Consider the following 72,089-nt stretch of genomic DNA (forward strand, 5'->3'; position numbering starts at 1 on the left):
TCTGAGCAGCAGGAAGCATTTTTTTCTGTGAGGGTGACTGAGCACTGTCACAGGTTACCCAAGGAGGATGTGGAAATACTTAAAAGCCATTTGGACATGGCCCGGGGCAGCTGGCTCCAGATGGCCCTACATGAGCAGGGGGTGGCTGAACCAGATGACCTGCAGAGGTCCCTTCCAACCTCAACCATTCTGTGATTCTGTGATCCCCACAACAGTCCAGACTTTGAAGCATAGCAGACACATGTCCAGAGCAGAATGTTTGAAAAAGTATCATCAATGCATGACATTTCCTTATAGTCACCACAGGTTATGAATCTTTACCCACTGTAGATGTCCATACCAACATCTATCTACTGTTCAGTAAATAAATACTACTGAGTTTCAATCTACTTATAAGAGCTTGTGCTCAATTTTTGGAGTTACAAAAGTATTGAGATATCTCACTGTTTTAGAGTAAGCAAGTAAACTAAATTAAGGAAATAAAAAAACCTTAAAATGTGGTGTAAGAAAGATAAACTTTACTTTTCTCTTAAAAAAATGGCCGTTGGAATTTGTGGTTCAAGGATAAAACCCTAAATTTAAAGACCTATGTTTGGTATTGAAATAAGTAACGTCAAACCAAGAGAGAGGGAGGAAAAAAAGCAGACTAACTTGCTTGCATTGACATTAATCTTCAAGTAGGATGTCTGTGGGATCTGTACTCAAATTGTGATTTTGAACTTTCCTGTCACAGCTAATGCAGGGGTAGAGTGATCACAATTAAAAATACAAATTTTAGAAGTCAGCAGCATCACAGTAATCTGAAGTTTTACACTTTATGCCCACGTTTCAGACAGGAGAGATCTACAGCAGTTGCTAACTTTATCGTGGCTTCTAACACAAATACAATGAACACAGATGAAGCTGTACATGAATTTGTCACTGCTTTTCTCAGTTCAGCTATAGTCCTTTCTATACCAATTGACGGTTACGATGAAAAATATCACAGTTTTCATACAAGTAGACGTGTTCTACCAAGCTGTCAAACTCCTGTATTGTCTAAGTATGCATTTCCATATGATTATTAACATGTACTGCGTGATCCATAAATTTTTGCTTAGACATTTAAGTTTACAAATTTCTGAACCTGTATCACATGAAATAAATTATTCAAGATGAAGGTTTTTGGAAGTGAATGTTGGAATATCTCGCACACTTGTTGTCACAGTCAAGATATTCTCGTGCTGTGTCAATTCATCCATGTTGCAAAATGAATTATGGATAAATTTACATTTCACAGAGATTCCTCATGCATATCTAAGCATAGGTCAAGCAAATATTGTGACACTGTAGGACACTTGAGCACATTTCCAGAGGGTCCATCTATGCATAATTTGCATAACTCACAGCAAAAACTAATGCAAATTAATGATTTATTATTAATGTAATATTTCTTTGGAAAACTTACACTTTTTTACAGCGAAGTCAAAATTTGAGGGGAGTTTGGCAGGGCTCAGGAAGAGTCAGCAGAGAGAATAAGGTGAGCTTAGGCAGCAACAGAAGGCAGCATTGTTGTTTAACAGGCAGGGCAAGAAAATCTGATCCAGCAGCAAAACTGCCTGCTTGGAGCCAGCAGCAGAGTCATGTAGTCTTCTGGTAGTTGGCAGCAGTGAAAGGACAGCTGAACCACCAGTTCGCTTCTTAAAGAGCAGAAAGAGGAAAATAATCAGCTCAAAACCTCAAGACCTTATTGACCTAAAGCGAGCAGTTCTATAAGGTAGTTTGGTAAGATTATGCAATAACTTAACTAAAGGAGAAGGACAACGTGACATAAGCGCCCTGAAGAAGATACCACTAAACCACAGGGGAACAGATACTACTGCTTGTCTCTCCGGTTGTGAGTTGTGCAATCTGCATTTCTTAAAACTGGGCACGGACTGAGTAGTGTCCCGGTCTGGGGTAAAGCAGGGGTAACTTTCTGTTGGGTCAGAAAGGCTGGTGCTCACACTTGCTGCCGTGGCAACCAGGGTCAGCTGACTTGGTTGTTTACCCCATGGAGGGGTTGCACCTGTGGGGAGGCGTGGACAGGTCAGGTGACCCAAACTGACCAATCAGGTATTCCATCCCATCTGCCCCACTCTCATTATAAAAGCTGAGGGATCAAAGGGTCAGCCTCTTTCTCCAATGACTGATGTCCAAGGAGGACCCTGTCTGTCTACCTTTGATCCCGATCTGTGGGTTCCTGAATCAAGACCTGGAATCCAGTTCCCATCCATCAGTGAGTCCAGTCTGGGACTTCCCCAGTGCCTGCTGGGGACATCTTCCTGGGAACCTGGTAGGGTTTTGTATGTATATATTGTATCTATTTCATTATTTCTATTTTATTATTAATATTTCATTAAAGTAGTTTAGTTCTTTCTAAACTCATAAATCTCTTCATCTCTCTCCTTCCTCTCCTTGGAGTGGGAGGTAGGGGAGAGCATCTGTCATCTTGCCGTTGGCCAACCTGGCCCAAACTGTGACAACTAGATAGTCACGTTAATTATGTATCTGACTTGCCTCCTGATGATCTGGTTCAGTTATTAAACATAACAGTATATGTTCCTTCTGTCAAACACTACTACAGCTCCATTAACCTTTTTAGCAACGTTCAACAAATCTTTCCTGAATTCCAGATGAAATCCTATGAAATGTTCCTGTTCCTTTGCCATCTTTGCTACTGTTTCTTTGGGGTCTCTGTGGAACAATTACGTTGGGGGGGGAGCTGTCTCTGCAAATTCTACCTGTCTATCTGCCTGTTGCTAAGAACTGGTGGTCATCTACCTTTTGTTTTCCTCAAAACCTCAGCTTTGGGATTCTGTACCTCACAGAAATGAGGAATAACCTTTCTGATAGTTGTAGTCTTTTAAAGTTCGTGAAATACCTTTGTAGAAATGAACTGTAGCTCCACTTTATAACGGATTTCATACTTTTGAGTCCCTGTTATACCATGCATTTTTTGTGTCTTTATCAGTTCTTCTTGCCGCACATTACAATTTGTTCTACTGTCTGCTGCAGTTCTGCTAAATTGAGGATCTGCTTTCCCCTGCTAAACACAATTTCAATGGTGATGTACTGTGGTGTAAAGGTGATGGCCTTAGGTTTAGAGAGCTAAACCCTTCCAACCTCTGTAACCTTTTGAATTATCTTTTAACAACCTTAATTTCTTTGTTCATCAAACTGTTCAGTCACAGATACGTGTTATGTTAAATGCTGAAATACAGACTCTGGTGAAAAAGAAGTTTAAACAGTTTACAGGAGACCCTGGTTTTTTTGTTCATTAAACTCTGAACAGTGATGAGACAAAAACTTCTGGAGTTTCATGTCCTGTAAGTACAGATTTAATCTACACTTATGACATATTACATTATGCGCCTTAGTGATATTGCAGATGTGCACTAAGATTTTCATGCTTGGTCCTCCAAGATTCCGCTCTCAAAGAAATGTGAATAATAATATAACATCAAACTGTTTTAGCCAGTGTCTGTAAATATAGACCAAACTTCTTACTGTGTATCACAGCTTCAGGATCTCTCTTTGACTTTTGAATTTAACCTGCTGGTAAATGCTTAGAATGTTTATGGGCTTAGCAATTACAACAAAGGTAACCAGCTTTGATTTTCAGTTCAAGACTGTGTTATTCTTCAGGAATTTTACCCCCAAAAGCATTTTTGATGGGATTTTAGTGGTCTTGTTTTCTCGCTCAAAACGCCACAGCTATGTTTCCCATCCAATATTCACTTCGGTATTAATATCCAATCTATAGTTCAGAAGTGTTCCCTCAGTGTGTAAGGCAAGATGTCAGCCCTCATGAAGATTTAGGCTCTCTCTAGAAGTTCTTTTCAGATTTTTTGCACACATTTTTTCTAAATATGGAGCACTGATATTCTTGTTAAATTGCAAAATATTGTAAAACTTTTAAGTTTATGCTGTCTAAATACAGATGCTGGATGTTTGGGTCTGTGCATGTTTCTACAGCTAATGCAGTTTCTGTCTATCACAGCTTCTTGCTATTCTGTGATGTTTCTCACTTTATTTTGTCTTTCCATTTTCCAATTTCCCCTTGTGATAATCTGTTTATCCAGTGTAACTGCATCTCAGTTTTATTCTAGCATCTTTTTGACGTGTCCTTACTCTTTTTCTGATTTAGGTTTCTATCTTGTAGCTGTCATTCCAGTAGCTTTATATCTTTGATTCCAATCACTATTTGATCTTTCCTAATGGAATCAGTCAGTATGCCATAATTACACGGCTGACTTGTTAAGTGACTGTCAGTCAAACATTCCTCAAATTTAGAGAAATGAAAGAAATTCTGTTCTTTGAGAGGTGCATATGATAACAATGATGTCCTTCAAAACTTTCACTTTTCTTAGGAGTACGGTATTTTTCCTACACACTCTCAGAGTCAGTTCTTCCATTCTCTTTTAGTATCATACTAACAAGAAAATGGAGAATTTCAGCTATTGCTATATTAAAGAAATAGTTACCTTTTGTGACTGTTTGTGTCCAGCTGGTCATTCATAGATTCAAAAGCCTGCTTAAATTTTCTCCATGACCCTGCAGCATTGCCAGAGAACTTTAATTACTTCTCGCTCTCAATAGTATTCTTCTGTCTGCCTCCGTTTCTTTGAAAACTTAGTTTTTCAAGGGCTCACTTGGTATAATGCAACAACTGGAGAATGTCTGGTTCTAGAGTAACAGTATGAGGTTAGAAGCCCTGCTTCTGTATGATGTAAATTTCTTTGCTTATATGAAAAATGACCAACACATAAAACCTTTTTAAAAAACTACTTGGGAGAGTAATAAAACTGACTTCTTGCCAATGAAAGTATTAGGTGTTGAACTGTCTCTCTAACGAAACTTCCCTTGAGATGGGATTTATTTTTGAAATTTCTTTTGCTAGTCCACCTTGCCCCTTTGTCTCTTGTTCTCTATGCTCCACAACTGTAGTCTTCCTGTGAAGCTGGTGTATGTCTATATATACCAAAATGACAGCGTTGCTCAGTGCACGGTCTGATGGTGATGTTCAGCTAAACCCAAAACTATGGTCAGAGACCACCTTGAAACCAGAGCCACGATTGCCTGCAAGATCATATGCTTCAAGGTCACACTGGGGTAAGCAGCTCAGGTTGCAGGGGAAAGTGTTCATACAGGGAGGTAGCATGGCTGTCATTTGAGATGGTGGGATTTACTATGACACCTCTGTCCCCATATATTTTAGTGTGGATTTTTAGTGAACTCCATATAGCCAAAGTGAAGTTTTTGAGAAAAACATATAAAAGAATCCAGGGATAATTGTGGAATTACTTTTATATAACAGTGAGTGATTCAGTTCAGTTTGCTATTTTGGTCCTGCTATGAGGAATTGGATCAGATTGCAATACGGGTGCCCACAGGACATGCTGACTAGGGTCTCTTTGCTGACCTGAGGTGAAAAGGATCATCATCACATCATAAAGTTTGAGAGCTGCTAACAAAGTATCAAAAAGGTCAGTAGTTTGCCTGTCAGTGTCTTCTTTCACCTTTCCCCTGAATCCCTCAGCGATCCTTGGGTCTAGTCCTTCATCTGCCAGGCCGGGAATTTCAAAGTCTTTGCTGCAGTACTGAATTTAGGAGAGCATGGAGAGACAAAAGGCTGCTTTTGTTTTCTGAGGTAATGAATCTCAGTAAGAAGCTACACCCCAATGATACCTATAGACAACAACCAAAATCGTGATGAATATATTCTGAAACAAGCCTGGAAGCTGTAAGATGATCTAGAGGAGATAAAAAAAATACAGTATGCAGATGTATGCAGTGTTGAAAAGGATGGAGTGAGCTGGCCACAGCAAGCCTGTAATGTCATGTTTTACTGAAAATACTGCTCAGTCATGTTCGAGAGGGAATACGTTTAAGGGAGAAGACATCATCTGCAGTGCTGGTAATGTTAAGCAGGATTTTGTTACCTCCTTCTTGTTGTCTGCAGTCTTGTTGGCTTATGTGTCCTCAGCATCCCGCAGCGGACAAGCAGCAGTCTGGTACAGGGGCTTTCTGGGAGGTTCCATGAAAGCAAAGCCTATTGTGATGCCTACGGCACCTGCTGCCCATAGGTGCTATGGTGAGGAGCCTGAACAGGCTGTATTGGGCTTGTCCTTTTCCTATAACTTTCTGTAGGCACTGCTGGGCAGCATATAGGGCTTGATGAACCTTTTGGTATGGCACAGTGCAGTTCTTATTTTGTTTTGTATAAGTGCCAAGGAGAAGAGAAGATGTTGGTATCAAGCTGTCCCCTTCTTAAAGTTTAAAGTTACTTTCATATTAGTTTCCTGCCTTTGTAAGGAATGAACTCAGTGCATAACTCGTGAATGACATCTTTAGTATACTGTGCGATGTGGGTGTGCCTTCCCTCTGATGCACCAAATTGCACAGCTTTGTCATTGCTACTGCCTGGTCATGTCATAATTCAAAGATCTGATCTTAATGATCATCTAACCCCAGGCTTAAGTGATTTAAGAAGAAAGAGGGGTTGGAACTAACGATCTTCAAGGTCCTTTCTAACTCTAGCCTTTCTGTGATTCTATGAATGACATTGACTCGCCCACATTGGATATGGGCACTAAGAAAAATCCTTAGGCACCTAGTCCTGTTGTGGACCTATTACTGTGTCACATACCATGATTGTGTGATGTGTCTCCTCATCTCAGCTACTTATTATGTTGCTAGATGCTGATGGAGAAGGCAGGTCAGACAGGTCTGTATTTCTGTGTCTGTGAGATCGTATTTGGCTTAAAGCAATACAGTATTTGGATAACTATGAAGTTCTGAAACTATCAAGCAAAAATTAGGCAGAAACAGGGAAGGTATGCAGGGAATATCTGGGAAAGTAATAAAATGGTTCTTAGTTACTTTTGCAACTTATGTTCTTGAGAAGCTATGATATGAAAACACAATAAAGAAACTAAGTGTAGGAAATTTAGTGAAGAACAGAGTTTATCTTAAAACACCACCAGTGAAATACTCCATCATCCATCTGCCGATTCCCTCGTTTATTCATCTGGTGATTACTGTAGCACTTCCTCTGACACAAAGCGTGGGTCACAGGCTGGGCTTCCTGCTGAGGAAGTCGCATTAAAATGGCAGCCCACACTGAGAGACATCAGAACGATTCACAGCTGGGCAACTGCTGAAACAGTGCTAGGTATAACACAGCATTTCTAAAAAGCTTCATCACGATTCATTTGTGGTTTCAGCCTTTATAACGACAACATTCATCCTGGAGTATTCAAAAGATTTCTCTTCAGTTATTTAGTTAGGCATCCAAACACGTCTAACCATGCATTGTTCTTTGTGAAAACACTTGACTGGAGAGCTCTGGGTGTTAAAGAATGATCTTAGACATACCGGTAATATGGCCTTCCTCTCCATAGGTAGATCTATTGCATTCTTATCTAGATGCAAATCACCCTTGTCTGTATTTTCAAAGCAATCCAATTTTGCAACTAACTTGTTTACGAAAAGCTGTATTAAGCCTCTTTTTCCTCCTGTCTCTATTTAGGAAAGAGAATATAGTTTTATGAATGACCCCCAAACTGAGATTAGCTGTCGCATGGGAGGATCATGGCATCCATCTATTAGGATATAACAGATGAAACCCTCACAAATAAACAGCCTTGGGAGAGTTTGTCTCACCTGCCTTCATTCTGGATGCCACCCTTTTGCTCATGGTCTTCACCTGAAACCTTAACTATGTTGGCAGTGGGTTTCTGCCTCGCATCTCTCCTTTGCAGTTCCAGGAATGCCAAGTAGGTGCTCTTTGGTACATCTTTTGAATGGAGGAAGTGATATTGATCATGGATGTATAGTCTTATCTGATGACAAGTCTAGTAACATAGCCAAGTTTTCTCATATTTACTGCAAGCTTGGAGTAAATGCCTGTGTGTATTTAGTGGATTAAAAGACGCTTGGTAACCTGTTCAGTCACAGGAATGTGATTATGCGCTTGATGTATGCCTCAGCTCAGCCAAGAATATAATGCACCATGGTATGTACATCAGCAAAATCTGAGAGGCCTAACTGTGCCTTGCAGCAAACATGTAGGCAGGATGCTCAGGTTCTTAAGCAGCAATTCTTCTGTGAATCATCCTATGCGAGGAAAGTTCTTTGTATCTACATAAAATCAAACTTAAGTTTCTAAGGATTATACTTTGCCTGTCTACTACTGATACCCAAAAGCAGATGAGCATTTGCTTCAGTAGGATCATTCTAAGTCCTGATACAGTAAATGGTAGATGGAAAGTAAATAAGATATCTAAGCTCAGGACTGTAGACTTTTGATTGCAGATGTGCTATAAAAGAAGTGGCAGCTTGTAGGCTGAGTATTTGTTACTGGGTATAGAGCACTGACTGCATTATATGACTGACTGCAAAGCTGGTAATGTAGTTTTGCAGAAGCTGACTAGTTAAATCATCTGCTAGGATATACAACTAAGGCACTTGTGCATCCCATCCGGTATTCAGGGCTTGAAAGAGGGGGAAACATATCGATTGCAATGAACGCGATATGAAATGCAACCATTGGTGCCTCTAGGAAATCCTAGGTGAGGCATTTACTGGCACTAGTAAAGGCTGGAATCAAGCTTAGGAAGGTGAAGGATAGATGTCAAGGTTATAATATAGGATACATTATGAATTACTAATTGGAAATTGACTCTGCTATGCACATTCAACTGCTTACTTTCCCCCAGTGGAAAAAATAAAATTAAAAAAATGAGAACATTTGAGAGAGCAAGACCTGTAATGAAGAAGCATTAAGTTTCTGACAGTTCTAACAGACCAAGGTCTGTTTCTATGTGGCTTAACAGGAGTACCAAAATCTTTAAAGGAAAGTGTCAGCTGGGCTGTTTGTTCAGAAAGACACAATGACATGTTGTCGTCTTAGTGAAAGCAGTGTAAAGACTATTTGCTTTCAGAAATATGCTGCTTATCTTGTTAGCATGTAAAGAAACACATTTCATCTCAGCGAAAGCATTTATTAAACTATTAGTACATAGAAGTAAAGAAATAACAAGACCTATGAAATAGAGCTTTATAAAGAAAGGATTTAAAATAGTGTCAAGATGATATAATGTAAAGGAAAAAAAAAAAGCAAAGGTATGGTAAGTTGTGGGAAAGTCTGTGTTTTCAAGTCTGAAAGTATATTTGCATGTGTATGAACACCTCTGGAAATTCAGAAGACGTTTTCTTCTACTTGTGAGTGATAAGGCAAAAATTTCTGTTTCCTTCTATGTGCTAATCTGGTATTGTTATGTACAAAACAGATAAATGTGATAGGATAGGGTAGAGCTCGTGGTTTCATCTAAGTTAAACTGAGAAATATGCAGGTGGCCTAACTTTAATACAAATTTAGTTGCAACGTTAGACCAAGAAAGCTATTCAGGCCACCTACTTTCCTTTATCACTTACCTGGGAAACACCTAATACTTAGGACTGTTTCTATTTTAGATTGCATATTTCTCTATGCGACTGTGAATAAGTATCTCTGCATAGTTTAGAGTTTGACTGGCTGTACGCTCAGATGACAGCTAAACTCCATTACAGTTCAGACATGTGGCTCCTGAACTGTTAGTCTTCAGAGAGATTTGACCCTCAGGGACCGTCAGAGCAGGCATTTCACCAAGAAAACATAGTCAAGATGTGGGAATCGGAATTTAGTTCAGAATGTGCACAAAGCCAGCATTCAAATTGTTACCTTTTTTTGAAACAACTTAAAAGTTAGATCACATCCCTGGAAAGTGAAATTTTAGGTCTCCTCTGCTCAGGTATGCTGCTTCTGCTCCTGAGAATGCTGTAAGCACTAAGCTGATATGAGATGATTTAATTTCACTGTTGAGCTTGCAGCACTAGGCAACAAAAACTAGATTCGTAGTAAGGCACAAGATAGAGAAGGGAAAGAGTCTGGGGAAGAAAAGATATCCCCTGGGAAGTAAAGTTTTCTGTTTCCTATTTTATGTTAACACATTCTGATGATTTATTTGGTTTGCTAGTGAGCAGGAAAAGTATTGTGTGTGAGGGAGCGAGGCAGGGAAGGACATTTAGCTAAAATACCCAGGATTGTCAGGGAATTTCAAAGTCTATTCTAATAAATTTTCTAATAAATTTTTCCCATACTGATCTTTAGTAAGATTCCCCCCCCCCCCCCCCCCCCCGCCATTGAGATTAAGCCACTTTTATATAGCTGTATACACTGCAGGATGCGAGGAGATGGGCTGCGTTGGTTGCCCCAGTGGGAGCCTGAGGGTTCTCAAAGAAGCTACATCTAAGAGACAACAGCCTTTCTGTCTGCCTGGTTGCAGGGCTGCGTAGGACGGTGTGCCGGCTGCATCGCTGTGCAAGACCCTCCCCGCTGCCCCCAGAAGCGTAGTGCAGAAGACCTGTGACCTCTCCTGTGCAGCCAGTGCTTCCCTCCATCCCCCAACGTGCAGCACACACTGTTGTCTCAGAGGTGATACAAATTTGTCCGATGAATATTCATTTAGCATGAAATGTTCAAAGGTTTAACAAGAAATTGTAATGCAATTCAATTAATTAAATACACAGTAATCTGAATCTCATTTTAAAGTGCTAATCTCATCTAATTTGCTATTTTGGAAGGATGAGAGCCACACTATCAATATCAAAACTACTGAACTGTTAACACAGCACTTAACACTAGCTGTGCCTTAAATGATCATCTGCAGTATATGCCAGGGCAACCAGATTAACTCTCATTTTAAAAGGTCAAATAATTCTAATGGATTTAAAGTAGCGAAAGACAGTTATAATTCTAAATGTATGCTTAAATATATCAGTATCAACACCAAGCATTCACATTTAAACCCTGATCTTATGAACACTTGCCCTTAATTATGGTCTTTGTATTTAAATGCATTTAAAAATGTGCGTTAAGTTTTGTGTTTTTTCTGTTAGGGAAGGCAATTTGGGCCATATTTGTGACTTTATTAGTCTACCAGAGCGTGACAGTAGCTGCCAACAAACGTATCTTTATTACATGTGCAATTTGAAACTTTTAAAAAGCTAATAAATACGATGGCTACCCCTCATCGTGGTAAAATGGTAGAAGTAATGAAGATGGACAGTAACAGAAGAAGTGCCTGCTGAGATTACAGGTCTGTATTCTGAATTTCTACTCAAAGTGACTAATTTGTGTTTTTTGATCCCTTAATAATAAGAATCTGGCTTGATGGAGTAATTATTAGCTGGGAACTTAAGTCAAGGGAGAAGTCAGATACCTCCAAAGAGTAACTCATTAGGCTTAAAAGGAGACCTCATCTCTCCAGTTATGGCATATGGTGTTTGAGTGGCCTGTGTTTCTTGGTTAAGCTCCCACGCATGCTTTGAAGGAAGCAGGGGAGCCACAGCATTTGGGAGCAGCACAGACATCCTGCACCTGTTTGAAGAACTGCCAGACCCCTTTGTCCTTACAGATTTCAACTCAACACAGAGTTTCAATGCATCCCTACCCATCCCCTGGTTGCACAGGAGATTAAACATGACCTACATGTCATCCAGAATGTTTTGATCGTGTGCTGTGACACGGAGGTAAGTAGGCAACCTCATGATCCAGTACAGAGGCAATGAGTATACTCAGGTGACTGACAGGTCTGATAGCATTGTGCAGTAAGTGGTCTAAATTATTGCGTTGAACTTGAGGACAAAGACCTATAAGCCAAGTGCAAAACTTTTCCTTTTATGCTGAGGAGTTTCTTGGACTTGATTCTGAATGTAAATACTGGGATATCTGTTGGTGGATTTGAGAGGAAAAGAAAACTTTCCCGCCAAGGAGAATACCATCAAGAAAAACAAAGAAGCAGGACTGAAGTCCTGGGGAGCCTTATAAAAGCTCTTGGCTTTGGAAGTTATTTTTTAAAACTGGGAACAATAAAATCAGTGTTTGCACATAATGCTCATAAACAACTTGTAATAAATGAAGTGTGACCAAAGTCACATATTACATGGGAAAGGTGAGGGAAAACATACCAAAGATCACTGGCTTTGTCAGATGGAGTTGTGACTGGAACATTTGTACATACTGAGATTTTTTTTCTTCGACGTAGGACCAAGGCCAGGAGCAAAGGATCTCTCAAGCAGGACAAATAAATGATTACATAATCCAAAAGTAAGTCTTGAGTTGTGGCTACGTGAAAAGGGATTTCCAGTAGGTGTCCTCTTTACTTTAGGCCCACCAGCCTTTACATCGTCATCTTTTGTTATCTTCAGACTGCTCCTCTCCCTCTCACACATAGGTTGCTGTTACGTTGATATGTTGATATAATGGCTTATGTAGCATCCATCATAACAAGAAGGTCTTGTCCAAATCTCTTTAAAGTTTGTTATCTGCATCAGACATGACCTTTATACACTACTATGATTAGCTTCTATGCATCGCTAGCAATTTGGTTTGGCAAAAATGCATGGATTTTCTTTGTACAACTCAAAATTAAAAAAGATAAAACTGTCATAACATCCCTGTCCAGAAAATTCTCCTAAGCAAAATTATTTTCATGGTTTCTTGTAATATCAAGAAGATATGAAATATGTCAGCATCAGAACAGACTAGATTTATCAGCTGGAAAAGTTATCTCAGTTCTACTCTATTTCAGCAACCTGCAAGAAAGCAAGAACAGGAATGTCCACGGCTTGTGCTTAGATGATGGATTGCAAAGATTATTTCATGTTGCCAGTTATTTTCCATTAACGGATTGGTATCTGATTTGTGTGATTAATTAACAAGTGTAAATTGTTTCCCATTTTTCAGGTCTGAAATGCAAGGAGAAAGGTTGCAAGGGACAAAAGTAATGATGGGTTGGACCTAAAGCTAAGCTAGGTGTCTAATAGTTAGGTGGCACTACATGGTAGGAAAATGTCTCTGTCACGGTGGCAGGGATCCCTCCACAGCAGTGCTGATTTGATACCTTTGACAGCATGATAGATAGCTTTATAGTATGGTACCTCGCCAGGAGATGACGGGTGCTTCTTTCAGCCGTTTGTGCCCTGTTTCATGCCAGACGTTGGCTGGATTGGTTCATTAGCTAGGCAGCCCTCCTGGTGTATTTCACTGTGTTACAGATACAGCCAGTCTCTTATGAGATGCAACAGATAGGAGGAAATAGCTCCTCTGCTGATTTGTTTCAGATTTGTACACTGGTGTAGCAGCAGGCAGAAGCTCGAACTATAAAGCTGGGAAAAGATCCATAACTGGCAGTTAGCAGCAATTGTGGTAGCTATAACACATTCATATCACACTGGTTTCGAAAGGAAGTTATTTGGCACTTGAGTGCATTTCAGGATGGAGCAAATTATTTCTCTGTCCTTGTCCCTTTTCAGTACTGTAACAGTATTTGGAGGATGTGAACAAACTGCACCAGTGGGAGAACATTTCCCCTGGGATCTGTCCCCCAGCTCCCTCCGTAGGTCTCAAGCTAGTGGAAAATGCCCAAAAAAGTCCAAAACAAACAAACAAAAAACCAAAAACAACAACAAAAAAACCCCTCAAACCTGTGGGCACAGTTTTTAGGGATTCTGGGTTGCTGTGGATTCTTGCACGAGAAGTTGGAAGTCAGAGATACTTTTTTTTTTTTTTCCTTTGGCCCTGAGCTTCATGTTCTGTGTTATGCCTAGTTTAGAGGACCCTTAAGATGTATTTTAGCACTTTGTGTGTGTTATTGAGCAACATCATGTAAAACTTACCAGATAAGCTATAAGAGTGCTCATAGGAACCAGGCTTTTGGATAGGAACTTGGTAATGAACTTGGTACAAATAACAGAACTTCTTAAGTTGATAAGCTCTTCTAAGTATTTGCAGCTAGTGAAAGCCTCATGTTACCAGTGCATTGAGTAAGCACGTTACTGAGTCCTGTTGCCTTTTAATTTAATTTTCTATCAACGGCATCTAATGTTCTGCATAAATCATAAATATCTAATGAAAGTTAAAATCTTCAGTGTATGTGATTAGTCATTTACATGTAATATATTAATGTTTAGCACGCAGGAACCTTCTTTGACTAACTTTGAAAACACATTTGGTTTACTGCAATTTTACAAAGGAACAAATTCTGTTAAATACTTCCACTAATGGCACAGACAATGCCATTGTATTGACCATGATTACTTGTGAAGATAAAACTAAATTACAATATTTACTTTATATATTTAGAGAAATCTTATTATGTTTGCATAATTTATAACCCTAAAATTACAAATAAATAGTATTTGTATCTGAATTATTGAATTATTAAATCCATATTTGATTCTCTGAAGAATTGCTCTATTTAATCCCTCTAGTCACTTTCCTTCTACTGTTTGAACTTGATTTTTTTTTTTCCCCCCATTTACCAGTTTTTCTTCATAGATTATCAGAAAAGAAGCTTTTAAACATAGATAGGTATTTAATATTTGTTGAAAAGCAGCAGGGAAAAGTTTCAATGATTATTTGGAGGCATTTTTAATACTTTGATTTGATCTTGTTTTGTTGTTTTCCATAATTATTCATCCTCTTCCTAAAGGAAAAAAAATAGTTGTACTTCTATCTTGTTCTGCCCCTCTTAGGAGGCTGGTCTCTAAAAATATTTTTTTCAGCAATAAATGTTTCTTACTGTAATGTATCAATTGAATATAAAGATTTGCTGCTCAGTAAGATGTTTCAAGCCAAATCTACTTGGACCACAAGGAGGTCCAAGGATTACAGTTACAGAATCTTTGCTGATGCAGTGTCACTGTCTTACATATGCAAGTTTAATCCTCAATTTAGAACTGGTAAAGGCACAGAACAATAATAATTTATTTTCTAATGATATAATTACACAGCTTAATATGAAAACAAAAGAAATAAAATGCAGGCCTTCTTTACAAATATGAAATTAATTTCAAGAGCTTTTCCTTGTTGACGAGATATAAAGTATTAAAACTAATAGTGTGAGTGCATAAAGTCCCTCATAGAAACTCAATTCCAAAAAACCAACCTAAATTATATTGTAAAGAAAACTTCAACACAGAGCAGAAAGGTATTTTTGACTCATCTGTGATGTGACGTGATATGATATGAGCCAGCCGAGAATCCTTCTGTTGCTAATTTTCTCTTGTCTTGTATCACTACAGTCTCTCAGATCTGCACATCTTATTTTCTTGTTGAAAATAATTTAAAAGTCACTTTTAGGGCAAGTATCACTTCCTTTTTTTTGGTTCATAATGGAAAGGCTTCCCATTAAATTCTTCAGATGATAATTTTGGGGAATCAGCACTCCAAGAAATATTTAGCAAGTTAAATCTACAGTAACTGAGAAATGATTGATTCAAGGTACATTTAACTTTGGCAGCTTGTTAACCAAAATGGTGCTTTATACTCTCTCAGGCTGAAACGGAAATGCTTTCACTATGGCAAGAAAGCAAACTTGTGACTTAGCCATTGAGGAAAGAATACACTTTAACTAGTAAGTCCTACATCAAGAATAGATATGGAACAATTTATTATTATAAAAGAGATCAGCCCTGGAGTTTAAGAATAAATCTGAAGAAGTGTTATAGATCTGACACAAAAATGAAGGAATGAAATATGGTACCTGCAAATATGCTGCTCCTGTAAGGACATGGGGGGAAAAAAACCCAATGAAAAAGTGTCAATCTATTTAAAAATTGTTTTGCTTGCATTTGAGAAGGTTTTGCGCTTGCCTTGATAAAATACTCTACTGTACAGTATAAATTTTTGGCTAATGCTTCATTGGAAGAATGCTTTACCCCTTGACATCTTAAAACTGGGCTTGGGTTGGGGTAAGTCTGCAGCTGATATCTTACTGCATGCTGGAGTGTCCTCCTGATTATGTTTCATCATTGAAAGACTTTTCTGTGTCTCCTGCATCACCAGCTCACTGCTAGTTCGGAGGCCTCGGTTCTTTGGTTTATACACTCATTAAAATCTGGTCTTGCTGTTACCAATTTCTCTTAAAATCACATTCCCTTCAATCCAGATTAAGGTAAAATTTTGATAGAAGTATTTGCGGAGAATATCCAAAATAGACAAACGGTTCAGAATATTTATAAAAGACACAGAGATATGAAAAAAAGTTCTAATTACTTAAAATAAGAGCAAATTAGAAGATTTATCTCCCTCTTTTTTTCCTTTTCTTTCTCCCTCCTTCAGATGACTTTTCTTTTCTTCTTCTAACAAAACATTTATCAGGGTTTCTTCTTTGAGTGTATATTATATTTCAGGTTGCATCTATTAGAAAGCATTAACCTTTCTAGCCTTCACCACAGAACACTCCCAGAGGATAACTCCTTCTGGTGCCTCTGTTGCCTTTGTAGACCACTGCTCTTTTGAAATTTTCCACAGACTTCAGACAGATTAAGTCTTTCATCCGGGTGACAGTCTTACTGTTCTTCCTCAAAATAAGCTGCATTTCTCTATTTAGAACAGCGGCTTGGTGGAGGTGCCTGGAGACTAACATCTAAAATTGTTTTAGATGCTTTTTGGGTGCCTGACCCAGCCTCTAGCGGGTGGCCCAGAAGGGCATAGGTTTCCTTTAGCTCCGGAGTGATGGCAAGCCCCGTGTGGCTGTCTTAGATACCTCAGGGCACCGGATTCAGCTCAAATTAAGACATCTAACTTTTTTGAGTTTTAGTTTTATTTTGACTGAAACCAGATATGACTGTAAATGTGCACTTCAAGCAGCAGCAGGTTTTGAGTGACTGATCCTCGAGTTATTTGTCCAAAGCATATTATAAGAAAGCTGCATATAAATGCAACATAACTGAATAAAGTCAAAGGGTTTAGATAAACAGACTTTCATACTTCAGAAACGAGGATCTCTGCTAAACAGAAATCATGGCAGTAGCATCTGGTTAAAATATGGGGGGAAAAAAAAAAGTCTGCAAAGATTTGTTTGAATTTAAAAAAAAAAAATAGCTATGTAGCTTCTTACACATGTCCATCGATGTACTGTCAGAGGCTTTTAATTAACTTGTAGCAGCATACTCAATTTCCTTTTGTATTTATTCTCTGTGAACATCTGAATAACTGAGTTTTATGGAAAAAGAGTTTCAAAGACATGTTAGAAATATTAATGGTAACTGAATATTTAATGTCCCTTTTTATAATTTTTTTTCTGTAAATGGCTGCCTGGTCTCCTAAAATACAGAACATCATCTGTCTTTGCTGACTAGCTATTGCTGCAGTGTATGTTTCTCTCATGTTTGGAAATATTATTCCAACTGTTCTGTCTATTTCCTACCACAAAATCCCCCTACAACTTGTCTACTAATCTGAGAGCAGAAAATTCAAGAAAACTTGATTTACATGCAGGTATTTCGTGGACAAAAGCAGAAGGTAGCTTAATCAGAAATTCCACTAAGGAAACACATTTTTAGCATGGTGTCACGGGCTGAAAGTGAGTTGCAAAGCCATCAGTTTTTCTTCAAAGTCCGCATTCATCCAGACAGTATGTGTGTTAGAGAAGTAGCCTGCTTCTCTCTATGGCTTTCCCACTGCAGGAAAGTTGATACTACAAAAGAAACACATAGCTTGTATGTTTTGCAGGTCTCATGAGATGTCCTAACTAGCTTTAAACAGCTAGCTGAGATAATAATAACAGATTAATCACGGAATTAATGTCACCAAATTTTAGATAAATACTGTCGATCTTCTGAAATAATCAGCATAAGCTATTTTTACAGTCAATAAAGAGAGCTAGGCATTTGCAGTGTGTAATTTATCTGACATTTTGGAATTCCTCATTAGGGTGAATTGTACTCTAGTGAGCCTCCACTAGTTACGAAGGGAAACCAGATGACTAGCAAGACATAGGCATCTATATTGTACAAGTCAATATTTGATCACATGGTTAAGTATTTACCCTGGGTCACCCACAAGTTTTGAATACTATATTTTAAATTTTAGGTTGATTCATCTATATTTCTATTAGTTATCTCACCTGACTCTTTGAAGGCCAGCTCTGATTGGGCTATGTGCCTGTAAAGCAATAACCAATAAGCAGAGTATGCATAACTGCTCTTCCTTTCCCATCTCCCTCACATCCCTAAATCAGAACCAGTCAAAATAAAACCACATGCATCATTTTAATGCTTCAAGCAATGTTTCATCATGTCACAAAACCACATTCGGAATATTTGTACTTCTTATCCTATGGTGTCTTTTCAGATGTCGAATCCTCTTCTTTTTTGTTTCCTCTGTTGAATTGTAATTGCGTATGTCCGACTTGTCTTTCATGAAATTATAGGTGGCTATATTGTAAGGCAAGATTGCAGAAAAAAAGATGTAAAATAGGAATTGGGGAAAAAAAAAAGGTTATTACTTTCTATCTGATTTAACCTAGAAAATTTATCATCAGCGCAAATACTTAAAACAAAAGTGTGTAAAGGCAAAAGGGCCATATTTCTGCCTGATGCAGATCAAGGTATATACATCAAAGTCAGTGAAGGTACATCAGTCTGATCTAGCTAGAGGTATGGGCACTGTGTGGGAGTATTCAGAATCTTTTTGTGAAGAGTTGCAGTATGGGACTAGGAAATCAAAGTAAGATTTCTTAAAGTTAGGTTTTATAAAGCTTGAGTTTCCTTCGATTTCTCTTGCAGCCACATAAACTCCCTAGGTAAAGGCTAAGCATATGAAAGATTTTTCTTAAGCTTATTGTCTCAGATTTTCATTTGATCTTAAAGAAAGCCTTAGGTAAAAGTGTGCTATGTTATGGTTAGAAAAGTCAAGATTGAGAACGTGGTGTTCATCTTACTCTGGTTTTGCTCTGATGTAGCTCTGTAGATTGCTGTTTTGTTCTGATTGTCATATTGACTTCTGATCAGCCAGCTGTTGCCTAAGGTTTTTCTTTGACAGGCAGGGACAGCAGGGACTGAAAATGTTTTTTCACATAAGAGAGAGTTAAAATGGAAAAATCTCAGAGTCAGGGGAAAGAAAAGTGCTTTAGTTTATTTCCCTTTGACACTGTATTCCAGTAGACAGACAGATGGACTGAGAGATTTCTGGCAGTGATAATACTGTTCTCCAATGCTTAGGCTCCTTTGGGAGCTTATCCCTCTACTTTTTAGACAGTGTTTCCTGATGTTTCCTTTATGATTCCACAATCTTCCTGACGCCCAGTATTTCTTTTCAGGTCTTCAGGGACTAGGAGGAAAATAAGTGAGCATGCTTTGCAGTAGATTTTTATATATTTGAAAATTATGATAGGTGGGATTTCTTGGGTTTATTTGTTGGTTTTTTTTTTCTCCCCAGATTTAATAAAACCTTTTTTCGGCGTTTTCTAATAGTTTATATTTTGGTACTATGTAGTAGTTTATATTTTGTCAGGAGGATGGGGCCAGGCTCTTTTCAGTTGTGCGCAGTGACAGGACAAGAGGTAACGAGCACAAACTTGAACATGAGGAACTTCTTTACCCTGAGGGTGGCAGAGCACTGGTACAGGCTGCCCAGAGAGGTGGTGGAGTCTCCATCTCTGGAGACATTCAAGACCTGCCTGGACGCGTTCCTGGGCAACCTGCTCTAGGTGACCCTGCTCTGGCAGGGGGGGTGGACGAGATGATCTCCAGAGGTCCCTTCCAACCCTACCATTCTGTGATTACTAATTGTTCTTTTTTCTCTCATCTTGTCATGGCCTACCTAAGCCAAGTTTTTTCCTCAATTAGAGTGCCCAGCACCTGATGGTATGTTTGTGTCTAAGTCAGACTGGTATTGAATGGAGAGCAAGATTACCTAGCTGACATTTTGTTCTTATGTCGTAGTATAATTATACCAATTTGGGCAACGGTCAGACACTCTTGATATAATATCCTATTGATTTTGGTATTCTTGAAGGACCCTCGCTGCTGGTGCACAAATGATGATGGAACCTAATAGTTTTAGAGGCTTGTTGGAATTTGGAGTGCATATTTGTGGCAGGCTAACTATTATAACTGCACATATATTTTTTTCCTTTATGTAAGGATAGATCGTGAAGGGATTTAAAATGAGGTAGGTCATATGGCTTTCTTTGATGGGATGAAAACGAGGAAGAAATGCTTCCCCATCCGCACCACGGCAACTCTCCTTCACCTTTCTTAAGGCAAAGTGACATGTTGAAATGGGAAAAGAAACAACTCCACTGCCGATTGCTGAACTAGGCACGTGGGTGAGAATGCGTAAAAGAAGGTTGCTCCACTGTACTTTGCCTGTGCTGATTCATGTACTATCCTTGTCCCTCTTCCGTGCTGAAGAAGGAAAATACAACTAGATTGCCTCAGAAGCATCGGGGAATTTACTTCACAAACTAAAGAACAGATTTACATGGCATTTTGTAGATTTCAGTCTCAAATTGGAAAAAAACATTCCACACAAGATACTAGGAATAGTATGAATTTTAACTTTGGAAAACAAATAAAAAAGCAGAACAGCAACCTAAAAAAATCCTAAGGGATATAAGATATTCAGCTCCCATAAAAATTCAAGATTCCTTTGGAAGAAGTTCTAGCTGTCTAAAGAAAGTTTGTTCCTGGACTATAGCTCGGCAAGTATAATTCAGCTGGCTCTTTATAGAGAGGCAAGGCCTCAGTTCCAATGAGATTAAATCCTGGTGTTGTGATTGTACTTGCATCTGTGCATCCAAATGTGAAGAGTTTTCTTTAACAAGAACAAATAATGTGGTTTATGCTGTTCGGGCTAGTGCTGACCTGATTAAAAATAAGTGGTTGTACCTGTGCTGCTGAAGCAGGTAACACTTCCCTTCTATTTATTCATAGTTTAACTGTTGGGGGTAAAATTTGTGATTTCAGAAAATGACTGTTGTGAGAATTTGATATGGAATATTAAAAATTAATTTAAGGGAAAGTATTAAATAAAACCAACAAGAAATGTTGTTCCACTCCCATATTCAACAGTCCCTAATGTGTCAAAGTATTCCGTGTTTCTCTGTATAAACATATCTACCAACCCCAAAAGGAGTGGAGAGACAGCTGTGACAGGATCACTACTCCCTTGCACAAAAGGTGAAGGGATAAGCAGAGAGCAGGAGGATCTTTTACACTGTACCTCCCCTCAAGTGCACTGGTTGTCATTTTTTATGTCCAGGATTTCCATGTGCATACACATGGTGTGATACAGGTACTGCGAACCTAATGTGTCTAAATTGTTCTTGCACACGGAACACATCTGGATAGCACGTGCACTATAATTCAAAAGGATCTTGACGGCATCAAATTATTTTACTGTAGGTGTGACATCCAATCTAACATCACTTCTTATCCATTATCTCCGGGAACCAAATCAAACGGCAAGATGACCATGGACTCCAGAAAATGCAGGAAGCTTTCAAATTCTGTTCAGAAAAACATTTCTGCATGACAGGAAGAAAACACAATGAAAGGCCATGTAATAGCCTTACTTATCAGCAAAACATAAAAAATAGAACATAATGTATTATTGCCACAAAGCGTAGTATTCTGTTTTTTCCTGGAAACTCTTGTCAGACATCTTGCCGGGGTGTTCTTAAAAGTTCATTTTCTTGAATACTTACATACCGATCTTTTTCACACAACTTTGTCGTGGTAAAGAAATCCAGTCACATAGATTTTGTCATGAGTGAGGAGATAAAGTCAATAATGACCTTTGAGAAAGTATAAATGAACAGGTAATATTCTTACCTATATTGTAGCACATGTTATACAATGTATGTAACACACTATTTGGTTGTAATATTCATTATCCATTTGTCTTACCTGTGTATTTCACAGCAGCTTGTAAACCTCTGAATTTTTAAAAGCTTGCCTTGCACAAAGAAATGCCTTTAAAAGTTATGGTCTCACATTAGTCAGAAAATAGGGGCAAAGAATCATGTGAAAATAAAAATTTAATCTCTCTTGGATTTTGTTACTTTTGAGTTATATAAGGGAATTTTTAAATAGTTCACTTTCAATATTTTACTTTCTTTTACCTATCAGTGAGAACAAATGGGTTAGATAAAAAGACTAAACAGAAAAAGGACTGGTATTTGTATTGAACATAAAAATAAACCTCCATTATTCATTGAAACATTACACAAATTTCAGTTAATTCTCCTGCAGCATTTTGTATGCCTGAGGCAACTGCTGAAGAGCTCTTTGAATTCTGGGGCTTTTCGGACCTGCAGCTGAGGAGCACAGTGTAGTGTTTTGTGCTGTTGCATGTTCCATAGGCTGTCACTGTTGTTTTTCTTTGATCCTGCTGTATTTGGAAATTGTTTTGTCCTTTTCTACAGTGTTAATGTTTACTTCTTTCACTTTTTTATTTAGCAGGCCTCGCGTAAACAGCCAGGGGTGCTGCCCAAGTACCTGGCATCACTTGGTGACCTCCCTGAAGCTGACCATGAAGGAAATTGCTGGATTTCAAAGGGAAAGATCTATCCTCTGCTTGCAGAATGAGCCTTGCTAAATGAAGAGACGCCAAAGGAGAAAAGGAGGGTTTATGCACAGATTACTCTACAATGCCTTCATTTCTCTGGAGACCATTTTTAATTATGAGCAAATTATAATAGCAGCTTCCATAAGACAAAGACATGGTTTTGGTCTGTCAGCAGCTCACTACAATTACATTTTTAAAATGCTTAGTAGTAGAATGGCTATCTGTTTCAAAGCTGCGTAATTTGACAGAAGAGATGGATGAAACCAGTTTCCATTGCTGCCCTCTCATGCATCCTCACGGAACGTCGACAGTGAAACACTGATGCTCGACATATCCTACACTTGCAAAAAGTTTGCTGAGGGATCCAGAGCTGACTACAGTATGCGGGGAATTTAGAAAAAAGTATTAAAAAAATTAAAGTGACTGAACCTAAGTGTTTAAAATTGAATAGCCTGAGGCAGAAAGTCAAACTTGTTTTCCCACTTTGAAGGACAAAGGGGAAAAAAAAGCAGCGTTCAATGTTTCAACAAGAAGTAGCTACCAGATACTAAATTGGCAATGACTGGTTATAGTGTCAGATGTAGGTTGTCCTGGTTGTGATCTAGAGGTCTGTACTAGGAAGGACAGAAATATTCTGGAAGACAAATATCTTAATAATTGCAGTCTGTTCACCGTGGTGTAGATTTTAAATCAGTTTTGAAAATGGTACCTTAATTTTTCAGTAGGGAACCAGGTGAATACCCTGATGGAACCTTGATCTTAAGCTAACAAACTAAGTATTCACTAACATGTTGTTACCTTGAAATAACCAAGTTATCTGAAGTTAACCAAGCTAACTGTGGTGGGTTTTGGATAAGGGCCCATTGCTATAAAGGTGAGTGACAGCTGTTTGATTTCTATAAGCACGATTCTGCCATGATCTCCATTGTGTTTACCAGGGTCATGACAGTTTGTGCCTCAGAAAATCAATCATAAACAGACACTCAAAAATCAAGGCAATGAAAAGGCATGTCTGACTTGAAGAATTTTGGCATTAATTTCCCGGGATATATTTTGGAAAAACATTTTTTGGGAGGAAGCTGTTATCTGACATTTAAAAATTCCAACATAAAAAAGATATAATACCTGTGGGGGGAAATGTAAACAGAGAGAAGATTAAAAGTGACTAAGTCCAGAAGTCCATTAGCTATGGAAAAGGAAGATAAAGCAAACAGCTAACTCAATTTGATGTTACAGTTGAAAGTCTACATTTACAGAGAAGTTCCTTCTGTTACTTTTACATAGACTCTTTATTCCCATCAGGTGATGAACAGCGGATGAACAGCTTAGGGACCTTAGGTGATAGGCATAATAAATGTTCATAACGCTTCCAAAATACATGCAAATGACAAAGGTAAGACTACATACCTAAGAATAATTTATAATCCATTTATAATCCCCACATCAGTCAGAACACTGTAACAGCAGCAGAAGTTCATTATGCATGGGAAGAGACCAGAATTTGACAGCTTTCCACTACAGTTTGCAGGAAAAGAAATGTTATCTTGGTATTTCATAGTAAGTGTTCTCAATGATACACCTCCTGGCAAGCTGTCAGTTAGTACACATCAGTACCCTGCATTCCCTCTTTCCAAAAAAAGAAGAAAACTGCTGAAAATACACTGACAGAGTAGTGTTAGTTTTCAAACAACAATCCTCTGCTCCTTTTAACGATCACGCTTCTAACGTACCTAGAAGGGTACAGTTTCTTGCTGAGTATCCGGTTGGTGTTAAAGGAAGAGCCTGGCAACACTGAAACATCAAAACAGTTTAGGGACAGGAACTAATTTATTATTTTGATTTCCTACCTGGTGAGCACTGATGATTTTTTTTAAAATATTTGCTTCTTCATAGGATCTATAGAAAGCCATATATAATGGCTGGAAAAGCAGTATCATGAAATTTCTGTATAGGCGGAAGTTCTTACGGTTCTTTGAGATGACCTTTGAATTTCAATACAACACTGTGGTTTAGGTGGAAGAAATATCTTAGAGAAAACGAGTACCGATTGTGGTTTAGGTCTGCTTATTCTGCATTGTATGAAGCGTATAAACTCAGGTACAGTTATGGAAGCTTTAAGAAAGGCATGAAGATAATTTGTCCCAGAGGCTCCTAAGCTCATGCTAGCTTACTACAAAGTGAAACCAAATAAAACAAAGATGCCTAATTTATCCTGACTGTAAATACTAAAAATAATGTAGTTACTCTGCTGATAACCACAAAAATATATAGCTAAAGGAAAAATGAAAAACGTCATAAGATGTCCAGAAATGTTTCATTTGCAAAGGCAAACACTTGAAGAATCATATTTTTATTTTCTTATGCAGCTTTAGTCCTGAGAAAACAGCGTGTGGTAAATATATGTGATCCTGAAGTTGAAGATCATGTCATGTTGCATAAGGACAATCACAAAGGAATTACAATTGTCCAAGGAAGTATAAATCTACCATGTCCTAACATTTGAGCTTTTCAACCTAAATAACCCCCCTTTAAACTACTTATACATAAAGATTGTGCACTTTATTAAGATTTACATTTAATGAAAAACAGTTGAAAAGCTATGAATGTGTTTTTCCCAATGTAATGTGTAACTAAATTAAATTTACAAGATCTTAGCATCTGGGGGAAACAGAATTTCTGTGCTATGTTTATCGATGTGTTACTGTCTTTGTGTTGCTGTTAACTTGTCAAGTTAAAGCATTCAGTATTAGTCTTTGCTTTTTCAGGAATGGACAGTTGTTGGATTTTATATACAGCACAGAAGGACAATTGTTGGATTTTATAATGCACAGGAGACTAAACACCTCTTCCACTGGGGAAGTGAGGGGAGGGGGATGCTTTCATTGCCTGAAGGTTTCCCCCTATCAAAGTTCACACGCTTTCTGCAAATAGGAAGTAAATGGATATATTAGATCTTGAAAACCTCCTATCGGCTTCTCATTTACTAAACAAAGATAAGCTTTTTAGGTTCCAGAGCAGAAAATACAGAAAACCTTGTCAAACAAATATAAAGAGTAGACGATACAGCCCTGATATTCTGATCTGTTTAATCTCTGCTTTGCATTTACATTTGTGTTGTTCCCAACTGTTTTGGCCCTCTCTCTGCGTTTCCTGTTACTTTAGTTTCAGAAGTAGTTATTTTGATTCAGAAGGCATTGATGACGGTACAGACTGCTGGATAACAGCAACCATTCTACCATTTCTTCCCACATGGAGATGATGCTTTGTGAAGGCCTCAATGGCTGGGGAGGGCAGAAGGCAGGCTCTGCCACCTCAGCAGTCTTAGCCTGGTGGGGAAATGTTATGCTCTTCACTGTTAAAACACTGGAAGCGGTGCTAAAGCTCTGCAACAACATGGATGGAGATGTTTAAGAGTCATTCTTCAGTTTTAAACTGTGCTTCCAACGATGATTCACATCAAAAAACCAATTAACGGCAGTTTAATCACCCAGCCTGTACTTTGCCGCTGTTGCAAAATCAAAAATTTCTTCTCTCATACCTTGGGGCTCTATATTAGTGCTAGGAAAAACCTCAACAGTTCTTGTCAATCAGTAGCAGAATAATGTATTTTTAAAAGGATTTATGTAGAGATTGGAAAATAGTCTGTATTATTGATGGCGTAAATCTACCAGAAAAATTCAGATACGTGCAAGTTCATAAAAATCATCCATGTGTGTTGACATTTTATATTCTAATGTGACAAGAAAAGAATGTTTCTTCATTTGATGATATTCATCCGTAACTGATGATATATGCAATTTATGCTACTGAGGGCCTGAATTTAACCTTATATTTTGGCTTTAAAGCACAAAGATTATAATGGATTTTTTTCTGATTTAGATCTAGTTATTTGATCATTAGATCTTGCTTCTTTAAGATAGCTAGAACTTTTTTTTTTAACTAAAATAACAACTGTGTAGTCCTCTAAAGATTTTTAACTTTAGGTTTCTGCGCACTATAGAATCCATTTTTATTCCAATTTATCGGCATAATTTATTAATTAAGACTTCCATTTAATTTCTCGCCACTTGGTTTATCTAGGACCCAAGCCTGGCTGAAATGTTTTTTGCTCCTGAATTTACCTCAGAAGGAGGAAAACATGCTCAATCAAAGATCTTTTTTACACTTCTGAAATAAAAAGAATTTTGAAAATGAGAATGACAAGCTATCTATCTTGCTGATCTTGCATTGCCAACCCTACAGAGAGTTCGAAATGTTGTATTTAAGGATGTACTCGGTTCCCTTCAGCTGTTTAGCCTTACAACCTAAGGTTATAGTGTAAATGTCAGTTCCCTTAATTCTTCCTGCTAGCTCTTTTAATTATTCCATGACCAATGATTTCTATGTAGTGTCTCCAGTTACAACTTTAAAATTCCTTCCTAACTTGTCCAACAGGGGAATTTTATATAAATACGAATAATGTAAAGGATTCGGTATTGATTTTCCTACTCAGTATACTGTGTTCTTCAACTCCCCAAACTCACATCCCAACTACTCCTACTCAGGAACAGAATTTTTGCTTGTCCAGCTAACTTCAGCTGTGAAGCCAGCATGTCATAACAACTCACAGTGTCATGTTATCACGGCAATAATGGGGTCACTGGATTTTGGCAAAACAGACACTATAGACATAATCATGATAGGAAACACGTTTCTTACATCTTCTTATGTGGTAAGAAAAACATCTCACTTAATATGCAAAACAAAACTGTACTCCAGTGTTCTTTTGGTCAGAAGTCTGAATTTTTAGTTTCAGCCACCACAGAGAAATCTTTGCTCTACTTTGCAGGACAGAGCAAGTTTGTGCCCAGTTCACTTCGTACTCACTTAAAGAAACTCCAGTCAGTCTGCCTCACTATATCTTGAACTATTTTCTTCTCTGTGGGGCTATATAGGTTGGAAGAAGGATCAGAATCATAGCAGCTGTTTTCTCTCATGCTAAATATATTTTGATAGATCACCATCAGCTGCCAAGCCTTCTACTGTGCTTTCGCCTTGGGAAAGGTGGCATAAGATGCAGATTTTCTGGGGGGAAGCTTGCGAAATACTTGCTTTTGCCATACCAGGATCTACTTCCACATTGTTTGAAGACATGGTGTCTGAGTCTGTACAGTTTTCTCTTCCTTCAGTTCAACTAAGGTAGGACTACACTCATCTTTCTGGGGATAAATCTGACTAAGATATTTTGGACTTAATCTCCAGATGTTAATTTTGCATCTTGTCTATGAAAAGCTGATAGCAAACTTGTAATTTCTTGGCTTGCAGGTTGAAAACAACAACAACAAATGCAAGTGTCTCCCAGCATTTCTCTTTATCTGGCTTTGCACTTGCTTGTGTTGTTTAGACCCCTGTTTTCATTTTCTCATCTGTATCTCTCATAGCATAAATAGATAAAATTCATACTCAAAGGGTATTCAATTCTGCATTTACAAGGTATTGGCTGAACTGTGAGGCTAGAGCTGTTGGGTGCTGAAGATGGCAGCTGAGAAACAATGGAGTTAGCCTCCACTATAGCTGGTGAGACACCCATATAGCGGGATGTACTCCTTTTCTACCATACATATTCTCCTTTCCACATCTGTTCTTTTTCTTCTTGTGGAAGGTAAAGTAATCCTTCTTGGGACCCACAGGAGAACTTCAGCATTTTAAAGACTGAGGTCTTAAGGAGAAATTAGACTGACTTCATTCACCAGACAGTCATCCTTGACATAAAACCCAACAAAATAGACATTCCTCTTAGTGTGCCGAAAGAAACTAGAGTAAAACCAACAGAGAATTTCCTTTATATTCGGATGCTAAAGAAAACAGAACCTTCTTAATGTGCCAAGCAGCAACATGAGCTCAATGAGCTGCTAATTCTGTAAGCATTTTTGCCACTGCATTACGAAATGGTTGCTATGGAGAGAAGCTGGCTGTTAAAATGCCTGTACAGCAATGTTTCTTTCTTTCTTTCTTCGTTCCTTTATTTTCTTGAAGGATCTTACGCTTTGCGCTTGTTAAAATACTTTGCTTTTCTTAAGGAATGAAAAATATCCCAAAACATGGATTGGACTTGAATCAACGAGAACATAAAACAATGATACCTACCTTTATTGAAAACCTGTGCAAAAACTTCTCATTCATTGTAATTTCCACTAAAGCTATGGGATACATATGTCTTGTTCCTCACTGTTTCCTAATTCATCTACACTTCCATCTGCCTATTTGATACCCTGATTGCCTAAAGATAAAATTTTTCTCTCTTTCATCTGCTGATCTGGTTGAACTGCTTTCCTTTCAGTATTACTAAGCCAATTACTTATATCCAGCTCCTATCGACTGCTGTCAGGAGACAGCTCTGATGTGGTGAAAATATGAGCTGCTGTTTTGCTGTGGCTGTATTATCTGAAATATGATGACTGTGATGCAGCTGTGGTCAGTTTTCTGTTACCTACAATGAAGGTGACCTCACTGTTCGCTGTGATGTGTAGACCTTTGCAGTCAAATATGTTACAGATATGGAAAAAATGTTACTACCTGGAATTTTGACTCATCATTCTATTTTGTTTCCTTTTTCTGTGGGACTTTCTGTTACATAGAGATAAGTTGCATAGAGATAATTTAATGTATGTGCATTTTTCCTATTAATAACACTTAGTATTTAAATGTGCCTTAGTACGCGTAGAAAATTATAAGCCTCTGCTTAGAGGTGACTGTTAGTTTGTAATGATTAAAATGCAGTCCTCTAATAGCCACGGGCTTAATTCAGTACAAAATCTACAGCTTTCTGATTCTTTTAGTTTTTGAAAGACCCGCTTCAGGACAGGATAACTCTGTACTCCTATGTGCTTGCTTTCATGGCTCATGCCATGAAAGAAGTCAGACTAAGAAAACAGAAGCCAATGAAAATAGCATCTTTTACAGCTAAGAGTAAACACCCCATCTTCCCCAAAGTGTTCCTCTAGATGGTTCTATGCACCTAATAATAGATGTTCAAAGAACCTGTATCACCTCTTTCCATTTTTTAAATTGTGTTTATTGTTTTCTTCTTAGAGTACTGGTGCTATTTGGAAATATAAATTCATATCAGGGCTCAATCCTGTGGATCAGCGCTAGGAAGGATGATGGTGTAAGATGGTTGACATACGGTGAGTAAAACTACCCATCCATAGCAGAAAGCACGGGTCTGACTCCATAGATGCGTTTCTCTTCTTTTGAACATGCATGTGGGACATGGGTACAGACACAGGGTGTGGGTACCATTCCATCTGGAATGGTTCTAGATCAAATCTTTTGTTTCTTATTAGTTCCACAGTATTGTTGATCTATAGAACCTTCCTTTAGGGATAGATCAATTTTTTTCTTGGCACTCTAGTACCCTGTGTAGTCCACAGCTAGACCTCCAAGCCTGGAGTTTGCACCGCTGCAATAATTTACTTACTATATTTTAAACAATGCAGTTGCATAGTGATCTGAACTGTCAAAGATTGTGTCTGTTTTATCAAAAAGCTTTACTGTACACAATGCATGTTCATTTTCCATAATGGTGGGATATATATGGGCATACACACACACAGCATGTATGTTTGTGTGCATACATGCATGTTGTGTGGCTTGTATGCAAAAGTCTGTATTCTGCAATAAATAACTGGAAAAAATATAAATCTTGCTTGTTCTATGACTTCTTTAAAATATATATTTGCATTATGAAACCAGCTGTTAATGTTAAACTAAGAACAAATGAACTACAACCGTTCCACAAACACAGCATAATCATTAACATCTGGAGGCACTTCATATAACCCTGGTTATCTATCTTTCTCTCATGTTGTAGTCTCAATCTCTTTTTTTCCCCTTACTTTTCCATTCATTATGTGGTTTCAGAAAATCTTTTCATGAAGCAGGGGCAAATGAATACTTGATCTTGTAATCTTTAAATAAAGTACTTGAAGGGATTACTGAAATTTATTTGATCCTTTTTATGACTTTATTATAGGTGCAATAAAAGCATATACAGCCTTTCAAAGAATTCTAGACAGGTCCCTCATTTTCGGCTGCCATCGTGCTCCTTAAATTCCTGAATTTAAAACCTCAACTGTAAGTTACAATATAAATGTGCATATGCATATACAATATTTATATTGGTGTCAATATGGAGAAGATATAAATATTTTATTAAGATAGACATATGAATTTAAAAAAAAACCCAAATCCGCTACTTTTTCCTGTTTCTCATACATGGAAAACATTGTGATAATTCTCAGCTACCGATATTTTTTTCTCTTTATTTTTAGTATCCTTTTTTCACAAAATTTTGGGAAGATCGTCACTGTTCTACCTTCTGACTTAAAGGAGAGGCGCAGAGGTCGTGAATCTCATGGGCTGGTCCAGTACCATTTCTTTTTACCACACATGTGATGCTTTATAAATTAAGGCATAAGAGAACGTGACTGCAGCTACATACGGAGATCCTCTGGACACCTTTATCCAAGTGAGCTCTTGAAGTCAACTCTGGAAGTCAGCCCTTGAAAAAGAAATACCACAGCCTTTTTAGTGCATCGGTGTGAACCTAAAAGCCTGGCTGAGGGGTAAAATTAATTTTCCAAGACTTATTGCTATACAAACGTGTTTATCTTCTTTCTGGGTCCACATTAATAATACTACTGAGTATAAGGAAGGCTAAACTGCATCAACATATTCAGTGCTTACTTAGGGCATCTCTATATGGTGGTGCCTTGCACAGCTCACACGTGACCTGTGAGACCAGTCAGCTCTTATTGTCTTTAGGAAAGCTCCAGTATGGTATTGTTTTTTCCTCTCTTTCTCCTTCCACTCTCATCTCCTTTCTACATATGAAAGTGATTGTATGTGTTTTCTTGTGCAGAGAGGCATTTACGTCGGTCATTTCCTGATTTTGATGGGAGGCAGTTAAGAGCAACTCAGAGAGTTAGGTGAAGATGCCAAGAGATAAATTTCATTTTCTATCTTGTGAATATCCCTTGGTAAACTACAGTCCCAAATTTGTAAAGGATAAGTCTGAGGAGACATTTTGAGTGCTGTCTCTGATCTGTGCAATCCCTTGAGTGAAACCTTGGGGAACAATTATTGTAGGCAGACTCCTAGCTTCACGTCTCTCTCTTCTCTTTCCCTTTGAAATACCTAATTCTGATTCTTTACAAAATAAATGAGAGACTCTTTCTCTGGTATACTAGTTTGGTTAGCTTGTCTTTGCACTCAGTTGCATCTAGTTGTCCATCCATGTCAGTGAAGTCTTAACAAACTCCTTCACGGAATACTTTGATGATGCTGAAGAATCCACAGTTTTAAAATCTTTGAGAGCTTTAATGCCCCATACTTGAAATTCACCCCTTTTAGACTAATATACTTCTACACCAGAAGCCTTTCTCAAAACAGGATTTTGGATATAATATAGTAGCAAGGATGATGATGAAAACATTAGATTCTCAAACTGAAGAATGGCAATGGTTCCATTTCTTCTTTTTACAACTACTCTGACAATATTTTGCTCATAAAGATGATTCTGTTGGAAGTTAATGCAATGAAAATCATAGATTTTGAGTTAACAGCCTTTGGAAAGATTTTTTCTGTACTTTAGTTGAATTTTATTTTGAAATAAGTAGATACTGTAGAAGTCCCTCACTCTCTTGTTCAGATATCATCAGGTTCTGCTCTAGGAACAGTGGTTCTTTTCTTTCACGTTTGCAAATATCTTTTTTTTTTTTTCCTTCCCACTACTAATTATTCTCTATTTCAGAGATTAAAACACTGAAAAGTATCACCAGTTACAAGAACATTTTTTCATTTGTTTTGCTTGTTCTGCTTGTTCTGCTTTAAGATTAGTCATAGTCGTGTCCTTTATGTTACCTCCGCCCTGTGTGTTGTATTCATGAAGTAAGAAGATTAAAAACAGACAAGCAGATCAGCTTTCCTGATGAAAATGACTGCATTACCTTCTGGGTATAACCATTTCTTAAAATCTTATAAACAGTTATGATTATAAAACAAAATCCTTGCAAAAACTGATTTATAATTCACTGTAATTCACTTAAGAGTCTACAGTTATTATCAATCCAATTTTATAAACACTAAGGTTACAAAAAATGAGTTTCTTCTTTTTACCGTGCTCATACTTTAATTCCTGTAGGAACCTGCCTGAATGGATCAAAAATAATTTGTCAAGATCAGAGGAAGTCATCTGTCAGTATAGGTAAATGAGAAACTATTTTAGCTGCTCAACTGGTAAGAAGATATATTCTAGGTTTTTGTTTTATTTATAAGGAATATTTCTTCATTCTTCTCTCCCGCTCTGCCTCCCCAGATGACACAGGGTGCTCAGGAACAGTAAAAACCCCTGTTCTGCTGTTTCAGTCAGCCTTGCCCTGAGCTAGAACTGCTTCAGGGAAGCAGATTGTCCCTTTAATCCTTAGCTGCTCTACCAGGATTACTGTCCGCAGGTCTCCCGTGGAATACTGCCCATTGCAAATTGAATACATATGAAATGATTCTCCATAAGTGTCTCACAGTCCGCTAAACAACCATGAAACAAAATGAGCTTTTCTTCATTCCTAACTCAGATCACATTGAAGCCAGAATATTATGAAAAATCATTCCTGTTTAACAATTTTCTGACCCAGGTACTATGCCCCAGCTTGGGTCTTTTATGCAATTGATCTAGGATTTTTTGGTTTTAAAGCAATAGTTTCTGATTCAGGCAACTAGCACCCGAAATAAACTCTAAAGCTCCTGCTCTCTCTCCCTTTGTGTGTGATAAAAACTTTGATTCTAAATGTAAATGCTCACTCTTTAGCCATTCTAGAGTATTTCTTTGTTGTTGCGTTATCTTCCATACCTTCCTCAAACTATCTCCAGGTTTTCTTTTCCAGCGTATCATTTCCATTATGAGTGAGATCAAAGGAGAAGGAGAGGGTATTAAGATAAAATGTTTTCTCTTCTTTTTGCCATGTTGATGTTTTTTAATGTATTTAGGTATTTAATCTATACTTTCCATTATGCCTGAGAATACTTAAAAAATTACAAAATCCTGATGTCTGATCTATTACAGGGTGTAATCATCTGTCCTGTTCTACAAATTGGCAAATTAAGATCTTGTGTGGAGGCCTGGTAGATTTCAAACAAACTCTTTGAAACAGGTAGTAACATTTCACTCGCTGGTCTTTATTATTTACTTTATTTTGGATGCCAGCACACATGTGAAGGAGATTAATTCTTTCATTGACTGAGAACTGCACCAAGGAGGCACTTCTGTAAATACTGTAACTTGCATTCAGTACAATGCACTGTTATCGATCTCAATACATACGGCTCTCTTACATGAGCCGTCAAGACTTTTACATTTTTCTAGAAGAATACACAGAAACACAGGGACTAGCCTGTGGATGGATGGACGAATGAGTAGAAAATAAATTATTTACATAGTACACAGTCACAGAATCACACAAAATCACAGAATGGTTCGGATTGGAAGGGACCTTAAAGATCATCTAGTTCCAAACCCCTGCCATGGGCAGGGACACCTCCCACTAAACCAGGCTGCTCAAAGCCTCATCCAGCCTGGCCTTGAACACCTCCAGGGATGGAGCATTCCAGGGAACCTGTTCCAGTGCCTCACCACCCTTACAGTAAAGAATGTCTTCCTAATATCCAATCTAAATCTACTCTCTTTCAGTTTGCAACCGTTATCCCTCATCCTATCATTACACTCCCTGATAAAGAGTCCCTACCCATCCTTCCTGTAGGCCCACTTTAGGTACTGGAAGGCTGCTATAAGGTCTCCTCCGGAGCCTTCTTTTCTCCAGGCTGAACACCCCAACTCTCTCAGCCTCTCCTCATAGCAGAGGTGCTCCAGCCCCCAGTCAGTTTATGCCAGGCAATGAGATTTTTTTGGTGATTTATTCATTTTCTGAGTGGGGAAGGGGGGGGAAGAAAAATAAGACGTATAGCTCTTTTCATTTCAGAAGAAAAGCCCTGTTCAGTTTCAAATCGGAGGTAGCATACAGTCGAAGTTTCCAGCATCTGGGAGAGAAATGCCTAAATATGATTCTTGTGCTGGGTGCAGGTGCTCAGGTATCGGCAGCCAGGAGGGCTGCAGGGGTGGCCTCTGAGGGAAGAGGCCAGGGGCTGCCCTGTGCCAGACATGGCCAGTCCCAATGGACCCACCACAGGGCACAGCTCAGCCCCTCAGACACACTGGTGAAGCCTCGGGGAAAGTGTATTCAAGAAAGGGCATAAAACACCGGATAGAGAAAGGAGGAGAGAACAAAAAAGCGTGAGAGGAAGGAGGAGGAGGTATTACCATAACAAACCAACAAACTTAATTTCAATTTCACCAAGCTGAGCCTGTTTTGCCCATGACAATAACTGGTAAGCAATCTCCTCGACTTTATCCTGACCCACAGGCTTTCCCCTTCACGTTCTTCCTATTTTTTCCCCTGTCCCACTGAGGCAGGGAGTGAGTGAGTGGCCAGGCGGGTGCTCGACTGCTGGCCATGAGGGTCATGGGCTTAAACTAGAGCACTATCTTGTGCAAAAGCAGTTGCAAAAACATGAGAGTAGCAAGGGAGGTTGGAATCTGCTCCCCTCCGTCCTCCTCCGTAAGTCAACAATACAAGTCTTCAAATGCAGTTTGTCAGATATAAAAGGCATTTTTGGTGGGTGAAACAATAGAATTGGTAGATATCACCACTGGATGAGAAAATGTTCTGTCCTCCAGGGAACTTCTCAGAAATTTTGGTGCACCGCACAAGGCCTATATTTTTGGCAGTGCAAAGATAGGCCAGTAGATCAGGTGAGTGCCACTTGTAGCTGTCGTTATTATTGCAAAGCTATTGGTGCCCCAAGAGACCACAGGTGGGGCTTAAAGCTGCCTTAACTATTCTAGTTTTTACTTTACTGTCCCCTTCCACCCTTCTACATTATGTTGCTCAGTGAACACTGCTTCTCTTGAGTATTTTATGGTAAGAGTTCAGTTTATAATAACAGTATTTTGTCAAGTAAGAGACCAAAAATAGTGCAATTAATGTAAACATCACTTTTTTTAGTATCGGCACAGTAGATTGCACTTACGTGTAATATATCAAGTGGACTTAGGCTTACAATTTTTAGATTCAATTAATAAAAACTATAAAAATATGTTAAATAAACATATGATTCCTTTTCAGCCATCTTCCATGCAAATAACAAGCAGAAATATTTATTAGTTTTCCACAGATATTAAATTTCTGTTGGCCAAATTGTGCTTGTGGGTATAACCATGCTGCGGTTATTTAAAGTATGTTTTTGTGTTCTGCAACAATTGATGTGTTAGAGAGTCTCGGGAAACTTGCCTGAGGAATTTTTTTTTTATAGTCACAGGAGCAAATCCCTATTCATTGAAAGGATAAAACTGAACAATTTTCAGGGTCTAAAGATCATTGTGAATTAATGGAGCTCCTAAAGAGACATCAGAGTTATTTTGTTTCAAAAAGTATTTTCTTGGATTTCTCATTAATAAAATATGATTTCAAGTATGATGGTAGATAAAATTGATTTTGTACCAACTGACACATGTGCCTATGGCACTAATATTATGCTGATGTGCTCAGTAAGACTGGTCTGAGATCAATATAAAAGCACAATGTTATTAATTTTCATCTGTGGTGTTTTCAGGCTGTTTGCTTTATAATTAACTAAGCCAACAAATTCTATGAAGAAAACAATATGAAACCATGCAAATTTTCTGAGCAGGAAAATACTCAGATTAGTATTAGCACTAAAGGTGTTCATTATTCATCTGTTACAACAAATTCTTTTTTTTCTTTTTTTGAGATGAAAAGGCAACTATGGAAACCACTTTTTTTCCAGTTTTCTAGAATTATATGTTTGGGCTATATTTAATTTATAAAGTGATGTGATTTTCTTGTTAACCTCAACATTCAGATCAATCTTTTCTGTTTGATTGTTTACTATTTTTGGTCATATTTAGACTGTAAGGCCTGTGTGATAGGCATCATGTTTTCACATATTTTTATACTACCACAATGGTGGTGTTATATGGATGCGGACCTCTGAATCCACCTGTAAGACCAATTACACAATAACTGTAGTGACTCTTAGAAAATGCTGACTTCCAGTGACCTGAGAAAGTTTTTGTTTGCATGTTCAACTTTAATCAGAACTGAGAAAAAAACCCGTAATATGCAATACAAATGCTAATAATTAAACTGATGTCAGTTCAAACACTGAAAATGTTTGAAAAAGTCTAACTCCCTGATGAGGTGATGCTCCTTGATTCATAAGTGTTTCAATTTGCAACAAAAAAAACCATGAAGGAAATAATACTGCAGCACCCAACAGTTCACTAATGTGTTGTAACTAGCTTTTCTTGGAACAATTAGATTACCCTAGAACACATTATATTTGAAGTTACTAAGAACTCTCTATGGCCCAAAACAAAAAAGAGTTATAGCTGATACAGCCTTCCAGCGAAGCCCAGTACGGTGCAGAGTAATCACACAGCTCCTTTGTGTTTACTCTCCAAAATGTTAACAGGTCTGACTGGGATTTAAATATTTAGAGTAGAAATGAAATTTTTATAGTTACTATGGGGACTGTGGGGAAACAAGTAATAGCAACCTCACGGTAAAGACAGCTTTAGAAGACCAGTGACATTTAGTTCATAAGTGGCAGCGTATGCTTTGTGTACTTTCTTCAGCTGCAGAAATGTCCAGACTTTGGCTCTGTTCCTACAAAATGATGACTACCCTCGACTCCCCTTGGTCCAAGTTCTGCTGTCCTTGTTTCTGAAATAAGTCTGGAGACATCTCATTTACCAGGACAATTGCCACTGATTCACATCAGTGCAGGGTAGCAAAATTTGGGCGTTTACGTATGCTGCCGTGCAGGGTGCTTCAAAACATGTAGAGCGAGACCCTTAATTTGCCATATGTTTGAAACAGCAAACTCCCACCAAGGAAGTTAGCATACGTCTTTATAATATATTTTTCTTGGTATAATTGCTGAATCTTACGTTTTCTTTCTCCCCTTCTTGTGATAATGTGCTCTCACAGATGAAAGGCTGTATAAAATATGAAAAATATGCATATGAATACCAGAGTGAGAACCCGTCAAGACACAGAGCTGCGTGGCTCAGACCAACACTGGGTCACCGAGAACGCCATGCCTCCCTCCTGGAGCTCATTTGTCTACAAGGCCGTGCACAAACTGCCACCTCGCAGTGGGGTTGCGGCACTGTCCCTCTGCACGAGCTCTCTCCCTAGCTTTAGCTTTGCCCGCGTGTTACCCCTTACTTCACACTTTGGAACAGAATGCAGCCTCAGAGCAGCATTAAAGCATCAACCCTGTCTGGCCTGTGTGCTGCCTAGTTCAGGAAGAAAGACAGATGGCTCGTTATCCCACACACCTGAAACAAGGCAGCCAGGTGTACTGCAGTTCAGATTTGGTTGGTTGGTTGGTTGTTGTGGTTTTTTTTCATAAAACTAAAAATTAGCAACTCATAAAGAAGAAATTTACTACAGAATGCAATCTTTTATCTTGCTGAATTTGCAAAACGTTGTTTATGTAAAGCTATAATCAGAAGTCATTAAAAGCATGCAGATAAATCATACTAATATGGTGGATTACTTTGGTTTCTACATTTTATATAAAAGCCACTTGGGAAGTTAAAGCATAGTTATTAGTAGTTTTGTTAAACAACTCTTTATTTTCAGTTAATGCAGTTACTTTAATCCTTAAAAGTAACATCACAGCTGCTAAGTGAATTTTAGCATCAGACAGATCATTCATTGTTTCCCACAGCTGAATCATTAGCCGTCTAGTTAAATACCATGAGCCAGATTCTCAGCTGTCACTCAGATTCAGGCTTTCAGTTAGGGGTAATTCGGCTCTTGGTGCTTCTGTGGGGTAGGCTATGCAGGTCTTCTCTTGTTGTTCTGGAGTCTTCTCTGACTAGAGCTCTCTCTTCCTCATTTCTACTGTCTTCTCTAAGGAATTTTTTGGGTTTTTTTTTATTTATTCTCAAAGTTATCATTTGTGCCAGACACCCAAGATAACACTGTATTTAGAGTGCTAAAGAAATTACATCATGAATTATGTGTGTGGTTCAGATATTCAGATAAACTCTGAAGTTTTAGGTTTTTCAGTGACACCATCAGCTGAAAGCAGAGCCATGTAGTTTCTCTTGACAGCACTGCATCTGCTATAAGGAGAAAGAAGGTTGCATGAAATGTGCTGGGTTTAATAACTCTGACATCATCTTCCTACTCGCATAGAAAAAATCTTTCAGGTTGCGTATCAAGTACGTTTTAAACAACTTTGACTTCATTTAGAGCATTTGTTTTTCAGAGGCATCCTACAACATATGCTAAATTTTGTTTGCAGGCTCTGTTTCAGTGTTTGTAAGTGTTATTTATTACTTCCATGAAGATCTTATTGTAAAGAGAAAGGAAAAAAATCTCAGTATTGTGTTAACTTTCTTGGATATAGTACTATAAATATCAATCCTCCATGAATAATCATTGTAGAATTATACACTACTGATACAATAGGGACAGAGTTTGTAATATCACAGTTAGTTATCCATTTTGTAATTATGAAAATACAGATAGGCTTAGAGTCAGAGCATCAGTGTATAAATTTCCATATTTCAGATATATACCCTCAGATCTTGTTCTTTCTGGCATAAACATTTGTGCCTTAGCCACTTGGGGTCAGATTGAAAAGTATGCAGAAGTGGCACATGGGTAAAATGATGTAAGTGGTGTTCTTGTCCGTTTATCAACTAAGAAGAGGTTGCATTTCTCTTTTGTATTTGCTTCACTTTTTTGATTGGATTGCTACAGCTAATGGCCATTCATGTAGTTAGCAAACAAATTCAGAGATAAAACAACAACAAAAAAAGAAACATCTAAAGTAGATCTGGGCACACATCCAGTCCTGAGAGCAGCGTTAAAGTCACACAAGCTAATAAAAGGACCACTGCAGGTAAGGACCAGCGTTACTCCTAGACACTAAGAGCAGAAAGGCTATCTGACTCCAGAGAGAAAGGTTATCTGGGTGATTCATATGTTATTTGGTCGTTACAGTGTTAGGTCTCATGAATTTTCTGTTTCGTCAATTCTTTATTCGACAGGTATGCTTATAGTTTTTGAAAAGGAAAAAATAGAACCATCAAAGAGATACAATATAAAATATAAATCAAAACAAATTCATGCTTGTTTGCAGCAGAATAAATTAACTAGTACATTTTGGGATTGTCAGGTGATGTAATTTTAAGATGCTTAGAGCTACTTTTACAGTTACAAATTTTTAGCATCTTAATTATACTTTTCTTGAGTTTGGACTGAATAATTAGGTGCATTGAATAAGTTGTGGCCCCACCTACACATAGTTGGATTTAACGGTTGCAGAAACAGCTTCAATTTACAAAAAACAAGTGTTCAATATAATAATTGTTGAAAAAATTAAATTTAATTTTATGTCCCTCAAATTAATGATAGAAGTAGTAAATTACGTGTTTAAATCATTAAAAATAAAGAAGAAATTTAGGTATCTGAGCTCCTGTTGAATTCTCAATGCCAATTCCCACAAGGAATGGAGGAACTTCGGTGTTTAAAACCTGGTGAAATTGTTCATTGTCAGGATGAATTCAGGTGGGATGGCCACAAGAACAGAGCTACAGTGCTCAGAAGCATGTAATCTGAAATTTATTTACTAAGGAGGATGGATGTAGCAGGTGATTGACAGTTTCTACTTTAAAATTTCTGGTTTTTGGCACACACGCTGTGCAGTCCCACAACCCATGTCCCCAGCCTCTCATGCCCAGTTCAGATCTGCACCAAGGAGCCAGGAAAACAGACATCCCCTCATCCCCTCTGATGGGCTTCTACCTGTGGCAGCTCTACCCCAGGCTCAGCCTTCTGCCCAACAGTAAATGACTGGCAATGCCGTAAAGAGAAAGAATTCAAGGAGAAAAAAAAAAAAAACAAACCCAAAAAACCCTAAACCCCACCACAGAACTTATATTGCCCACTTAAACTGGAATTGCTGGCTTTGTGGTTATGCGCTGTACTCACTCCTTCAGTACAGAATCAGTATATTGCCAGAAGGTTACTCTCTCACTCAATAAGCAGCTATTCTGCCTGTTTAATTGATGAAGGGTCACGAGCCGTATTTAATGCACAATATCTGAGTTACACATTGAACAAAGAAATATTCATTTCTTCTTAAATCAACCCAGAAGACTCTCTTAAACAGCATTTAAGTGCTTTAGAAAGAATACAAATTTATTGCATAATATCCAAGTACTCTAGGAGCATCGGCGGCCCTGTTTTAAGAAGGGAGAATTGAGGCATTCAGTGACAAAGGCCAAAACTGTCAAGTGGCATCTGAAGCTTCCATGCTAATTTTGATAAACTTACTTGTGTATTGCTGTGCATTGTAGTTATTTATTTATTTATTTATTTATTTCTGCAGAGGTTAATAATTCTGAAGTGTTGCATGCATGCATTTGAAATTGACTCTGATTGACTTTCGATGCAGTCATGAATGCTCAGTAATTTTACAAATGTAGCTCCAGATGTCTCACACTGGGCATACAGAAAAGGTGGAAGACATGATTACTGATAAAAATTCTTGTTCCACTTGCTCAGCACCCTGCCCATGGGCAAGGTTTCTGTCCAGTTGTCTATACTAACGTTTTCCTAATTGCAAAATAGTCTCTTTTCCTGTCTATTGCTGCACCATGTATTCCCCATTTTTCAGCCACAGCAATAACTGAAGCATAGCTCAGATCATTCTCTAGTACACAAATAGCATTAGTGCTCAGAATTCTGCTTTTATGAAGCCACATCTTAGTAGTTAAATTGCAGTTAAATCTTTAACAATAGCTAAAGATTGCAAATCATAAGCATTTCTCAAATATGGTATTGAGTTACCTCCTGGATATAAACTATATAAAAAAGACAATTATTATCTAGAAAATAATGTGATAAGCTGGAAAGAAGAAAAGAGTAAGGAAAGAAGGATCCGAGGAAACAAAAAAAAAATTGTTAAAGAACAACTGAAAGATAGAGACTGGTGGAAAATACAGCACCATCTGGAATGAAACCTTATGACTGTTAGCATTTAATGGGCATCATCATCAATTTATATTTAGGTTGCTTGACTCCATGGCAGAGATTGTGGCTAGCTGAAAATAAACAAACAAAAAACCAAACAAATAAATAAATAGAACCATTTGAGTAAGGGATATGAATAATACTGTCATTAATTACTGTCAAATAATTTATTTGACAGTGTATTTTGGCTGCTGCAGAATTGGATGAATATCATAAGAAGTATTTTTTGAATAAATTAGTCAATGAAAAATGACAAAAAATCAATGAACTGTGTATTTGATAAATTATATTTGGCAAGCTCACCTGTAGACATAATTTTATTTTCTGAATCCCATGTAAAGTCATTTTCTTAGAAAGCAGAAACTGTTGTCAATTTTTTTTTTTTTTTTTTCCCAGATCTCCTTTGATCAGCTGAAAACTGGAAATAAAGCAACAGATGCTGGTTTTGGCTCTTGTGATACTGTTCTTCTAGTTGTACATGAATGAAACTGAAGATTAGGTACTTCCATTAGAAAAAGCATATTTGATAGAGAATATGACATTGAGGCTGAGAAAGACTTCATCCAAGGTTTAAAGGTATGACAAGTTCTTGTAGCACTCCACATTTTAGACATAATGGAGATTGTCACCTAAACCCAAAATCCAATTTTAATTGCACCTGTTCTACCTTTCTCTGTGGGAAAAGCACGATGATGATTGGAGACATGCTTTACTAAAAATATTATTTCTTATCATAATAATCAAATATACCCATATGAACTAGAAATTAGACAAAAATGAAAAAAACCCTGATGCTTAAAACTTACTTTAAGTAAAATTGACATTTTTAGTATGTATCATTAATGCAGTAGAGTTTTGAGCTGCTTCAACTGATTAGGCGATGAACCTCCATTACTCTTTTTTGTGTGTGTGTCTACTCTTTCTATAACTTGAGAATAATGATTATTAATTCCTTAAAGATTTTTTGGAGCAGCTCCAGAAAAAAATATAATCTGAAATTAAACTGGTGCTGGTTATTTGAAATCACAGATCATCTTTTTCTCTCTAAGAGATGTTTCAAAGGTTTCTCTAAGACATTTTAAAATTACTCCAAGATGTAGCATGTTGTCCTGTTTCCATGCAGGTTTCTCTGAAAATTATTGTCTGAAACAAATAAGATTCATTCATCCCTCAAACCAGGCAGGGCACTTATTTCAAAACTTACCTCTTTTTTTAGACAAGATGATCTCAGTTTCAGTTTTCTTGGGCATCGTGTTTTGTAACTTCCTGTCCTATCATTCTTTCAACTCTCTATCTGTCCACACTTCTTTGGAAATACAGCAACCAGAACTTGATACAATATTCCAGCTGAGACATTGTATGTACTGAATAAATTAGGAGGAATTCCTCCGATGTCTTGTCTGTTTATGCACTCAAGTACACTTTCCCTTGTTTTGTGACAGCTCGATATTATTAGCTGATGTTTATTTTGTGATCTGCAATAGATTCCAGAATTGTGACTAATGACAACTCACATCCATTTTGGCTTGGTGCCTAGCTTTATCTTGCACTTGTTTATGTTCTGTATACCTTTCATTATACTATTGCATTGTAGGACTATTTTCACAGAAGTGTAGAATTGCAAGAATGGTGTTTGGAATGTACTTCCCAAGGTCATCTAGTCCAGACCACCAGTTCCAAATGTGAGTATTGCGTCCATGCACAGATTCAGGACAGGGTCTTCATCTCTGCTGGATGCTGCTTAGTGAAATGTTGTTCATGCACCTCCTCATTCAGTGCATCCGTATCTTGGGATCCAGACTCCTGTTAAGTTCTCTACCACCGTGCTTCTGTGTTATTTAAGATCAATTTGTAGGGGGTCAGTGTATCTGGCTAATGCTGTTCTCCATTTACCATTAAGATGTCCTGGTTAGTGCCTGGAGGCATAAAAGATACGAATTCAGCAAGAGATGTAGATCAGAAGAAGAAAAAAAAATATTAGGGCTGAGAAGCCCCCCTGGCCTTGCAGAACTTCAAAGGGAAGGGCAGGGACAGCAGCAGAGGTTCTCTGTCTGTATGGGGCCTCAGGCACCAGCAGTTCCTTAATGTCTGCTGTACCCTACCTGTACCTCATGTTTTAATTTTTCTGAAGATTGAAATATTTCGCTGACTAAACTAAGGTTTTTTTCACTTGATAGAGCATATCTGAGTGAAACCTACTAGCTTTTGATGTACGGAGGGACAGACAATGTAGTAATTGAAATTTCTAAAGAAGGATGGCACAGCAGAGGTTAGAGATGAAAAGACGTTTTTGAGGCCTTCGCCTGCCTGTGTGTCTGGCGTCTGCTGCAGCTCCCTGTAGGCTGCTTGAGACCCTGCAGATTTTTCTTTCTCATTCTGCATTTGCACCTTAGGAAGCAATGGTACATGTAGGATCGTGTAATGGTATCTCTGGATTTAATTTGTATGAAATGATGAAAGTTTCCAGAGGAGTAGAAATTTTGTGGCATCTTATACTGAAGCAGTTTGGTTCTGACATTAACTGTGGAAGAGCAAAATTGTGTAAAGAGTCTGTCAAAACCTGAGTATATTTTGCTGCGCTTTAGTGATACAAGCAGGATGAAATACTGCCTTCATTGCAGAAAATGAGACATTTATGCTCGACTTAGTAAAGTCAGGAGGTCATCCACAGAATCAAATCAGATGGCAAAATAAGGCTTTGGCCTTCTTTGGATTCAGCAATTATTCTAACCACCATCTAAGTTAGACAAAAAACTTAACAGCATGCATTTAAACATCTACTCAGATAGTTTAACTGTTGTTGCAGTGGAAAGGGTCTCATTCTTGCCCTGTTCTTAGGGAGATGAAATACAGAATCATGTTTTAGTGTTCTGCAGAAGTGAATATTGTCTGAAAAGTCCCAATAGCAATAAGTCTTATTGCTAGTATATGATTGCTAGTTTATAGAAGCATATTTTACCAGTTTCCTCACATGTGAGTTTAACCAAAAAAGTAAACAAACAAACAAAGCCAGACAAACATTCAAATACAATACCCAAAATAACCTATCAAAACATTGCCTTTACTCCTTAATCTGTAAACACTGCTGCATCAGGAAGCAGTTGACAGAGCAGCTGTCATTAACCTGAGTGCGTCGCTAGGTCTAAGCAATATTGGTATATCAACACGCTGCATTTGCTAAACTGCAGTGCTTCTGGCATAGGACCGAGCAGTTTTTAGGCTTCGGAGTGATGACAGGGGGATTCACTCCCCTGCACAATCAGATGACTGCACACCTTTCAGCTGTCATCGAATGTAACGGCTTTGACAAATGCCACAGTCACATGCAAGCTTGTGGGGTATGTTATCTCACTTTCCCTCTCATTGTATACAGAGCACACAGAGTGAAAAATATCCAGAGGACCTCTTTGAGACCAAAATAGAGTCATCACAGTCATCACACAGTGTTACGAGTTAGATTTTTTTTCTTGAAGCTGCAGGGTTAGGATGTCTGTTTATTTCGGTGAAGAAATGAGGGATCTAAAATAAAACCTCCTTAAATTTGGTGTCTTAATAAGTGAGTGAATCTATGTATGTCATCTCTAATTCAACCACAGGTAGTCTGCCTTCTAGCTGTCGTGTTGTGCTTTCAGGATAAGATATAGTAGTTTAGACAAGTGTGTTTTCCCCACGTTCAGCTGCAGTCCTGTTGAAATTTAAAAAAAAGAAGTGATGGATTCAAAATCCTGTGCAGGCTATTTAATTTTATTAATGAAAACCAGAAGTATCCCACAAGGGGATACTATGCTTTTAGAACCTTCATATCCTTGCCCAAAGCTGAAGTCATAAACTGCACAAAATGCATTGTACAGACTTTGAAGGGGAGCTACTCTAATATAAATAGCATATATATATGCCACTGCCAGACAGCAGGTAATATGTTTTCATAGGCTTGTCACGAATAGCAAACAAAAAAATAGACATTAGTTTTCACAACGAACCGAGGGCTTTTCCCATTAAATTCTATGTCAAAACTGATATTAACTTCAGTTCTGTCAGAGCAGAGCACTGACACCTTGCAATGCCAACACTCGTTTCAACATTTTCTTGTTGCTGTTGCATTTTCCTCCTAATGTTTCTGCACCTTTCATTATAAAGTTCCACTGATTTTCTCTCAGTTGGCTCAGAAAAAGCATCCTGTTAATGAGAACAGTAGTTTTGAGCCATTCAAGCATAGTTTTCAGCAATACTGTTCTGAACGCTCTTTTAAATGATACTATTAGAGTTTGTTCTCTGACTGTGCTATGCCACAGAGAACTCAATTTCTTTTACATGCAGGGTAATGAGGGAACATTAAGAAGCAGATATGGAAGCTTGCGAGTGTCATGACCAAAAAAAGGGAGAGAAAAGTGACACTGAGCAGTCTAATGGAGGACGGGTTGAAGTAGTGAAGGGCAAAGCATAGACTTAACAAAATGGAAAGAACAAGAAAAGATCGTAGAGGATACGGAAGTCTGAGAGGCTACCTTTAATCCCAGGACACCAGCTGACACCTTAGGTTTCAACATACGGCCACACTGCACGTAAAAACATTTACGTGTAAATATTTTAATACATGTAAATACATGTATTAAATCAGTAATAATTAAATAAAAATGTAGATACATGCAAATTTCAGTAAAAATATTGACATGTAAAGTATTTACTTTGACTCAACTTTTTGCGAGAAAATGGGAAAGAGAGAGGGTGAGCGAGACATAGTATACTTCACATTTGCCATAATGAAGATGAAGCACATTTTCAGGTTGTCTATTGACTTAGCCACGTTTCAATATAAAATTTAAGAACAAGGTAAATATGACTGCTCTGTTATTTCAAGGCAAAAAATAGATTTCATTACATGAAAAGAAAATAATGCCAAGGTAGTTGTGCTAGTGAACTGAACACTTTCTGGAGTATCTGCTGCTACTCTGACAGAACAATATGAAATTACCTGTAGATTAAAATGTAAATTTTATTGAGCAAAACCAGCAATACACAAAAAGGCATAGAGTCTTTCTGCTTTCTGATAACAGCTTGCAGAAACACTGCAATGAATCGCACAATACCTTCAAGTATCAACCCTATTCTCACCTTCCCATAAACATCTGCTTGTAGTCAGCCCTTTCCAATTTGAGTTTTGAGAGTGGAGAGGAGATGCCTTCACAGCATCAGTTGTTGCTCTAAGTGATTTTGGTAAATTTAATCTGAGCCGATCGTTCTAAAACATCCTGGGCTCAGCAAGACCTACTCACTAGGTACTAACAATGAAACAAATCTGGTTTGTGGTATTTTAAATATATGCAGGCAGAGGAAAAACCTTGTGCAATGACAGTGGTAGTTTAAGGGTTGTGAAGAAAAATAAGATATGTACATTGACAGCTTTCTTACTACTCTTAGGTATGTTTAGAATCAGAAAGAGATAAATGTGCTACTTTAAATAACCAGTACAGTACCACATACCACAAAGTATATTTATGAATAGTCTATGAAAGTATATTTATTGCATTTGCAACTGAGAGCCCTCCTGTTGTTTCTGATGGAGTCTGTTCTTGGGGCTTTAAATAGGTTATGAATGTAAGCATGAAATATAGATCTTTTGAATTAACACAGATTGTCACATTCCACTATATATTATGAAAGTTGTATTTTTTTCTGTTTTATTCATGTTATGCCAGACACTGGAGACCATGTTAATTCAGAATACTGACAACTAGCAGAACAGAGGTGAATGAAGTGGTGTTTCTTAGCTAATCTGAGTGAGGAGCTGCAGAGACAATCCACAGCATTTTGTTTTCCTGCATTGTATCTCTGGGCTAGACTGGGAGAAGTCATAACTACCAGGCTACAGTAGGTGGCTATTCTCCCTAGGCTCCCTCTGCAGGCAAACTAGAGAGAGTGGGATCCTGTAGATGATAATCCAAGGAAGACATCATGTAGGTTTCTTCATAGTACTTAGTAAATATCTGAAACGACTAGAAAACACTAGGAAGGATATTTGACTCACTTAACTTTTTAATTTGGGTGCCCAAAGTCAGGTGGTATGAAAGCCCTTGTATTATGCCATCTTTAAAACACTGTCACTGCTTCGCAGCGGACTTTTAAGCCATAGACAACAAAAGCATAGCTACAAAGGCAATTTAGTATCACCACACTTAAGTGTGATCCTAATAACAGTATCTCTATGCTCCAATTCCAACTGTGTCCCCACAATTTTACTAGGAAGAACTACAAATATTGAACCGCATTTCCTTGGAGACATTCAAAGGCCATCTGGAACGTGGTCTTCTCTAGGGCTACTACCTCTGTGTGAGTGGGAGAGGTTGGGGTTGGATAAGATGACCTCCAGAGGTCCTTTCCACCTCAATCTTTCTGTGATTCTGTGATTCTTAATTGCGTGAAAATGGTTGTAGTGCACATTTAGTTGCTATGAAATAATAGTTATTTTGATTAAGTATTAGAACATGTCACCTGAAGACTCATGAAGAGCTCTGATCTGAGCTCTAAAAGGCTGCAAAAAGGTCCTAGAGCATTGTTTGCACGTAGGTTCTGCTGCTGACTTCAGGTCATTAAGGATAGATAATGTCCCAGTCTACTCAAGGGCAATTGAGAAACATTGCATGCACATCTTGATTGCTTCTGCCAATGTAAGCATTACATTATATGTCAACATCAACCTTTAAATAGTTTGAGGATTATGAAGTTCACTGTATACCCCGGAGACTAAAACCTACAAATTAAAAATAAAGAAAATATTTTGCAGGCAGTGTCATGAATTATATTTATTAAATGCTTGGTAATGGTTAATGATAACATCCAATCATGAGCAACTGAGGGAAAATAGAGATTACACAGAACATATGTAGCTACTAACATCATAATATGTCTATTTATTTCCAGGCATACTTTTAATATTTGTCAATATTAAAACTACTCAATTTGAACCAGTTTTGCTTGTGAATTTCCAGAAATTGGGTATCCATGTTCTGTGTTCCTGAACAGCAAAGAATGAATTCATAGTAAAGCAGGAAAATATTATCTTTCTTTTTTAATTCATGGATAAATTGATGTGGTTTATGGCACTGTAGCTTAATGACAAAAAATGTGTGGCTAATCAAGTATGTGTTGTTGAAAAGCAGACAAAAATACTGGTTTTTTTTTCTTTCTCTTTGCCAAGGAGGATACAGTGTATTCTCACTTCATAGAATAACTAAAACAAATTTTGAATGATTCATGAAATAAAAAAAAATCTGTATCTACTGCTCAGAGAAAATGCAGACAGTGCTGTGCTTTCATATGTATCTGCTAGTTGTTGTGAAAAATACACTCTGACAGTGTAAATAAAGTCCAAGAAATCTCAAACATCTTCACATTAAAACCAAAATTAAAACTACCCACATCACAATATTTTCTGGTTTCTTTGCTTTCCTTAGGAAGTCAATTACCTGGAATCACTGAAAAAAAGAAAACCTTCCTTCTCATGAAGACTCCAGCTGCCTCCTTTAACCTTTAAAATAAAAGGTGAAATCTAGAAAGCATATATTTCAGTTGAGCCTTAGAAAGAACTTAACACCTTCTAAGTAATTTTTTCATTTATGTCCTTTTCATTTGACTGTTTTCTTTTTTAATTTTTTCTTCTCATTTAGTCCATAAACTGGTTTGTGTAAAGAAAAATGAACTGGAGTTGGAAAAGTTAGAAAGATCAGAAGATGAAGAAAGCAGCTTCTCAGGGAAACAGAAAGATGTTATTTATCCTGTTGTGCAGCACAGCTGGAGTGCTCTCAGGAGTAGAGAATGCTCATGCTGAAAACTCAGTGGAAAAATCAATAGCAGCGGGAAGATCACACTTTTATCATTTTAATGATCATACACTCAGCAAAAAGTTTAGAATTCTGACTAACAGCATGATCTTAAGTGAGAATGGCAGATACCACTGGAAAGAACAGCATAATGTCTATTGAAAGCTTTGGCTTTTATTTTCTGCACCCTTATATGCAGAAAGTCTGCTTATACATCTCTCAGGAAAAAATTATTCATGACTAGAGACCATGTGGTGCAAAAGAAACATGCTTGTGATGAATTAGATTCAGACTTCTAGCTGGGAGTAAAAAGTGCATGGGGCAAGTCCTCTTCTAATTGGGATGTGAGAGTTTTGCCAGCGATCAGATTGCAAGTTTTCTGTGGCTTTAGTGTATTGTACAAAGATAGTGAATCATACAAAAGAAAGAAGGATCCTTCAGGAGACCAGACCTTGCATCTCCGTTTAGCTTTGAATCAACGAGAAAATCTTCTCTGACAAGTCGAACTCCTTCCCTCCATGCAAGCCAAGTAACACACCAGATGATACTCCATGTATTGCCTTACTCTTGCTTGTTTTTTCCTGTTTTAAAAGGATGTACGTATTTTTCAGCATACCTAGAGGAAACAAAATAATTCGAAAAGAACTCTTAGTTTATGAAAAAAATGATGCCTATTATAGTTACTCTGCAGAAAAATATGCAAATCCCTTAATGTGAAGAAATTATTATGTTTGATCTACTATTATTTACTGAAGAGATTTACTAGAAAAGAACATTGCTAGAATTTCTGACATCTCTGATTTATGAAGCAGTCTTTGATACTTCCAGGCATTAATTACATTTAACTGGGAAACTTGTAAAATAATGATTTCTTCTGAATTATTTAGGAAATTCATATTTTAGTTTTATGAATAGGCAGTTTTATTTTAAGATGTACCTTATAATCTGTTTTGGTAATAAGTGAAATTCCACTCAAAAATATGTATCAAAGTTAGGATAAATAAGGACATTTTTTAACTCTTATTATCCCTCTTTTGGCTACTATTGTGTGTTTGCTTGGGTCTTCTCATTTAGGGCCACAGTTTGACTAAATGTCAAGCAGATAGGTAATGAGACAGTCCTGAGTGAGGTATTTTGAGAGAGAATTTGGGAAAGAAAAACCTAGCTTTTGAAAGATCGACCATAACCTTGAAAGATTGCTCACTCCTTTCCTAAACTCTAGGAGACTGAGACAGACAAAAAAAAAAAAAAAAAAAAAAAAGAGGGTCAGAAGGGTAGAGACATACAAAGAGCCTTTCCTCCACTTGCAGAAGGATGGATCAGCTTGGCTCTTCACAGCCCTCATTCAAGGACAACATGAGTGTCATGTTGATGCAGAAGCTGGACCCATCATCATAATAATATTGCCTCTGAATGAATGGAACCAAAGTTACTCCAGTGGCTGTAAGAAAACTAGCTGAATCAACTTCAGAAGTTTCTTGTGCTGTGTTATTCCTCCACACTGAGGAGATTCCAAATCCCTGCTTTGGTCTTTCCCATTTTTCCAAGCTGAACGTCTGATGCCTTAGTTATAATAAACACAATATAGGTACTACAGGACACATCAAGTCAAGTACAGAGACACTGACAAGACAGTCAGCATGGTTCGATAACGATTAGCTCTGGCTTAGCGCAAGATATGTAAGGCAAAACTGGCACCTGCAAAGCCACTTAGGTATTTGTGCACTGTGTTTCCTATAGTCTCAGTCCTGGGCAGATTGACCTGGCTGGAATCAGTCCTTTCCACAGCAAGTCTGTCCTTCTGCTGTAGCTAACATGAAAAAAGCTTGACAGATTTTTTTTTCAGAGCCATCTAGGGTTCACCTGGGCTTATTAGAGGGCAACTGATGTGCTGGCATAATTTATATTGACATCTTTGTAAATATTTTGTGTCTATCCAAGAGTATAACTCAATATTTGGTATAAAATGAACAGCAACGCAAAGCTACTGTTAGGGATATATCATTGTGATGAGAAATACCGGAAGAGAAGATAATGTGAAACATTGTGGAATTTTTTGTTGGCCTTTTGAATCCTAGCTGAAAACCAAACCAAACCAAAACCCCAAACCGAACACCCTCCCCCAAAACCCACAAAACTTTTTCCTAGAATAAGGTTTTGTTATAGCATTCTCCAGACTTTTCACAGAGGTTGATATTCCTTTCAACTTCAGTGTAAACTCTAACTCTATCATATTAGTTTCTAATATCTCTCAGAAAGAAGTCTTCATGAGCGAATGAAAACAGACTCAATACCTGTTTGAAGGGAAATTATGTTGCATGTGATTTTGGAAGTAAGGATAACTACTTAATAGCAGCAATAAATACTTCAAGACAGCCCATCATGCAGTTCAAGTTCTTGGTTTCCCAAGCTGACATGATATGTGCCCTATTTGAATTAATGCCTTATACCAGGCATAGACAAGGTTCTCAGACAACGTAATCAGCATAGATCCAATGAAGTCAATTGACTAAAGCTAGATGAGAATAGAAGTTATTTGAGGTAATCTTAATTCTGATTTACTTTTTAATTAGTTAATTTACAACTTTTTTCATCCATTTTCCTTGTTTTAATGAGTACAAGTTAATGAATGGTGTCATACTCTATCTTATTCATAACCAAAACAGGAAACTGTGAATGAATCATACAAAACTCCATCAGATAATCTCCTATTTCTGTTGGTCCATATTGATTCAAGTGCTGTGGCAGAAACAGGTTCTGCTTGTCTTCTTTTTGTCCCCTCTTTGTGTCAGCATTTGTCTTTTTCCTGCCATATCTCTTCTCATATCTTACTTATATCCTATATCCTGTGGTATCTGAGAGAAAGAACTAGACTTTTTTTATTTTTTCTTCAGAGTTGGAACTAAGGAAAATAAGGCGATAGTGATGCAGAGCCACAGAGGACCTGAAGAATGGAGGTCTTCAACAATGATGACAAAATAAGAGTCCACCTTTTCTTCCTTAATCTTGAATGGTGCCCCAATGAAAGATTGTAGGGTCACTTGATCAAGACCTGGTGGCTACTGAGCTGCTGTGAAAATGGAAGGAGATTTTATTTCAGAAGCTTATGGAAAAGAGTCTCCAAGAACATAGAAAATGAAGGAGAAGACTGCTCAGAAAAAGATGTGCTGCTGGAGAAAAAAAATCAGATAGTATAAGAAGAAGAAGAAAATAACAGCTAGTATCACAAGAGCATAGAAAAGAATGATGGCAGACAGCTACAGCCTGGAGATACAGGAGAAATGAGACCAAGTCATATGAAAGAATAAATGGCAACAGATGTTTATCTGAGGCTGAATAAAGTCCAAAGGTGAACACAGTAGCATCTGCTATTCATCCATCATGATAGATTTGACAGATTCCTCCTAAAGTATCAAGAATTACTTTGCCAACCTATGAGGCAGTCAGAGAATTAGAATCTTAAAGGATTTCAAGTGTTATTTTTCTCATCTTTAAAAAAGTAGGTGGAAGGATTGAATAAACTGTAAAAACAGACAAATAACTATGGAGGTAAAATAACATTTACTGGGTTTTTGAGACCTTCAGCCATAGGTAGTTGTTCAGAAACACAAGCTCCTGTAATCGGACAATGTCCATTTTGGAGAGAACCGGCCTTCAGGCAGTCATGATTGTAAAGATCCTGAAATTCAAGGAGACAAATCTTGAGACACTATGCAATTCCCATGCCTACTTTACAATGCAAAAAAAAAAAAAAGAAAAAAAGGAGTCACGTGGGACATTACAATAGATAAGATTTATCATGAGCAAGGAAGTCATAATAATAACACAATAGCAAAGTAGGCGATAACTGTTCATGAAAAAGTTGCACACAGAAGGTTGGTTATAGTCAGCAAGAAATAACTGCAAAGTTTACAAACAAGTCCAAAGACAAACCCAGGTGGGTCAAAAAACAGAAGAACCAGAACTACAGGAGTGAAGTAGGTGCTCTGAGGATATCAGAAAGATAGTGGGTTAGTAGAACTCAATTACTAAAATTTAAAAAAAGCAGAAGCAGTATAAAAGGTGTTCAAGGAGGAATGAGCATTGAAGAGCTGAAAAAACACAGGCAGAATGGGAAGACAGCATACTAATAACAACAGAAATAGCTTGTGTCGAAATAACCTTAAAAAAGGTAAACAAATTATAATAGTCATGGTAGGACTTAGAACTTATTCTTCTTGGGTTTTTTGGTTTGGTTTCTTTTTTTTTTTTAACCTTTTATTACCTACCAATTTTATTCACCAAGTAATCACTGAACAAATAAAAGATGAATCTGTATTAGACCCAGTTTTGGTAAGAAGTAGTCAAGACTTACTGGTTGAAGATAATGTGGGTTTAGGTGACAGTAAGTTTATTAATTTTAATTCAAAGGGGGAAAAAAAGATGTGTAGTTAAGGCCTTCAAATTCAAAAGATGATATGAGTGTTCAAGAAACTGGAATTTTCTTCACATTACAGAGACTGTGTATAAATATGAAAATGTGATATGCCTGGCAATCTTAATAAAGGTGCACTGTACTGCCTGTAGTAAGTAATAATTTTAAAGTTACGGTTTATTCAACTATTATTGTCTTTACTTTTAACCTGGAAATAAGCATTTCAGGTTATCTGATTCTGAAAACTCATCAGGTGAACCTCAGCACTTTCTTTACTTTCTCTAGTGCACTCATGGTGGTTAGCTAGAGTCAGTATAATTTCAGAGTTCTTCCAATTATTATAGAAAAATGTGCTGCTGTTATAATTGCTAACTATATAGCATTTCTCACCGTTCTTAAGTGGAACCGATTTTTATGGCTGTTCGGGATAATCACGTCTTAAACCTTCCTGAAGTAAACTCGAATTTTAATAAAGAATTTCTACCTTCAAACACATGAACCCTTCCAATACTCAGATTGAGAGCATTAGATTTAATACACTTATTTGTTGCTGAAAGGTGTGAAAGGGTCAGTAATGAAAATACAGCTATTGTGTTAATGCTGGCAGTTTCAATTCTGCATCTGTTGGCTTCTCCATATTGTGGATGAACTCTGATAAATTATACCAATTTATAATTCTAAAGTGGTCCCATGTGTATATTTTTCTTTTGCATTTTGGTATGTATCTGCAATGATACAGTTTTCCAGTTCCTTTTACACAGCCAATCTAGCAGACTCTTTTTCACTGTAATTGTCATGCTGTGCATGAGGACTGCATTAGGATTTGGGAAAAGGCCATTGTGTGTATCCTTTATGACAACTCTCACGTCAGCTAATGTATATTTTCATCCTGCAAGTCCGGGCATGATGTGAAACAAGGCATGGAGAGTTATTTTTTTGTATAACATAAAGTCATAAGAAAAAGCCTGGCAAGTGTCTCAGGAGGTCAGTTCATCTGGTCATCCTGAAGACTACAAATATATGGAGAGGACTCCATGCAGAGAAATATAAGATTAAAATTCTACATGCCACACTCTTAATATACATTTATGATAGACTCTCTAGTGCATGATTATACTTTTTAGTTGTGCTTATTCTGTTTTATCAAAATGCATGAGATAAAACCTTTAGGAGGAAAGATTAGTGTGTTAAGCGAAACGTAACTCACCATTGCCGAATTGGTATCTTTTTCTTGTTATTATTTATTTTTCAAGGTGTTTTTCCAGCATAGCTTTTTGTGTAATTTTAATAACAATTTGTTTCTCTGGTCTACAGGGCTTTTTTTTGCTAACTCTGATTACATTTTACAAGAAGGAATCATACTGTTTTAGCAATCTTACATCATTCAGTATTTTCAATGTAAAGACAAATATTTCAAGTATGGGGAGGATTTTAAGGTTTTGTTTCATTTTTATTTGTACGGTGTTTGTTGATTAAGAACACAAGTTAAAAAGAAATACTGGAAGTTTTATTCTGATGTTTGTACCCATTTATCAATATTGTCTTTAAGCTTACACTACAGTAAAATATTGAGGATTTATTTTAGGATGATTAAGTATCAGTGAATCTTTCCAATTTTAATTGTTGATGAGTATGAACCCATATACATTTCTTAAAGAAATATTCACCTTAAATACCATAAACTTGACCTTGCTAATAAAAATGGTTGATTGCCAAGAACAAGTTTCATCCTACATTACTATTCATCATTACTTCTGTCACATCAGAGTTTATAATGGAATTAAGTGATGCTTACATATTTATTGCTGTGTAATTTCATTATACATCACTGAGTTTTATGACATTTCTAAGTAAATTAATTACACCTATCTCCCTGCTCCCCACTCTGTGCACTTAGGGACCATTTGAATTAATATCTGTATGTATCCTGAACAGGAGAGGACTTGAGATACTTCTGCATACATTTGTAGTATGTAAATTCCATTAAAATGTTAACAAGAACACCTGAAGTAAAAGTAAGTGGAAACAGATTTTATCAGTCTATACTGTGTATAATCTAATAGCCTGCACCTATGTTCTGTATGATAAAGGCAGTGAGAACATATTTAAATAATAATCATTCTGGTCAGTGTTAAACAGAATTATGAAATATTGACTTAAAATGCCATTTTTTGTGGCACTAAAATATGATACATCTGTAACATGTTAGTTACTATCATGTGGTAGTTCTAAATAATACTCAGGATTAATTTATTCTTCCAATAATAAAAGCATAGGTTAAATTTGTTTTGCAGTAAGTGACATTATATGTTAAAAATTATATTAGGCATGATTAGATGGGTGTTTCAATATAAAATGCATGTTATTTTAAAATTCTTCCCTATGTTTAACTAACTTATAAATGTAAATGTTTCAGTAGTAATGACATTATTGCAGTTACCAGTAATAAGGAAAAAAATAGTTGGAACAAGTAATAACCCTAAAGGAATGTAATGGCAAACAACCATATGAGCATTCAACAAAACATATGAGCATTTAGGATAACATTCTACATTACTTGTTTTCCTAAAACTTTTGGTTTTAATAGGTTTAAATGGAACAGAACATTAACAATGGTCACATTAGAGACTACCTGATAGCTTGTTACACACTTGTATAGTTTGGAAAAATGAAATACAGATTCCTAAGAAAAAAATCTTTTGTATCATATTTGCTGAACATGATATAACTCAATATTATATAATGCCTTCTGCTCAGCCACTTTCAAGCTTCTAGAACAGTCTTTCCATGAAATTATGCCAAAAAACCTGGATCCAAATTTCAACAAGGAGTTGACCTTCCACAGCTGCTAGCAGTTTTGCGTGAAACCTTGGCAAATAGAGTGGGTTGGTACAGTCTGAACAAGTAAGTATCAGACCTTCTTTCCACTGTACCCTTTGGTGCGGAAAATTACAGCCATCTTCAATTTTAAAAATGACCATCTTGCTTTCCTACTTTTTCTTGTTGTTAGCTTTGTGCTCCTTTCAGAACAGGTGTAAGAGAGAGAAAAAAATAAAGTGAGATTGTGGGAAAATAGGGATCTGTTTTATTTATCATAAAAATGTGCATATGTATACCTGTGTGTACTGACATACTGCTTTTATCCCTGGTATTTATACCAGTGGAGATTGGAAGGTATAAGTTTTTAAATAAGCAGAATTTCCAGAAATGGTTAATAAGTTTTCCTTGGTACTAAAGCACATTAAGGCAGGTTCATAATTGCAACAGTTTTTATTTAAAAACAAAAATGGAAAAGTGGTATACTGTCAATAACATTTCTCTGTGTTTTGAATGCTGTTGAGATTGCTACATACTCAGATGCTAAAAGTAGAATAAATATGAGAGATGCTCTCTTCTGGACTGTATAACATGTTTAAATATATTACATTAAAACAAAATTGATTCCAATCTTCACTATCAGCCACTAATAGTTGCATGAGCACAGCCACAGTCCTGGCTGTGAAGTTCTACGTCTAGCAGATGGCATAGATCGTTTTCCAAAATGAGAGATTAGACTAAATGCTGGGTTTCATGCCCTAATTGTATCCATATGTGGTTTATCACTGAAATCTGACATAGGAAATTTAAGTACTGAAGGTTAGGTTTGAAAGGTAATGTTATTATTCGCAATGCTGAAAATGAATGCTGTTCACAATGACTCGGTATCCATGGATACAAATAACTCATCTGAAAGTGATCTGGAAGATGGAAGATTCCATCTAGGAATTCTTTTCTATGTGTTATTTGTTCAATGGGAGCTAAAGATATATTTCCTAAAAATTCAGGTTTGATATACAGAGGACTGTGAATGGGTCACATGCATAACTAACTGATTTAATATCTTCATTGAGGTACAAGGGTACTTAAGTAATTTTGCAATACTAAGGAATATTAATTGGTCAGCCTCAAGGTAATATCTTTTGTAAAATGATAATGCAATTTGATGGTTTTTAAAAGTTAACGTTTTGAGATGAAGAGTAAAGAAATATCAGTATTGATTATGAAAAGTTATAGCTATGCAAAACTGTTACTTTGGAAGATGTGAGCTGATTATTAAATTGATGGCTATTTTATATGCTGATAAGAATTTGACAAATTATTAGGATGATGTTTTTAGGTGTGATTTATTCCCATGATCAGTGTTCAAGATATGCAAATGGAGCTCAATTCAAATGTAACCTCCAGATTCCTGTACTGGAATTTGACCTAAAGTGTCTATTTGTTCATATATGTCCTGAAGGAATTAAAAAGAAAAAAACATCTCTTGAACTGTGGCTGAATCTATATCCAAATTGCATCAGTCAAGGCACCTCTTAAATTTTAAAAGGACAGTTTTTGAAACTCACGCTTATTATGACAGTGATTGGATAAAAATCCCCAGAATAGGCAGATGGGTGAAGAGTGGCAATAGTTAGCGCTTTCAAAAATTTTTTATTGCCTGAGGTTATTTAAAAACTCTGTACTGCGGGGGTTAAAGCTCATGAATGACTGTTTGGGAATAAATGCATACTAGAGGAATGCTTTCAACTTGAATTTTAAGGAAATAACGTTGAAGTTTATTATAAGATATAGGCAGCGTTTTCCCACTCTCCATGACTCCTTCCTTGCGTAGATAAGGTAGCACAAGGATCATGCCAGCTTCTTAGGATGTTAAGAATATTTTGCAATATATATATATATTGCATAGTATGCAAGATAGTGGCCATTAACATTTTCAACACGATAGTCAAGGAACCTCAGCATCAAACACAGTAAAAATGTGAAAAGTTCAGTTGGGGTTTTTTTAGTCTTTTTTTTTTTTTTTATTTACATTGCAATTTAGTCTTTTTTTTTAGAGTCTTTGCACCTCTTGGTGCTGCAAGCTGGATTTTTATATCATCATCCCTACAAAGCACTTTACATAGAGTCAAACACAAGCTGCAGAGTACACTAAGTTTTTAAGATGAGAGTTAAATCAAGAAACTGGTTCAATGCATATGTTTTAAAATTAGAAAGAGAATTTCGTATTCACTGGCCATCACTTGTATATAGAACCTTGTGCTTAAAAATAATTCATTGCTTGGCAATGACTGGGAGCTGAGTTTAGATGGAATAGAAATGATTTTTTAGGGACCTAAAGGAAAAAGAAATGAGATTTAGGGGAGTGCAGAATAGGAAAAGATGTGCTCTTACATAAGTGCATAGGTTTGCAACATATCATTAGCAAATGTGCTTTTTCAACTGGGACTCATTTTTGTATGAAAATAAACCAGCCTAAAATAATAATGAATTCAACAAGTAATGACCAAGTCTTTGCAGATGACTAGACCTATTGCTTCAGGCACAAGCTTGCGCTCTTAGAGGAAAAGCTATTAGTCTGTTAGTTTTTTCCATTGTTGAATTTTTCCTGCAATGCATGAGAACAACAGAAAACTAAGGAAGCAGGACTGTGCCCTTGTAGGAGAAACTCCAGTATACTTGCTTAATGGAGCACGAGGAATGACATCTTCATGGGAAAAAAAAACCCACAAAAAAATGGAAAAATAACTGGAAATAACTATGCGGGAATCTGAGTAAACATGCTAAAGAACAAAGGAAAGCATACTTTCACCTATAAATTATGACAGCTTCATATTTGCCAAACAAGTAAATGTGTATATCATACTATTTAAAATATTTTTGTTCGCATAATTATACAAAGATTTTTAAGGGACTGGAGTGTATCTCATGCAAGGGGAGGCTGAGAGCTGGGACTGTTTAGCCTTGAGAAGTGAAGGTTCAGGGAGATCTTATCAATGTATGCAAATACCTAATGGGGGTGTACAGAAGACAGAGCCAGACCTTTCTCAACAATGCCCTCATGAAAGGAGGAGAGGCAGTGGGCACAAACTGGAATATAGGAAATCTCATTTAAACAAAAGAAAAAAACCCTTATTTTCTGTAAGTGTGACTGAACAGTGCAGCAGGTTGCCTAGGCTGGTTGTTGAGTCTCCATCCTTGGAGCCATTCAAAACCTGACCGGGCATGGGCCTGAGCAACCTGCCTTTGAGCATGCTGACCTTGCTCTGAGCATAGGGTTGGACGAGAAAATCTCCCTTCCAACCTCAGTGATTTTGTGACACATTTTATATTACTGTGGATAAATAAGCATTCTAAAGAAGAAATTGTTCTGGCAGAAAAATGTAGAATTGACTAGTCTCCATTTGTCATTCTTGCCAGTTAGATGAGTTGCTTGCATTCTTTATTTCTCTTGCTTGAAACTGGCCCTGCCCTGCCAGTGATTGCAATGACAATGAATTTGTCTGACATGTCTTTTGATTTACTCTGGCAATAAGCATTCGCAAAATATTGTTCTCTCCGCACAATAAACTATGTGTCTCAGGAGCTTTTGCATAGCTAAAACATTATGGGCTAGGTCAGCAAAGGCCCTCTGACTGTCAGAAAAAAAGTGCTGTGCTGGAGATCTTTTAAGTTTTCCGCTGGGCACAATCCTCCTATGAACAAGCTGTTCAACAAAACTATATCTTCATACCCAAATGAAAAAAAAAAAAAGGAGTGGTTGTCCTGACACAATCTGCTAAACTGTGATCAAAGCTAGGGATTAATTGACTAACAGGAACAGCAAGCAACAAACACTATATATAAACTATGATGTAAGAATGTTTTTAAAATACCTGAAGTTGACTTTGTTTTCAATGTTCATGCACTCAGTTTTTATCACTGCTCAGTCTTAATTCAAGAACACATTTGTATTCAGGAAAGCATTTATAAGCATCTGAATATATTTGGCCTTAACACATCAGAAATGTAAGTTATAAGATAGAAAGAGGGTAAACTTCTAGTCTAGAAGAGAAAAACATGATATTTGGATGAAAGAAAGGCTTCTGTTTGACACAGACTGAGAAAGAGTGAAAACAGAAGTTCTAGTCATCCTGGAGCCATAAACCTAATTTAGATGATCTAGCAGACACAGATTCTTGCATATATGTGTGAATGGTAGGAAAACCCATATTCTTTCACATAGCATTTTGCTTGGTATATCTCTTTTCCATCTTTTTGCAGGTCAGTGTGTGGCCTCAGTGTGCTTTACGTCACAAAAGAGTGCACATATCAATGATTTGGATGAGGGGATCAAGCGCACCCTCAGTAAATTTGCAGACAACACCAAGTTGGGCAGGAGTGTTGATCTGCTTGAGGAAGACCCTACAGAGGGATGTGGACAGGCTGGATCAATGGGCTGAGGCCAACAGTATGAAGTTCAGCAAGGCCAAGTGGTGAGTCCTGCTCTTGGGTTACAAAAACCCCATGCAGCGCTACAGCCTTGGGGAAGGGTATCTGGAAAACTGCCTGGTGGAGAAGGATCTTGGGGGTATTGGTCAACAGCAGGCTGAATATGAGATGCCAGGTGACCAAAAAGGCCAGTAGCGTCCTCACCTGTAGAAGGGACAGTGTGGCCAGCAGGACTAGGGAAGTGATTGTCCCCCTGTACTCAGCACTGGCAAGACCACACCTCAAATACTGTGTTCAGTTTTGGGCCCCTCACCACAAGAAAGACGCGGAGATGCTGGGGTGGGTCCAAAGAAGAGCAACAAAGCTGCTGAGTGGTCTAGAGAACAAGTGTTATGAATAGCATCTGAGGGAACTGGGGTTGTTTAGCCTGTAGAAAAGGAGGCTGAGGAGAGACCTTATTGCTCTCTACAACTACCTGAAAGGAAGTTGTAGCGAGGTGGGTGTTGGTGTCTTCTCTCAAGTAACAAGTGATAGGACAAGAGGCCTCAAGTAACTTCAAGGGGAGTTTTCGATTGGATATTAGGAAAAATTTCTCCACCAAAAGGGTTGTCAAGCATATGAATGGGCTGCCAGTGAAGCGGTTGAGTCACCATCCCTGGAGGGATTTAAAAGATGGGTAGATATGGCGCTTAAGGATGTGATTTAGTGGTGAACTTGGCAGTGCTAGGTTAACAGTTGGACTCGGTGATCTTAAAGGTATTTTCCAACCTAAACAATTCTGATTCTATGATTCCTTGTAAAGTACATGTTCAAAATTCTAGGTAATGTTTAGTTGAAAAGGCTATGTTACCCTAGTAAATGTAATAATTCCATGACGTGCACTCAGCATGTAAATGTTTATTCTGTTGTATTTTTAGAATGGTTGCTAGGACAGTTCAGCTAATACTACCACTAGCAAACAATTCCTGTTCCCTGGCACAGGAGATGGACTGGGGCAGAGAATGGTACCAGTGAGCAGTATGGCCAAAGCCATGTGATTTTGCTACACTGCCTTTCTTGACCATACACAGGTCTCAGTATAGGCTGCCCCACAGTGCACTGCTCCACAAATGCCTTCATCACTCTGCACACACGCTCTGGTGTCCTATCATGAAAAAAACCCACTCCTGAGAACTGTAGAACCTCAACCTCCTAATTTTAATCAGCTTGCTCTAGGGATCTGGTGCTAACAGCAAAGAGCATGACTAGAAGACTGAATTCCTGGCCTTTATTTGAAGGAAACTGTCTCAGGAGCATGTACAATTTGATCCAGCAGATCTCCTTCAGTGTTTACACCAAGATGGCCTAGCGCACAGCAATGGATACCTACAGTTCCACAGTTATATTCAAGTGGGTTAAAGTGGTCTGCTTGAAGGCCAGTCCCTGACAAGGCTGGTCCTGTGTAACTTGGAATAGTTGCTGTATGTGCTCCAAATTGCAAAAGAGGTCCAGCTGGAGGGCTAGAAGCCCCAGCTTGTTCATGATTTTGCAGTGGCTCCCGTTCTTGACGCTCCTCCTTGCTTGGATTAACATTGTCCTGAAGAAGCACCTCACCTCCAAAGGATGAAAGGGAGGGTGTTGGAAAACAGCCATCTTCTGCACTTGTGGCTACCATCACCCATACTGTTGAGCCTGGCAGCAGTATCAGCCTGCGAGCCCAGATCTGGTAAGAGAAAAAGTGCTTTTAGAGCACGCTCCTAGGGAAGTGATCTAAATCAAAAAGATGTGGGTACCTGCAAGGTCTCATCGCAAAATGGTTTTTAAAGACAAACTTAATTTTGATGCAGTTTAAATTATGGCGACGGAATTGTATTAGAGATAAGTTTTATTTATTATGGTTTAAATTCTGTCTGCCAGAGGCTTGAAAAGCTACTTTTCACTGAAAAAGCAAGAATTTGCTTTTATATTTTACCTGAATGATGTAATGAGACTGACTTAATAGCTACAGACTGAGAAAATTATCTATATTGGCTATGACCCAGGTAGGTTATTCTCTGTTAACTTAAAAAAAAAACATGTTAAAATAGATCCTTTTTCAGTTGGTTTTACATTATAGAAATGTACTGAGCATCCCATAAGTGCCCATTCATTACATTTACTGTCAATTCTTTCACCTGAATAATTTACAGCAAACGATCTCCAAAAAATCAATACGAGAGTTCTGAATTTGCAAAGCCTTTGGATATGTAGAAGTAAAGCTTTTATATTAATTAGAAGTAGATCTTACTTTCCCCTGCCATGTAGAAAAGAAACCAAGGCCACAAAACCTTTCAGAGTCTTAATAAATATTAGTAATTATTAGTTATTTACTAAAATATAGCGTGCTATCCGAACATTGCTGCTGGCAATGGTGTCATGAGGCTGGTGAGGTCTGGTGCATGGGAGTTCTGAGTCCTCTGTTCCCTTCTTACAACCTCTTCTACTGGGAACACAATCAGTCAACAGAGCGCGATAAAACAGAGAACTACAATGCTGCTCTTCTGTAACGATAGGTAGAATGCTGCTTTAGTTTGCAAATAAGCACTTACGGCCACGGCCTGGAATGCAGGAGAGCTACATCGTGCAACGGTATTGCTTATGGCAAGTCACGTAATAATGCTGTGCAGCGGTTTGTTATGTTTTAAAAAAAGCTGATTAGGTTGCTTCTTTTCTCAGTTTCATACGTTTAAATAATCTTTTGGAGTAAGTATTCTCTTTTTCTTCTCTGTACTTGAAGCATTCCTAGTACTATTTGTCCCAGCTATTGTTGGTGATATCTAAATAAGTCTGTGCACTAGACCTCTGATATCTGCACTGATCAGTTGTTACCGATTTGGTTCAACTAGCACTTCTCAGGCTTTGGGTTGAAGCCATAGAGGCCAAGGAAGCTCCACAGTAGACATCATGGACAAGATGATTGCACCAGGTTTGTCTCCTCTCTGTCAGACAGTGACTTCCAACACTAGCCGAGGAAGCATTGCCCTCTCCCTTCTCCCTAATTGCATGGCCTGTGGTGTGACACATCCACCAGTTTTGTGCTCCAAAACTTTTCAGAAACTGCCTGTACAGCCTTCGCATTATTTCTTATACCTTGAATTGAACATTCAGACACATACACACACATAGACATATAGAAAGTGTTTATCATGTCTTAGGAGTATTGCAGGAAATTAGGAGCTGAAATGCAGCCAGTCTCCACCATTTGTCCTCAGAGCCAGAGGCTCCCAGCTATGTGTGTGTGTGTGTGCTGACTTTTTTTCTTAACATAATTTATGTAGTCATTGGGGCCTTCAGGCACTTGTGTAAAAAATATTTTTTTTCTCCCTCATGCTTAAACTCTTGTATGAAAATATTGCGCTGAGGAAGATCTTTCCATTTAGAGAATGGTGCCCGGCCCACGCACAGGGTACAGCACTTACAAGTGAACCCGTCAACACTCACATGCCAAACAGCATCACACTGCTAAGCCCTGTTCATTAAGTTGACTGAAGGAGGCTGTGTCAGGGAGAACTTTGTGCACACTCAAATGCACACACACAGAGTATTGATGGAGGCCTCCTGTTCCAGTGAATGATGAACATAACACTCCAGCCCATCCTGATGTCAGGCTCCTCTGTGGCAGCTCAGCACCAATGCAGGTATTTTCCCCTTGGGTGCACTGCTTCTGTGTGGTGTCAGGTGACCACAGAACTACATCCCTCCTGGTGTCTACCATTGCGAGTCTCTATGGTGAGGTATCACCACAGGCTCATGATCAGCCCATGGTGACATCATGGCATACCTTTCCAGCAGGCTCAAGTATTATTCTTCCATTAGTTACTGATGCCTCTGTTCATGTCACAGCTCACAAGGCTGTTTGCATTGTACTCAGCTCTAGGCCAGGGCAAGGACTTGATATTTCCATCTCACACACATACAGCACCTTTTAAAAATACTTTAGCATGAGTTAAGATCTAATTCTTTCCTTCCTCAAGGGGTTCAAGAATCTATCAATTAATTACTTACATGTGGGCCTGTGCAAACTTCATGAAGTTCAACAAGGCCAAGGCCTGCACATGGGTCAGGACAATTCCGAGCATAAATAGAGGCTGGGCACAGAACGAATTGAGAGCAGCCTTGAGGAGAAGGACCTGGCGGTGTTGGTCAACACGAGGAAGAAAAATGCACTCGCAGCACAGAAAGCCAACTGCATTCTGGGTTGCATCAAAAGAATTGTGTCCATTGGGTTGAGGGAGGTGATTTTATCCCTCTACTCTGCTCTGGTGAGACCCCACCTGGAGTACCGTATCCAGCTCTGGGGCCCCCAACATAAGAAGCACATGGACCTGTTGGAGTGAATCCAGAAGAGGGCCATGAAGATGATCAGAGGCCTGGAGCACCTCTGCTATGAATGAGGACAGGCTGAGAGAGATGGGGTTGTTCAGCCTGAGGAAGAGAAGGCTTTGGGGAGACCTTATAGCGCCCTTCCAGTACATGAAGGCGGCCTGCAGGAAGGAGGGACCCTTTGTCAGGGAGTGTAGTGATAGGACACAGGGTAGTGGGTTTAAACTGAAAGAAGGTAGATTTAGATTAGATGCTAGGAAGACATTCGTTACTGTGAGAGTGGTGAGATACTGGAACAGGTTGCCCAGGGAAGCTGTGGATGCCCCATCCCTGGAAGTGTTCAAGGCCAGGTTGGATGGACTTTGAGCAACATGGTCCAGTGGGAGGTGTCCCTGCCCATGGCAGGGGGATTGGAACTAGATGATCTTTAAGGTTCCTTCCAACTCTAACCATTCTATGATTCTATTTTACAAGGAAAAAATCCTACACTATAGAACACGTAATTTCCTGAGAGAACCATAATAGCAGGGGCAGGGGGAAAGTAGAAATAATAAAATGTACTTCTGATTTACGTTCTAAGATAAATGAGTGTTTTCCATAAACATAAGCATACCAGAGAGATGTCTGAATAAATGGATGCATGACTGTTTGTGCCCACTAGCTGTTCAATTCCATAATTACCAATTTTGTACCTGCCACCCAACTAGTTATTGAGTCATTTTGGAAGGGAGGAAAGGGGAATAGTTAATTAGGAAGCTAAAAATGATATCCAGCCCTTAGATGCAGAGACTGTATGATGTACTGGATATGGTAAACAAAATTTTAAGTGAAGCTCCTTTCTTTAGCACTTAGAATACCTATAAACAGGGAGAATGACCCTTGTCTGTTACTTTGAGACTGTTGTGTCAGCCTTAACTATTTGCTTTATAAATATGGATTCATGCACACACGCATTACTGTATAAAGAATAAATTAAAGAACAGGAAAAAAAAGCTTTTAGGTGACTCACAACCATTTAACTTGCTTAGTGATAGGGACCTTACCCCCTTCCACTTCAAAGCTCTTTGACTTTACATTACATTTGTAGTGCTTTTTGAATTAGAACATAAAGTCTTTAAGAAATGAACTGTAGCATCTTGTGTGTTATAATAAGAAGAAGAAGATAGTGGGTTTTCTCATCTTTGTTTCTACCTTTAGACACTAACAAAATAAAAATTCAGCTCAAGCTTTAGGCTGAGAAGGGCCCAGATATCCCAATGCTTGGAAGACTACTAGGTATTTAGTAACAGAGGGCCTCCAACATCATGTTGGAGGTTTTAAAATGTAAGGTTTGTTCTGCTCACCATTTCAGAAGCTGCACTACTGTATTAAGATATCTAAGAAGTAGCTGAGTGGCTGCCAGTACTTCTGAAGCCATCATTAAGCTGTGACAAGTGATTCAGACACTGTTATACTTAATGTTTTTCACTGGCCAACTGTTTTCCTAATCAGCAACTGAAATTTATTGCCAGAGGCAATTGTTCCCAGCTGTGTAACAGCTTCCTAGGAACCAGATACAGACAAAACTTACCCTGTGTTCAAAAAACAACCTACTTCATCCAACTGAATCCTGTACAGAATTTGCACTGGATATCTAATTCCTACCAAAATCAGTGAGTTGGAAAGAGAAGCTGAGGTGTACCCCTCATTAGGATAGTACAAATGTGACATCAACAGTAGTACATGAAAAGAATCTCTTCTACCTCCATAGTTATAAGATTCCCAAGTTTTCCTTTGCACTTCAAAAGCAAAGAAAATGAAATATAGGAGAAATGTTAACTTATTGCTTACTCTTGTTAATACCTGTCAGATATTAAGGAGAGTGAGAATTTTGTGTAGCAACTGCAGTTAAATAATTTATTTTTTACTATGTGGATAAGCGTATTCTTGAAAGGGCAGGTTTTTAGCTCAAGTCCACAGCGTGAGGGCACAAATTATGCAAGCATGCAATGAAATATCTTCAGCATCCAAGGCTATTCGTATTTGAACAAGTACAATATTGTCATTGTCTTCAGTGGAAACTCAACTGACCCTTTGCTAGCATAGCATCTATTATGCAGATCCCAATTATGTTTCAGTAGACTTGATTAGGGTTTTTTATTTCAAATAATAGTGATAAAAACCTTAGCTTTCACATGTGAAAATCCTTCATTAATCAGCCCTATTTTTTAATAATTCATTTGCTACTTACATAAGTATTTACAGACTAAAAAGCAATGTTTTAGTTGATGGCGTTATTTCACCCTTTGTGGAGAACCATTCCCCTGAGTCATGCAATATTAATTCTGATATGCATGAATGCAACATTTTAAAAAATGATGTAACAACAAAAATAATTAGTACTCTATGTCCCATTTGAATTGTCAGGGTGTCAAAATTTAACCAGTGAATGGAAAAAAAAACATTAATGAGAAGATTTTAACAAGCAACTGTGAGCCAAAGTCATTGTTCCCATTTACGTATCAGTTTGCATTACTCAAGCAGCACTAGGAAAAGAGAGATTTACCAGTGTACGCTAATGAATAAAACCAGATATTATAAAGATAGGAGTAATGGAGAAGATATATGTATTTAGAAGAGAATGAAAAATAGGTGTTGTATGTAGACTAGGAGATAGAAGAAGGCTGAGTGTTCTAGAAGGAATAGATTGAAGTGGAGATGATAATACAATATGTAGATATGATTATTGTTTGATCTATAGACATAAGGGACTGGAAAGAAACAAATAGTCCCAGCAATGTCAAGCAATTGAAAAGTAACAAGTGAAATCAACTGAATGGCAATATTTTACTGAACCTTCTGTAGATGCAAAATAAATGCACTTTCTTAAGCAGGGTGAGTGAGAAGTTTAGCAGGAAAGAAAACAAAAGAACATAAACTTTCTGGGGTACAAGTAATTTTATGTAGAGGGTTTTTTTCCTGTACCTTTCCCCAGTATCAATTTATATCTATACATAATGACAAAAACTCCTTCCCTGTCCTTTCCTTCATCCCATACCGATATTTTATTTTATGTAATCAACTATATACTTAATTTTAGCACAGTGTTAACAAGATTCTTTAACCAGTTATAGCTTCAGTCTCACAACCCTCTAATTACTAATACTTAAATGACATCAATGATACATCATTTACCTGTTGCTCCTTTACTGTAAATTAAATTAAATTTCTTTTTGTACCTCTACTTTTCATCTGTCATATATGTACACACTGGTTATGAAAATAAAAGAGATAGTCAATTTAATTTATTGATTCTCACAAATGCAACATCAATGCAAATTCCACAATCATACATCCTTGCAGGTAGGAATACATTCATCCCGCTGACAGTCATGACCTGTTATTATAATTGCTGACAGGGTTAAGAATGTCCGGTAGAGTCATAAGATTCTGATTTTACATGAGATCTGTATAATGCCTTTGTTTTGAAGTTATGCCTCTCTCATTCCAGCATGACTTTGTATTGCTGACATATTTTCATATTGTTTCAAAATTACCTTTTCAGAAGGTAGTAAGTAGTCACAACCACCTCCACTAGAGGTACACTGGAGGGGAAAAGATAGTAGGTAGCTCCACATTCCCACTACTCCAAAACCTGTGCATCCCTAATGTTCGTGAGGGGTTATATTTGACAGGAAGATTGAAGTTAGGTATTGCAATGACTGCTGGCAGATGTTCTAGCACCTAATTTAACTTCTCTATAATGAACAATATATTTGGGCTTTTAGGGAACGGGTAGCAGTAAAGAATATATGGACAGAGCTATGCAGAAAGAGCCTTTCCCCTGCACCTCCCCTGCCCCCAAGCAGAGCAGTCCAGTTACAGTCTCAAGCAATTTAGCAGAGCTCAGGTCTATGCTAATACTTGACCAAATAACTCAACCACGGGGCTGAGCTGTACTCCAGGGTAAATTTCTCTCCTGTGGAAAATGCTACCTTTCAATTAAGAGGCTTCAGTGTTCATTGGAGCAAGGACTATAGCCTGCACATGAATCAACCTTGTGTTTCTTCCCTCTCCTTTCTCTTTGTTCCAGTGACTATTTCATTACTTTCTGGTAGGGAAATTAATTAAATACCTTCAGCTGAAGAAATTCAGAGCAAGAGAGAGATGTCCCAGACTATCTGGAAACATTGCAATTAGGGCACTCTGCTGAGATGTAAAATACTTTCATCAAAATGCAATCAGATACGGAAGAGACATTAACTGAGTCCCAGCTGAGCATCCTGTCAGCTCTGCAGCTGTGCTCTATGGCAGGAGTGGACACTTCTCCATGTATTTTTGCAAAGGATTCAGATCGCACTAAGCACACCTGCGAGATCCTACCCCGGAGGTCTAATCTGTGAATCCCAGTGTAATTGGGATGCAGCATAGACAAAGAGGAGCTTTACTGTAGGCATTGCTGTTCATCCTGAGCAGCAGAAATGCAGGCACTTCAGAGCTTTGCTGGGTGTTTTGATGCTCTAAGTTCTGGTGACTTCATGCGGTGTGTGCCGGTGCATCTTGCTGAGCTAAAGGAGGAGTTGCAGAATGTCCTCTTCTACAGTAGGCTGCAATGTGCTGGTCGTCATCCTTCTCCTAGGACAGAAGGGTGACTCAAGGCATGCTCTGCAACTCAAAAACTCACCACGTAACATGCCGCTGTAGACTGCCATTCCATTTGACAAGTTATGTGCCTGAAAGTCAGGGCAGTGTAGCCAAATTCGGTGGGTAATCTTACACTTTGCATTGCCATTAGATTTGACATTATTTCTCTATTTTGGGGGAAATGATTCATTCTGTGCCTCAATAGGACATCAAGCAGGGCTGTAGATGTGAGATCTGTGAACCAGATAAAATTCTTCTGCCAGAAAATTCAAAACAGCTTCTGTTCAGTTTGCATCAAACAGATTTATCAAGTCTCTTATTATTTTTTTAAAAGGGAAAGAAGGAAAAATTAAGCCAGAAACTATGACACCTAGTCAGAACAATCAGCAGATTCACTGTAAAATCCATCTGTGAAAGGCATAAGCAAATCATGGCCTGAGGAGGAGAAATAAGATATTCTAAACTGATTAAATCTGTTTAATGCACTGGTGCTCTGACAGTCTGCAGATCCTCCATTTTCCTTGATGTTTAACAGCTTTATGTTTTAAAAATCTGAATGAAATACATTAAACCTCTTTGGAAACAACTAACTCACAGGATTGCTTTTTCAGTTTCACTCTTACGGACTCACGTCAGTGTGCTTTCATGCTTGTCAGTACATGACTATCTGAAGGGCTCCTGCAATGCTGAAAATGACAAACATACGTCTCCATAACTAAACCTCAATGCTGGTCAGAATCTCTCATTCCTTTTCCCATCTATCATTTTTGTGGTCTATGCCTTAGCAAGGCTTTGAAAACCACACCTTGGGTCTCTGCACCAGGGGACTTGCAAGAAGTTTCTGCTGAATTTACACCATTCAAATGAAACGGGAGTGAGGCAATAGTTAACCATTTAGATAATACGCAAATACATTGTGATGTTTTACAGATATTGTTCTATAGGTATTGTAAACCTGAGTTTCGCAGCATCTGGCCACATAATAGAGAACTGTATCAACATGAGAAGTAAATAACAAGCAGGTCGATCAGCTGTGAGGCTTTCCTGCTTTACCACTAGTCCTTTACTCCTGACAAGAGTGCATCTTTCTTGGAGGCTACAGAAACTACTACCAAAAGGAGATCTGCTCATTGTTATCATGAATCTGTGATGTTCTGCTTTAAGTTTTTGTTTCTCTACTTTAGTCCTCTTTTCATTAACTGACTTTGCTTTTTTGTGGTTTTGTTGTTGTTTTTCTTTTCTGAAGTCTTCCATTTTTTTACTTTATGAAAATTTTTACAAACTATATTTCACATAGACTTACAGAAAGGGTCAGAACAGAAACTTCCATAGGACACTTGTTTATACTGCTTTGTTTCATTTGATCTAATATTATTGGCTTACAGATAATGCGTTTTTTACTTTACAGAAAAAAATAGCTCCAAACATTTGCAAGCCTGAATTGCCCACTGAATCCAGTCCATGATAGATGTGTTTCACAAAATGTCCAGTTTTAGACATTGATGAAGAACATTAAATACACTTGAAGATGGAGAAAAGCAAGGTAGAGTCAAAGGCAAAAATGATTGAAATTTTTTGCAAATGTTAGGTATCTCCCAAACAAGATCACAATGAAAAGTAACCACAAAAAAGATAATCAATTATATAATTCCTAAATGTCCTTATGCAGGTGTTACACATTCGCATTTGGACTGCATTAAATATCTAGAAATACATGCAGTCACCATCACCTTAGAGGTTTGAAAGTCCAATACTTAAGAACTCTTTGAAAGACAAAAAACCCCAAACTTTGTTAGTAGGATAAACAACACATGTCCAGGTTCATGCTACTGTATACAATATTGAGAGTTTAGATATGGCAATATTTAAAAAAATAATGGTGTTTTAAAAAAATATTTTCTCTCCTTCTATAAGGCTCTAATGTTCATAGTCTCTTTATAAGTGAGGACTTCATAAGGACCGTGTCTCTAGACATCAACATGCCTAGAATTACCCCATACTAGGACTGGCAATTTGACTAGTTAATATTAGTGCAGTGGAAAGAGCAT

General features: G+C 37.8%; 1 long non-coding RNA gene across 6 annotated transcripts; it reads left to right on the plus strand.

Annotated features, from left to right (window-relative positions):
- Window positions 1-2,173: 2,173 nt before the first annotated feature.
- On the plus strand, window positions 2,174-55,413 carry LOC134516393 (uncharacterized). Of its 6 annotated transcripts, XR_010071315.1 has the most exons (9): window positions 2,174-2,314; window positions 11,481-11,595; window positions 12,111-12,172; window positions 22,318-29,592; window positions 30,441-30,541; window positions 30,739-31,032; window positions 41,995-42,174; window positions 43,193-43,280; window positions 49,050-55,413. It is a non-coding gene; the product is annotated as an uncharacterized LOC134516393 (long non-coding RNA). The 6 variants fall into 6 exon arrangements; XR_010071311.1 differs by lacking the exons at window positions 11,481-11,595; window positions 12,111-12,172 and having other exon boundaries at window positions 49,050-49,137; window positions 49,263-55,413; XR_010071313.1 differs by lacking the exons at window positions 11,481-11,595; window positions 12,111-12,172 and having other exon boundaries at window positions 49,050-49,137; window positions 52,310-55,413.
- Window positions 55,414-72,089: the final 16,676 nt, after the last annotated feature.

This window comes from Chroicocephalus ridibundus, chromosome 5 (assembly GCF_963924245.1).
Source record: "Chroicocephalus ridibundus chromosome 5, bChrRid1.1, whole genome shotgun sequence".
Taxonomy (NCBI): domain Eukaryota; kingdom Metazoa; phylum Chordata; class Aves; order Charadriiformes; family Laridae; genus Chroicocephalus; species Chroicocephalus ridibundus.